We start from the raw sequence: 72,089 nt of genomic DNA on the forward strand, positions 1-72,089 counted from the left end.
AATTTAAAATCCCTGTTAGAAGAATTAATAATCTACAGAATACGATATTAAGATACAAAATTCGGTGGTTGGGATGCAGCTCCGACTATTCAAACTAAAGGTACCACTATTTGTTCCATCGAAAACTAGCGAAACCGCCATTTTGTAAACACATCATCATCGTGTTTATGAATTTATTTATAGCGAACGATATACGCGATGTTTATACTTGTCCGCGTATAAGAATTCATATAAATAAATACATTCCAATACAACGTACATTATTACTTGTTTATTTATCACAGTATACATTTTAGTTGAGGAATATTTATCATAACTATTATAATAGCTTTTATACGAGTTCGAGGCCTAGCCCTATTAGCGAGCGATTGTTCCAGGGGCGGAAAGTCACTTAGTGACGTTGTGATCGGGCGCGTCGGGCCTAGCTAATATTAATAATATGACCTGAAATAACCGGCTAACAAGAACTGTTATATACTTGCTTACAATTGTTTTGTTATTGATGAACAAACAAGCAATTAGATTGAATAACAAATTATTTATTCATTTTTTTTGGATAAAAACATGTACAAACTAGTACTCTATATAAATTAATAGTAATATTAAACTAATAGTATACAGTATTAATAAAATATAAAATAGGCCTAACATACAATAAATATTCAATTTTTAAGGTCTACCACATGACAATAACATAATTTACAGAGTATAGTGTAGTAGGTTTGCATTCAACATAAATATTTGTATTGTAATTCATCTAAATACTCTGCAACATACATATATTTGTAATTCAACATTTTGTTTTAAATAATTAAATTAATTATAGTTTGGGTATGACAATGTCGGTAGGTACCGGTGTCATCTTTTTATCCACTTCACTCTCAGTTTGAAGTCACAAAGACAAAGAACTCTGCATCATCAACGATTCCTGAAAGTGTCAGAAAAAATAATAAATATTATTAAAAAAAAATTTTAATGTCAAATGGAAGCTGTATTTTATTAATTAATATTACAGTATTTGCTATTATTATTTATAATAATCTAGGCCTACTAGTAGCCTAGCTAGGCATCTATTGAGCCTAATAAATCAAATAATAAATGAAAAATAAAATAATAATATTAATACTGATTGAAAAAAAGGATTTTTTGGGGATGGATCAGATCACCAGGCTAGGCCGGCCAGGACCAATGATACTCGTAATCAGTACAACTTAACGACTATCGGATCAGCATCAACACAGTACAACACACGTCTCGCTATCGCCTATACTGACACACGTGTCTCGCGTTGCCGAAACCACGCTCACAGCTAGAACATGTACCTACCTTTCGAGGCCTGAGAATACACCAACAAATTTTGAACAGGATAGAAATATATCATACTCGATTAAACTAATATTATTCTTGATAAAACAATTGATTATAATTTTTTTAATTTGTTGGGATGCACCTATTCAGAAAATGGACAACAAAACAGTAGTCAAATCGTACCACATTTATAAATTTCACGAGTCCCGACTTCAGTCGCCGAATGTATTGTATTACTATTAGCTTCGGTTTCTTTGAAGGAAACCGATTGGTTATTCAATTATACTTATTAGGAAATGCTTTTACCATAATAGGTAATGTTGGGCGGTTCTTAAATATTCATGAGAGCTTAAAATAAAACAGCACTTATTTGCTAGGCGACGAAAAATCGTGGTTTCAGTTTTCAACGATAGGTGGCGCTTCAAAATCGTCAATGCGGAAGTAAGTCGATTTAACGGTCAAAACGCGAAGTGGCTTTCCCACTGTTGTTTGGTTTTCTGATATCAATGTAAACAGTAAAAGTCAAATGTTTAATAACATTCATACTTCAGAAATTTGACACAATTATGCAAGACCCATCACATCCATTACATTCAGACATCATTATAAGTAGATCAGGAAGGGTTAGACTGACACAGGAAAAAATATCCACAAACCGTTTCAGATTTTCACCAATGTAATATCATACAATTTATTTAACAAAAACTTTTCAAGATAGTCACTTGTATCATTTGTATTTATTTATATAGTTATCACATCGTATTATTTATTCTACTCAGGTACAAAACATTTCTCGAAATTGTTAACAATTTTGACAATAAAGTTATCTTGTATCTTGTAAATATAAGATTTGACATCCCCGAGGGAATGATATTTTGTTCGATGGAATATATTTTCCGAAGCGCTAATCGCAAAGTGAAATATACTCCATCGAACAAAATATCATTCCCAAGGGGTTGTAAAATCTTATATTTTTTACCGATATAAAAGGCGATATCTGTTATACATAGCCAACAACAAGTAGAACGATTTACGATCCTCAAAGCGGTAGTCATGTGATGCAGTTTCAACCAATCACGTTCACGTATTTACATAAGCTATGTAATATATTATATGTATAATAATAATTTATGTATCCAAGAGCAATCATAGAGTTGCAACCTCCGCCAGGTGATAATGATCCTTTTTTATTTTTATAATTTCTTTTTACATATGGACTAAAATTGTTCAAATAATTTAATAAAAAGTGGTCCAAAATTGGGATCTTGGTCCTGATTGCCTCCAAATTGTGATGGAGTCTTCCTCACCACATCTATCTGTGCTTAAAATGTGGCAAAACTCGTCTTGTAGTTTTGATGTACGGCTTAACAATAAAAAGGGATCCTGGTCCGAATTAAATGGAGTCTTCCGTGACCACATATGTATTTGTGATTTAAATTCGCTAAAGATCCGTCTGATGTTGATGTTATCCTGTGGACAAACATAGCCACACACACACGCATACCTCTCAGAGACAAATATAACCTCCTAGGTGGAAGTAATAATAAATATTACGTTTTGAATCATCTAGTAGATCACTCAATTTTGTTTGTTAACAACTGTTTGTTTATATAATATAAGGTTGATAAATATAGGAGAAATGAAATTAAATGGATTAGTTATTAACAAAAGTATAAAAACAAAATTCAGACTTTTTTCTATTTTCCTAAACAATTTATTAAAGCTGTGTATCATTAAATGTTTCAAGTACATATTCAATATTATTATTCATTTTTTCTTATACTCATTTAATACATGAAAAATGATATAGTGTTGGATTTTACAAACTACAAAATAAAATTATCCCTCTAACTCTCCCAAAACCATTCTCTGTCCTTTCCTCCCGGGATCAGAACTACTGTATCTGGTTTTTGACTCCAAATATAAAAAATAATATTATACATTTAATATTATACATAAGACTCAGACTGACATTTATTTGATCATAATTTACTTCCAATTAAGAAACTCACTTCACTTTATTATGTTTGTTATGATATTTTCAATTACTGTACCACTTTGTAAATCAGTGCACTAGTAATGAAAGTGCCTGCAGAATAAAGAAGGAATAAACTAGATTTAATTCGTCACTATGATGAATTATAGGTTATATGCATTGATTGAAATAAAGATAATTGATTTTTAAAAGATATATTGATTGATTGATTTTTGTTAGAATCTTTAATTATTTATAAGCAAAAACATCCTCCAGTTACTAAATTTTACCCACCCCAATAAGGCAATATCATTGTCATCGTAATACGCAAGAAAAAATTCTGAAATAATAAATTTTTCTACGATTTTGACCCAAAACTTTGATTTATGTGTAATTTTTTATAAAACAAATAATAAAAATAATTAAAATTTTTTAAAATATTTTTATTTATTATACATATCTTCACCAATATCCAGAGGGAAATCCATATTATTCTTAGAGAAAAATTAGTTTTTTTCATTGAATTAAACATGACAAAAAAATTAACAAACAAATTCCGAAATGGCTATAATGACGTCACATGATGTCATTAATATGCAAATAAAGCTCTTTTTTTACTCCCAACCGTAGACCAACCTTTTTTCTCCCCTTCCCTCCCACACAAAAATAATTTCAAAATTATCTCATTTAGTTTTTTTTGTGCAATTTATTATAATCACAGTTTTTTCTTAAATGAATATTGCGCATAGGTGGGACTAATGCTGCGCAGTGAAAGGGTTAAAGCTATCAAGTTCATAGCCTGCATTTGGCCTTGTGGACATTTTGTTTAACAAACGTATGGATGGAATCTAATGCTTGGTTCCACTAGAGACGCACCACAAGGAAATTTGACCAATCAAAAGCGATGGAAAATTTGAACTGTCGCTTGTCATTGGTCAACTGGCTGGTTTTGCATCTACGTTCTTTATTACGTATCTAGTCGGAATCAAGTTTAAGCAATATGGTATAGCAAAACTGTATGACATAACTTCAGAACTATTTACAAAAAAATATCTTTAATAAAAATTATTTTTTCAGGTGGGCAATATATCTTTAAAATGTACTTGTAAGGCATGGTATAATTCTTCATTGATTGTTGTACATGCAGAATAAAAAGTAAGTAAATAAATAAATGTGTTTTACAGTGTACCGTATGCTTCATTTGTAATATTACTCCCACGTTACTCATCGTTTCTCTACCATGTTGTTTATATTTTACATACATGACTTCCTGTTCAGCGGTGGTGAGTTTTAAACTAAAAGTTGACCAAGAACGTTAATTTATTACCGCGACTGTGTACACTATTCGAAGCGCCGGCCCGAGGCCTGCAATTGCCGGCCCGAGCCCTACTCTAGAATAGAATTTTAAAAATTGCACCGACTTGAGGCTGGCTCGGTTATTCCCAGAGTGTTTACACTTGTATACTGTTGGAGCCGGCCTCTGGCTCGCTAATACCTAAAGTGTAAATGTGGTCTTAGGCATGGTGGGTACTAGCAACTTACTAACACACTAGTTCAACTCAGGAATTCTAAGAACGTATCGGTTTCTATTCTATTCAGTCTTTTTCTAGCCTAGAATAACGGCTTGAAACGTATCTCTTAATTTCTATTATAGGGAACACCCTAAAATATCGATTTTCAACGAATCCTTGATAGCAAAGCCTGTACTAATTCACATATTTCACTAGCGTGATAACAGAGTGCAACACTTATAGCTTTATTATCTTTGTTTCTTAGTAGTTCAACTGAGGAATTCTAAGAACGTATCGGTTTTTATTCTAGTTAGTCTTTTTGTAGCCTAGAATAACGGCTTGAAACGTATCTCTTAATTTCTATTTTATGGAACACCCTAAAATATCGATTTTCAACGAATCACCGATAGCAAAGCCTATCCTAATTCACTAGCGTGATAACAGAGTACGACACTTAGCTTTTTTATCATTGTTTTCTTAGTAGTTCAACTCAACTAAGAACGTATCGGTTTCTATTCTAGTTATTTATTTATTTGTTCTTTCTTTAAACTGAAATACACTTTCAATACAAATGTATTTCCAAAGTGGTTCAGTAAACATATTTACAACAATAATAAAATATAAAAAAAAAAAAAAAAAAAAACTATTTACAATTGTGAAGGCAAAAAGGTTAATACATATGTTTTCTATAGTGAAGATTTAAAAGTTGCCAAAGACATAATATGGAGTTCTGATTTTATGTTATTTGGTAGAGAATTCCATAGTTTAGTTGATCTATAAACAAAAGTTCTTTTACCCTGAGAGTTAGTTAGTCTTTTTCTAGCCTAGAATAACGGCTTGAAATGTATCTCTTAATTTCTATTTTAAGGAACACCCTCAAATATCGATTTTCAACGAATCACTGATAGCAAAGCCTGTCATATTTACAACAAAAATAAAATATAAAAGAAAACAAAAAGAAAGAAAACAGATATAAAACTATTTACAATTTTGAAGGCAAAAAGGTTAATACATATGTTTTCTATAATGAAGATTTAAAAGTTGCCAAAGACATATTATGGAGTTCTGATTTTATGTTATTTGGTAGAGAATTCCATAGTTTAGTTGATCTATAAACAAAAGTTCTTTTACCCTGAGAGTTAGTTAGTCTTTTTCTAGCCTAGAATAACGGCTTGAAGCGTATCTCTTACTTTTTACTTTAGGGAACATCCTAAAATATCGATTTTCAACGAATCACTGATAGCAAAGCCTGTACTAATTCACGTATTTCACTAGCGTGATAACAGAGTGCAACACTTAGCTTTGTTATCTTAATTTTCTTAGTAGTTCAACTCAGGAATTCTAGGAACGCATCAGTTTCTATTCTATTCAGTCTTTTTCTAGCCTAGAATAACGGCTTCAAACGTCTTAATTTTTACTTTAGGGAACATCCTAAAATATCGATTTTCAACGAATCACTGATAGCAAAGCCTGTACTAATTCATGTATTTCACTAGCGTGATAACAGAGTACAACACTTAGCTTTGTTATCTTTATTTTTTTAGTAGTTCAACTGAGGAATTCTAGGAACGCATCAGTTTCTATTCTAGTCAGTCTTTTTCTAACCTAGAATAACGGCTTCAAACGTCTTAATTTTTACTTTAGGGAACATCCTAAAATATCGATTTTCAACGAATCACTGATAGCAAAGCCTGTACTAATTCACATATTTCACTAGCGTGATAACAGAGTACGACACTTAGCTTTGTTATCTTAATTTTCTTAGTAGTTCAACTCAGGAATTCTAGGAACGCATCAGTTTCTATTCTATTCAGTCTTTTTCTAGCCTAGAATAACGGCTTGAAACGTATCTCCTAATTTCTATTGTAGGGAACACCCTCAAATATCGATTTTCAACGAATCACTGATAGCAAAGCCTGTACTAATTCACATATTTCACTAGCGTGATAACAGAGTACGACACTTAACTTTGTTATCTTTGTTTTTTTAGTAGTTCCACTGAGGAATTCTAGGAACGTATCGGTTTCTATTCTATTCAGTCTTTTTCTAGCCTAGAATAACGGCTTGAAACGTATCTCTTAATTTTTACTTTAAGGAACACTCTAAAATATCGATTTTCAACGAATCACTGATAGCAAAGCCTGTACTAATTCACGTATTTCTCTGGCGTGATAACAGAGTACGACACTTAGCTTTGTTATCTTTGTTTTCTTAGTAGTTCCACAGAGGAATTCTAGGAACTTATCGGTTTCTATTCTATTCAGTCTTTTTCTAGCCTAGAATAACGGCTTGATTTGATTTGATTTGATTTATTTCGGCATCAGTACATAAAAAATCACAGACATACAATTAAAATTGGCAAATATAAAAAAACCAATATAATAACAAGGATGCCAAGGATAACTCATAAAAGTCCTCTACGGACTTGTTTCCAATGAGGTCCTTTGAAAAAACAGCAAAAAAGACAAACAAAGCAACATAATAAAAATTACAAAAAACAGCAAAAAGGACAATCGAAAAAAGAAGAAGCGCTAATTAAATAGTTTCTAGAGCTAGTGAACGTTCCTGTAGATACTTTTTAACTTTACTTTTAAAACAACAAACAGTTTGTGATTCCTTAATGTTAATTGGTAAATTATTCCATTCTTTAATAGCATTGTAAAAAAAGGTCACATGTGCCATTGGCTTGATAGTTGGGATTCTAAAATTAAAATTGCATCCCCTAGTATTGTAATTATGACTGTCTGAAATTCTAATAAAACGATTGCATAAATAAGGTGGACAACAATGATTAAATATTTTAAAAACATGACAGACTCTAAGAAATTCGACACGGTCTTGGACTTTTAACATACCAACGTCGTTTAGCTGAGATTGACCAACATCAGATCGGGGACCTAACTTTTTTATAAAACGAACCATTTTGTTTTGAGTCGTTTGTAATTTTGATTTTAAATTTTTATTTACCGTAGAAGACCATGAGCAAACCGAATAATCGAACATCGGTTGGATTAAAGCAAAACTAAGAATTTTGCGACAATGCGAATTAAGAAATGATGATTGTCGGTACAGAAATTTCAGTCTGCCGTTTGCTTTGTTTATAACAGAGCGGGCAATGACGTCACCTGATACATTTTGGTCAATCTCAATACCTAGATATTTGATAGATTTTGATCCATTTATAGTCGTTCCAAAGCAATCAATATAGAATTCGTTTACTTTGCTTAATCTACGTTTAGAACCAAACAGGATGCATTCGGTCTTACCCATATGAAGCGAAAGTTGATTGTCGATCAGCCAATTATTGCATGATACGAGATTGTTTTGGAGTTTAGATTGGATTGCGATTGGATCTTTATGGGAGTAAAAAATTGCACAATCGTCAGCGTACAAAACAACTTTACAATCACTTTCGATACTAGATGGTAGGTCATTCACGTCAATAAGAAACAAGAGAGGCTTGAAACGTATCTCTTAATTTCTATTTTAGGGAACACCCTAAAATATCGATTTTCAACGAATCACCGATAGCAAAGCCTATCCTAATTCACTAGCGTGATAACAGAGTACGACACTTAGCTTTTTTATCATTGTTTTCTTAGTAGTTCAACTCAACTAAGAACGTATCGGTTTCTATTCTAGTTATTTATTTATTTGTTCTTTCTTTAAACTGAAATACACTTTCAATACAAATGTATTTCCAAAGTGGTTCAGTAAACATATTTACAACAATAATAAAATATAAAAGAAAAAAAAAAAAAAACTATTTACAATTGTGAAGGCAAAAAGGTTAATACATATATGTTTTCTATAGTGAAGATTTAAAAGATGCAAAAGGCATATTATGGAGTTCTGATTTTATGTTATTTGGTAGAGAATTCCATAGTTTAGTTGATCTATACACAAAAGTTCTTTTACCCTGAGAGTTAGTTAGTCTTTTTCTAGCCTAGAATAACAGCTTGAAATGTACAGTATCTCTTAATTTCTATTTTAAGGAACACCCTAAAATATCGATTTTCAACGAATCACTGATAGCAAAGCCTGTCATATTTACAACAAAAATAAAATATAAAAGAAAAACAAAAAGAAAGAAAACAGATATAAAACTATTTACAATTGTGAAGGCAAAAAGGTTAATACATATGTTTTCTATAGTGAAGATTTAAAAGTTGCCAAAGACATATTATGGAGTTCTGATTTTATGTTATTTGGTAGAGAATTCCATAGTTTAGTTGATCTATAAACAAAAGTTCTTTTACCCTGAGAGTTAGTTAGTCTTTTTCTAGCCTAGAATAACGGCTTGAAACGTATCTTCTAATTTCTATTGTAGGGAACACCCTCAAATATCGATTTTCAACGAATCACTGATAGCAAAGCCTGTACTAATTCACATATTTCACTAGCGTGATACAGAGTACGACACTTAGCTTTGTTATCTTATTTTTTTTCCACTCAGGAATTCTTCAGTTTGTTTCTAGTTGTTGACGTACACACACAGCAGTGTTAAAAGAAATGATGACAATCTGAGGTAGGTGTGTCTCATTAGAGTGCAATGTTGAATGAACTATACCCTAATATTGGGGTTGATATGGTTATTTATGTTAAAATTCTTGTAATATTTTCCGTTCTTCGGGGAGAGAGGGGCTATCCAGGTAAGCAGTGGCATAATGCAGAGGGCTGAGGCCCCTGGTTTAGGAAACCTAAGTGGTCCTCGGCCAAGTTCCAATGCTGGAGGCCTTGGACGTTTTAAGCCTTTTTGGAATATTTTAATGCCCATTTTTCCTCTGGGCCCCATAAGCTCCAGGGACCCTGGGTTTACCCAGTGAGCACTCATAGCCATTACGCCACTGCAGGTAAGTTGCACTCAACACCACAGTTGATTTGTGTAGTCTAACTAGGGTCATTGAGGGAATAGAAATAAATTATCTAAACTCGTCAATGCATTAACTTCATTAATCATTTTCTTTTCATCAAGTTTCTTAAATTCTGAATTCTTGAATTCATTCATCTTGTCTCCTACTCTTGAACTTGAGCTCGCTGATAGCCATTTTCTAAGATTTCCTTGGGCATGTTCGTTACACCATTCAGATACTGTTAACAATCCATGTTGATATTTCTACAAGAAAGTAAATACAAATTGCTATGTTTTTGGTTTTATATATATAAATTTATATAAATTTGAAAAATATAAGAAATAGAAAAAAGTTTTTATTAAAATACCATAATAATAATTCAATTTTTTAATTCAATAATTCAATTTTTTAATTCAATAATTTAATTTCGCCATGATATTCATTGCTGGCCTAGGTACTTTCACTGCCTGGAGGAGGCGTAGAATCTAAGACCACAGCGTTGATAGTCTTAGGCTTAGAATTAAACGCAACTGATTCGCAACAAGTTTATTGTTAAATTTTTACTCATGTTTTATGGCGTTCTCTTTCTGTTTTATAATTTGTTACCTTTTGTATTGTTACATATTTTTATATAAACGAGCAATGAATTTCCGAAAGGATTAGTAAAAGATTTGAATTTTTATTAAGCCAGTGGTTTCATCTTGGGCTTAAGTCTAGGCTTACGACCTTTATTACAATCTGCCTCTCGTATTTTCACCCATGAGTTAGATGTATATATACCATACTGTAAATAGAAAATGCCTCAATACAATCGAATAAGAACTGTAACTCACAATTAATAATATTAATGTGAACTAGGAATTACAATTCTGCAATATTAGGACCCCCAACTCTATTGAAATAAAACATACTTTCTGCATTGCTTAATGGTCCAGCTTCACTTTTTGATCGTTTACCTAAAAAGAAAGTATTTTAGGACAGTAATTACAATATCCATGTTGATGAATACTATTACTATATAACATTTTATTTAAACTTCCAAGAGACATTTTGAATTAATCAACAACATAAAATATTAAGCTTTAACTTGTTATTTTGTGTTACTTTTTGGCAACTTTATACAACCAAACTACAATACAAGTTGCAAAATGACATTGAAATCATTCACTAAAGTACCACGTCAGAACATAAGTCAAACTGCACCTGATTAAACTTTAGTTATATAGCAGTTTAATAAGTTAAATTTGACTACTATACAGTAATATTTATTTAGGTAGCCATGCTTTAAAATAAAAAATAACAATGACAGAAAATTTGTTCAAATAGAATCATCATGGCACTAAAGAAAAGAAAAAAAAGACATACCTTTTGGAGAACTTGATGGTTCAGCTTTTCTTTTTGATCGTTTACCTGTAAAGAAAGTAGTTTTAAACAGTAGTTCTCAAATTAATATAATTAAAAATTGTTTTTTCCTATAGACCTATCTCAAGTGTGATATACTGTAAAACTTTTTTTTTTCTTCTTTCTAATCTGTGGAAATACTATATTTATTTTTCTAATGTACATGATCCCAAAGATGTTTGTGCACTATAATTATTGATCAGTAAGAAGCAAATGTCATAAAATATTAAAGACATTTTTTTCTTTAATTTTGGACGTTTTGTTAGAATAATGCGTAATGTATTACTTCAAAAATATTAAACCAGATCATTTCTTGTCTTAAATGTATGTGATTCGGTTAATTATGATGAAAAGAAAAAAAACAATGCACTTAAGCTAAGTAGCTAGGGGGAACAGACGATCGGGACCACGGACGATTGGGCCCAAGACAATCGTGCCCACATTTTGCGGTCCCGAACGTCTTATGCGTTGGGCCCGATAGTCTTACCGGTTGGTCCCGATCGTCTTAGCGTTGGGCCCGATAGTCTTACCAGTTGGTCCCGATCGTCTTAGCATTAGGCCCGATAGTCTTTTGTGTTATATAAAATAATGTGCCACATTTCACTCCTAGTGCTTTTCTTGCGTAAATTAGATTTTAATTAAAAAGGTTAATTAGATTTTTCTGATTTTATCATAATTTTCCCCTAATTAACACTACTGGTTTTAAGAATTTCTTACCAAATATTTATGATAAATGTGATTGATTGTGATAATATTATTGTGTTGTATGTAGGCCTAGGCTAGGCCTATTCCCGTATTTAATTTTTGCTCTATACAGTGTGATATAACTTGACTTCACTCTCGCGACAAAATTAATAGAACATGTGTGAAACCTAATTTGATAATGTACATATTTTCATATTTTTCTGACTTTAAATCAAATAATTATTTTTTTCTAATTTTTGAGAATGTTTTGGGCCTGATCGTCTTATTCATTGGGCCCGATCGTCTGGGCCCGATCGTCTCTGGTCCCGATCGTCTTTCACCCTTGATGGGCCCGATCGTCTTCCACCCTTGATGGGCCCGATCGTCTTTCACCCTTGATGGGGCCGATCGTTTCACGATTTGGGCCCGATCGTCTTGATGTGGGCCTGATCGTCTGGGCCCAATCGTCTGATAACCGTAGCTAGCGTCAAGTGCCCTCTCTTGGGCTAGTCTATTTAGATTCAAGAAGATTCAAGAAATTTTATTTGTCCATAAAAATGGAAATTCACTTTGCTAGGTAGATTATTTAAAAACGTGCAGTATTATAACAGATTAAAAATACAAGATAAAAAGTAAAAAATACTGTTAAAAATGTAAAACTATTAAAATTGCATTAACGTCTTACATTAGAATTAAAAATATGAATGCTATTTACAACGAAGGATTTTCTAGTTCTACAAAGATTTGCTCTTGGAGGTCGTAGCCTAATGCCTGATCTATTTAAGTTATAACAGTAATGTAACGGATGAGTGGGGTCTTTCATAATATTGTTTACTTTTTTTAGAATACTCTTTTCATAGATAAATGAACAAGGCGTTAGATCAGCTTTTAGGCATGGTTTTGTAGGCCTAGCTGGTAAACAGCGGTATGAACATTGTACGCTAGCTATAGGCCTATGCTGGCCTTGTCTCCTTGCTGAATTAATTGTCTTCCGTTTGGAAATTGGAAAAAACCCTGTATTTTCGCTGAAAAGCTACAGTTCTTTGGTGCACCAAAGAACGAAAATGTCAATCCGTGCACGATGCATGCTAGTATTTATAGCACGCTGCTTAAATTATTAGAATCGACTTTTATTTCACATTTTTACCATTTAAAGGTGAAAATATTGTCACAATAGGCCTATAGTATTTATTTTTACATAAAATGCAGTTTGTGACTTTCAATTAGATCGAAATAACATATACCAATGCCATTATATTAAATACAATATAATAAAAGTGAATTTGTGATTGCAATAACAGAATATTCACTTTTTGCAAAAAAAGAAACAAACATACTTTCTGTATTGCTTGATGATCCAGCTTCACTTCTTGATCGTTTACCTAAAAAGAAAGTATTTTAGGACAGTAATTACGATATCCATGTTGGTGAATACTATTAATTAATATAATTTTTCCCTGCAGACCAAATTACTACCGAATCACTGAAATTATATGGATGACCAACAAAAAGATATTTCTAGTAGAGAGTCATAGACTTTTGAAAGTTCTCGGCCCCCGTCTCTGTTTAAGGTTGGACTGGATTCTCTCTTAAAGTATAAATAGCCTCCCATATTTTCCTGGGAATTAATTTGTCCTCTCGGAATAAAACCTTGACGTTAGATTTATCAAGTTCGTGGCCTGTGATTTTAAAGTGTTCAGCAATGGCAGACTGATTGGAGGGGGTTATTGCAATATGTTCTTCGATGCGTTCCCTCAAAGTCCTCTTTGTTTCACCTACGTAAACTTTGTCACTGCCTTTACAAGGAAGACGATAAACTACTCCTGATTTGTCCTCAATGGATACTTTGTCCTTGGGAGCGACAAGAATTTGACAAAGTGTCTGATGTGGTTTAAAGCTCAGATACAGGCATGAATTTTAAATATAATATTTGGTTAATTGTACATAAATCAAATATTTGTAACAGAAATCAAGACGAAAAAACATAAATTTCCCTTAATATGGTCAAATACAAAAATTTTACACAATTCCTTCCATAAAAACCAGGAAGACTTTTTTTCAGTAGTTAGGTAGTTAACCTAATGTAGTAACATGTCTTGTGACTCCCTAGAAGGTGAAAAAAGATGGTGGATACACGGTGGATAATTTTTGCTATAGCATGAAAATAAAAATCTGAAGTTGAATAAAAATTCCAGAAATGTAATATTCAAGTTATATTACCTATACTTAGTCATCTGATAAAATTTTTTACCACACTGTTATGTTTGTTTTCAATATGTTATAGATACTGAGACTAGAGACAAATGTAAATACAAGTAAACACTGTTATTTTATTCAGCTCAAGAAGCCGTGTCTCCATAACAACTTCGTGTCTCTCCTGCGCCCTCTATCTTGTCTAGAAGATCATATTAATTATTTAGTACAATAATGTAACATCCCTCTTCTTAAGGAAAAGTTGCGGTTATGCATAAGTGGATATTATAATAATAAAGAGTTTAATATTATTATGTTGTCTGTGGTCATTATTGTTATTCTCTTGTTATAGTTAACATTAATATTCATAAAAACAATCACTGCTCAAATTACATAAGTGTTCATTATGATTATTGTCCAACATAACTGTATGTCCATGTAGAGTATGGTTATCAACACTAAAGTCTCAAAACGATAATAACTCACGAACAGTCATTGTTCATTAAAAGTTTTCAAACAGTTCCCTATAAAAATTAACTTTCTCTCTAAACAGTTCTGTAACACAACTATTTACAAACGTGAAGTATCATGGGTGCTTATCTTGTAGTTTATTCCATGATGTGGTCCTTGAATTTCTCTGGCATAGTGTGGGTTCGTTTAGGTCTCGTTTGCTGGGCTGGTATGATGTTTGTCTTTTGTTTCCCAGTTATTTGTGGTGTGATCGATTGTTTTTCACTAGGTTGTTTGCTCAGGGTGCTAGTTGGTGTAGGTCGTATGTTTATTCGATCTCGCTGGTATTGTACACCTTCTGGTGTTATTACTGTGTAGTTGCGGTCGGAGGTGCATTGAACAACTTTGGCTGGTTGCCAGGGAAGTTTATGCTTGGTACAGAGTTCTTGACTTTCCTGTTGAACATTAATGTATATGGTGATGGAATGTCTGATGATATGGGGGTATCTCTCAATGCACATTCATTTAGACTAGACAAAAAGTAGTGAGCCCTCTAGCGGTCATTTGTGATTTCTGAGATTCATCGAAGCGCGACAACATCACCCGGAAATGATGTGAATTTAAAATTTTAATAGGGTTAAACTCTTTTAACCAATTGAAAGCCTTAAATTATAGTTTCTTATGAATAATTCATGAGAATAATTAAAGCAAGGGTTGAAGAAGCATGTGACTTGGTTTGTGGAACAGGATAGCAGTTATGATCGTGTCAGGTAATCATTGAATTTGCTCTTCTTTTTGTTAGATTTTATACGGTTTTTATCAATAATAATATTGTACATTTTTACGAGACCATAAAAAAATTCCTCAATTTTTGAGTAAACGAGTGACTAAATAAAAAGTTACTATGTAATGTAAATATTCGTTTGACAAAAAATGGGCATGTTGATATTTTCAGGTATTTTTTAAATGGCGATTGAAATAGGTAAACAAATCACATGTATAACGGTGGTTTGTGCGAAGCTGGGCCTAGCCTTGATGGTCCAACGCGTACTGCGTGTTAATCAATGCGTATAAGATACACACGTAGTCGTTTAGGCCAATTTTTTTACATGTTTATTTATTAATATTAGGCCCCATTCTCATTTATTTTAATTAATGTACTGAATGTACCACACTTTACAACTCTATATAAATTAGATTTTGTACTTGTATTAAATTCAAACGTTTTATGGGATTTAAAACAACAAGCTAGGCCTTGTAGTAGGCCTAGGACCACATGCTAGGTTTTTCAGCCTAATTTATCATGCAGTAGGCCTATACCTCTAGCCCATCTTTCAAATACATATTTAAATTAACATACTTTTTATATTTCTATATTTTTTATAGGATCTGACTCCAGAAAACATTTGCATCACTTGAAAGCGGCTATTTATGGACAGCATGTTGACATTAAAAAAAATTTGACCAGCTCTTATTAATTAAATGTCTTTTAAATTAAAGGTTTTCATTATAATGAAATGTACGGTGACAGAAATTTAAATGATTCTCATAATTGAGGTTTCTCATAGATTTAATATTGAAGGTAAATAAATAAAGCTGTGTGTTATTCTTGCCTTTAGAAATAAACATGTTGTTAGTACTATATTATTAGGCCTAGGCCATTATACAAATTAAAACTAAAAAAATACAGTAATCATATTTAAGGCCTACACAGCAGTACCTTACTTGATTTGATTTTTTTCAAATATTTAATTGATGAAATAAATGAGTTTGACTTTTCAATTAGTTGCCATTTTATTAGTTTCTGTGTGTTTTTATTTTTATAATTTTATACAACAACTTTAAAGTATTGCGCAGAAGTGATCAAATTATAGTAGGCCTATTTGTATATTATTGTCGCTTAAAATTATGCAGTTAAAGCATTTGATTTTAGGGTGACAGAAACGGTTAGGCAAGAAAAGAAATAAATTTGGGAATTTTGTTATGCGGTAAAAATAATTAAACATAATTTACCCCTAATGCATGTAAATGTAGAAAACATTGCTTATGTTAGCGCGACCGAAACTCGCTACTGGGAATAGAGCCTGCAAAAGCGACGCGTACACACCTACTCGGGCACCGGCGGAGCGCGATCGATAGTAAATATACCCGATTTCAAATGATCATAAAATTCTTTTAAAAAATATCAACATTTTGATTTTTTGAGGATTAAAAGTAAAGATATTGAAATTTAACATAATATTTACAAATATGTATTTAAAAATTCGGAAACAATTTTAGCGTGATATTAAAACAAAGTTTTTAGAGTTCCGCGATTTCCTACGCAGGATTTGTTTGTTTTCATTGTTAATGGGCGAATGTTACCTAAACTAGAATCGTTATAAATCTTTTAAATTTGTATTATAAGTAATTTCTTTAGTATTCTTAGTAACATCGAATGTCTCTAATTAACTAGCAGATATTTATACTAACTATTGTTCAATAATAAGCGTGTATGAAGTGAAAATCTATAGTAATAATGTTCTTAGTCAGTTCGCCTCGCTCGCGTGAAGTCTTCGGGTTTCTCAATACAATTCTCAGCGGTAAAGATAGGCTCGCGCTAATGTTTAAATCAAAAGCGCTCTCAAAACACTTTTTGTCCAAAATTCGCAATATGACGTGAGTGTGAATGCGACAAGAATTTCATTTAAACTCTTTTCCCCTTTCTCTGATTTCTTTAGCATGCTTTTGAGTGTTTGTATGCTTCATTCAGCTCTCCCATTTGCTTGTTGGTGGTGTGGAACGCTTGTTCTGTGGATGATTTCGTGGTTGTTGCAGAATGCTTGCAGTGTTTCACTTGTAAGCTGCGATCCATTGTCTGAAATGATTGTAGTGGGATTTCCAAACAGTGAGAATATGGTTTCGAGCTTTTTGATGACTGTATTGCTTGTCGTGTTTATCATTTGGTTTGCCCATATGTATCCTGTGAAGTAGTCAACTGTTAATAGGTATTGCTTTCCTTCAAATTCAAACAGGTCGATTGCAATGATTTCCATAGCTTCAGATGTATGAATGGGTTTCTAAGCTCGCGCTAAGGTCAAATTTTCAGATTTTGAAAAACATTAGCCAAATTGAAAATCCTTTAGCCAAATTTAAAAAACCATAAAAATTCCAAAAAATGTTTATTAAATAAATAATGCATGTATTTTTTTTTTTTTTTATTTCTTTTACATTTATATTATTATTAGGTATCCCAATGAACCTGATTTTCGTTACTGCGATTTTAACACGTTCGTGAAATTTCTAAAAGTGACTTGTCTTTGAAGTTAAAAATATACTATTTCTTATGTACCCATGAGAATAAAAATTATATGCCTGGAATGATCTTGTTTAATTTAAGGGATTATTTTTATATATTTATAATCTATGTTTATTAAATATTTTAATAGAAAACGCGAGTTAAAAATGAGGTACAAAAGCCGGCGAGCCGAAATCCGCGCGCTAAAAATAACTTTGGAAAACACCTACCCATTTTCGCACCCGATCGCACGAGGTCCATAATAGGTGGTAGAGCAATTTTTGTTGCATGTTATCAGGCTTTAAATACTCTTTATTTTGATATGTAAATCGGTTATTATTATTATGTACATCCGCCCCAAATGTCAATTTTAACGATAAAAATTGAATTTTTGAGTCTTTCTCATTATCAAAATCTGGCTAATTTAGTATTGAATTGAAGCTAATTTATATTTCTGTTTGATAAAACACATCGTTTTATTTGACTTTGCGTGGACCTCGTGCGAAGAGGCCAACAAGACCAACCCCTGAAAAAAATAATCCCTACCATAAATATCAGTGTTTACCATTTTCCTTACAGTTCTCCGCTTATTACTAAATTACCGTCGCCCAGGCAATGTGCATGGTATGCATGTATTAGCGCGTTAATTAATGATTGGATAACCCCCGCAGTGGACTGTTCCATTTTCTGAACTAGTCTTCGCCGCACACGAGGCATGTCGAAAAATGTCGCCTCTCATCATGGAATATTTGCTTCTAAACGTCAATTTTACCGGTTTATTAAATTATTTAATAAGTGGAATATTTATCAATCTATTATATAAAACAAGAAATGTACCGCAGAAATTTAAGAAGCTTTGAATTTGCTATGCAGCTGCCGTAACCCATTCTATGTAGGCGGCCGAAACGCGCTTTGGCCAGGGTTGCCGTTGCAGTATACGCTGTTTCTTAGCTATTCAATTTAAAGCGCAATTTTCGGTTAGAATAATTAATCGAAAGGGAAATAAAATTAAACATGTTAACATTATACTATTGAGGTAATTACTTTGTTAAATTTAAAATTCCCCTTTTTAAATAACAGAACAGCCTCGTTTACGGAAATATTTGTCCACATGTTTCTGTTTACATTTTCTTCTCGAAGTTCATTTTCTACGTCGAAGAATAGGGACTTCCCCTTTTATTCGCTCATCATATTACGTCGACAATGGCCGGCCATGAACCAATCACATTAACTGTGTGTCATTAAAACGTCATCGAGGCACGCTCTGCGCATGTTTAAACAGAACTAAAAAAATTAACACGGCGATCGTGACGTCGTCACATAAAATGCTGTGGTGGTAAAAAGTGTACCCGAGTCAGAAAGTACCGAAGTGTGGCGAATTCTCGCTCCCATAAGAAGTCACGCCGACCAGGCTAGGCCTAGGCTTGGAAATGTATTTTCGCCAATTTGGCGAACGAGGCAATAATTTTTTTCGCCAAATGGAGACTCCAGTCGCCATTGGCGAATTGGCGAGCGGTTAGCGCGGTTTTACTGGTAGTTTTGATTGGCTTTTCTTTGGTGGGTTTGACGTGCATCACAATTGTTTATGATACGTTCTATGTCTGCGTTAATTCCTGGCCAGTATACTGATTGTCTGGCTCTCAGTCTGGTCTTCTCAGTTCCTTGGTGTTGTTTGTGGAGTATGTTTAGGATTCTTGGTCTCATCTCTTTTGGTATGATGATTCTGGAACCTTTGAGAATTATACCATCGTGTATCGCTAGTTCGTATCTATTGAATTGAATTGAAATTTATATTTATACTGGGTAACCTCTTCAGTCAAAGACTGGATGTTGCCAATACGCATGGGTAGTTTTGTTACACTGGTTTTTTTCGTTTGGCCATCCATTCAGTATAATTTTGCTGAGTTCTTGTAGCATGTTGTCTGCTGCGGTTGCTTTTATTTTATCTATGACGAATAATTTCGTATCAGTCAGTTCGTTAATCTGGACATCAAGATCAGGAATTTGAAATGTTCTCTGATTAGTGTCTATGCAGCGCGAGAGGCAGTCTGCTATCGGGACTTCTTTGCCTGGTACATATTTGATTGTGCCTTTGTAATCCTGCATTTGCAGCATCAGTCGTTGGAGTCTGCTTGGCATTTTTGAGATGTCCTTCTTGGCAATGTCTTCTAATGGTTTGTGATCAGAGCAGATTGTGAATTCGCGTCCAAACACATAATATCTGAAGTGTTTTATGGCCCATACGACAGCTAGTGCTTCTCTCTCAATGTTACTGTAATTTTTCTCTGCAGGAGTTAGCGATTTTGATGCGTAATGTATTGGTTTATCTTGTTGCATGAGCACTGCTCCAAGGCCTTTCATGCTTGCATCACATTGGATTGTGATCTCTTTCCTGGCATCAAAATAAGCGAGGACTGGAGTGTTTATGATGGCGTCTTTTATGTTGTCGAGCGCTTTGTCATGGCTCGGTGTCCATTCATATACTGCATCCTTCTGTAGGAGCTTCCTTATAGGCTCTGTTAGATGGCTCAGCTTCGCAAACTTGGACAGATATTGTACTAGTCCCAAGAGCGATTGCAATTCCTGTTTGTTGGTAGGTGCTTTTAGGTTCTTTATAGCTGTTACCTTTGCTGGATCGAGTGCAATTCCTTCTTTGCTGAGTACATGTCCGAAGAGCTTGACGTTTCGCTTGTTTTGGCACTTATCAGGTTTTAGTTTGATGTTTTCCTTTCTACATGCTTTCATGACATCTTGTATGGCCTTCTCATGTTCATTACTGGTTTTGGCTGCTATTAAGATATCATCTTTGATGCAGAAGACATTAGGAATATTGCCAAATATGCCATCTAGGTCCACTTGGAAAACGTCTTGTGCAGATATCAGTCCGACCGGTAGTCTTGTGAAACAAAATCTCCCGTAAATTGTACTGAATGTTGTCAATAGTTGTGATCTGTTGGTAAGTGGTATATTCCAATACCCGCTTCGGAGGTCTAGCGTTGAAAAGTATTTCGCCTCGCGCAGATCTGGGAGTATGTCATCTAAGGTTTTCGCGTAGTAGTGTGGTCTTTTCACAGCCTTATTGAGGTCATGAGGATCCAAACAAATACGGAGTGTTCCATTCGGTTTTGTTACCCAGTCCGTTGGTTCACGCACTTCCTTTATGATTCCTAGGTCAGTTAATCTGTTTAGCTCATTGCGTAGCGGTATCTTCAGTGCCTCTGGCGTTCTTCGGGCTGGCTTTATGGTTGGTTCCGCATCTTGTGTTAGTTCGATATCGTATTCATTCTGGATTTTTCCTACTCCTTTGAATGTCTCGTGATTTTCTTTAATGAGTTGCTCTTTTGTTGTGATGTTTTCACACTCTTCAATATCAAAGTTTGTGCAACAGTTTTGCTCTTTCTCACATGGGTATTGGACAATGTTTAGCTTGCAGCATAGATCATGGCTGATCAAGTTGTTACCTTTCTCGGTTATGATAAACTCCACATTGTTCAATTTCATCCGATTGTGTTCAACACTACGTGCTGAAACTTTGCCAAGGTTTTTGATTGGTATGTTTCCATAGCCTGTGAGGTTTACTGACGATTTCTCAGTTTGATGACGGGGACCAAATAGAGCTCTGTATGTGCTGTGATTTAGTATATTTTTAGCGGCACATGTGTCAACTTTCGCTTTAAGGCGCATGCTCTGTTGGTGGTCGGTTCTAACTATTATGACAGCGTATTTTACACCTCTGGTTGATCTGCTTTCGCATGTATCAATGTTAATCACGTCAAGGTCAAACCCGTAGTTTGCTAGGTCAAACCCGTAGTTTGCTGGGTCATCGAGGTCATCTGCGGTCGTCTGTATTTCATGCGCATGTCTGGGGTTCTTTTGCCCAGACAAGCATTTCTTGGCCCAGTGGTTTCGTTTTCCGCATTTTCTGCATGACTGGCCATACGCTGGACACTGTCTCGGTTTGTGTACCGTTCCACAATTTTGGCACTCTCGGCTCCCAGATGCGTTAGTGTTTTTGTTTTGCTTTTTGTGTTTGTTGTAGTTAGGCTTGTTGTAGTTTACTCCCTCTTCTTTGCTGTTAGTCTCGTAATCCAACGCTTTTAATTGCTTGTCTGCTGCCTCGCTGATTCTCAAACTTTCTAGTGTTGTTTTCAGATCAGTGTTTTTGTCTTTTAGACGAAAGATTCTGGCTTTCGCAGCCGCGTCAGAGCATCCTATTAGTTTGTCTCTTAGCATCTCGTCTTCTTTCGTATCAAACTTACATTCTTCTGCCAATTGTCTTAGACGGACAGAATATTGGTCGATGGTCTCGCCAGTTTCTTGTTTTGCCGTGTAAAATCTGTGCCGTTCGTATAGAACTTTCCTTGTGGGCTTAAAATGTTCCTGTAACTTTGCTAATATTGTGTCATGGTCTGTCATTTCTGCGTCTGTGAGCCCTAATGTTTTTAGTCTCTTACGGCAGTCATCTCCCATGATTGATTTTAGGTCATTGCCTTTGGCGGTGTGATTGCGTAAGCCATGATATGGTGTACGTCGTTGTACAACGCTACTCACGGTTTCACGTTTTTTTACTTGTTGGACGCCTCACTGCAACGTTCTCTCGGCGCTCTGTCGGCGGTGCAGGGGTTAGCTAGCCTAGCTGACTTTCTCGTTATTTTACGCAAAGGAATCTTGATTAATTCTCCTGTCCTTTGGTCGGGGTCACCATGTTATGTTTGTTTTCAATATGTTATAGATACTGAGACTAGAGACAGATGTAAATACAAGTAAAGACTGTTATTTTATTCAGCTCAAGAAGCCGTGTCTCCATAACAACTTTGTGTCTCTCCTGCGCGCTCTATCTTGTCTAGAAGATCATATTAATTATTTAGTACAATAATGTAACACTGTTTATTTTTCGTAGCTTTTTAAAATTCCTCTCTATTTACAAAATTTGTGTACAAAAGAATAGAGATTTTACTGTGTAATTTGAACTACTACTACTGATAAGAAAGTGCTTATTTTCAACAAGCTCCTATAACACAAATAAAATCCCAAAAATTATGAAACATAGGGGAAACTATAGATTGATAATTATTGGAATGTATGATCAATAGAAATTTTTTGCCCGCACCTGGCCTTTAAAGGCGGTGGGGGTGCCATATTGTCCATAAACCTGTTTAAGTTGCTCGGATATACCGTTAACAAAAGGAACACCATCGGGATTTTTCTAGTACTAGATGTAGGAAGAACTGGATTCGATTTGCAAGGTGTCTGGTGTTTCTTTACCGTGGCACGCTTAAAACTCCAATCTGCGTATCCACAGCGTTTTAATGCCAATTTAACATGTTTAACTTCATTGTCTTTATCAACTTGTTGTGTGACAATAGTATCAGCTCGATGAAAAAGTGTCCTAATCACACAAAGTTTCTGCTCTAGTGGGTGATGGGAGTCAAAAGCCAGATATTGGTCAGTCTGGGTTGGTTTTTTATACACACTGACCTAACCTCCCATCGGATTGTCTTTTCACAAGCATATCCAGAAAGGGCAGCTGTCCGTCTTTTTTAGGATCATTGGTAAACTTTATGTGTCAATTCTGGCTGTTAATATGATCAGTAAATTCTTAAACTTTGGATTTGTTGATAATCACCTAAGTATCATCCACGTATCGAAACCACACTTTCGAACCACATTTCGCAGATTTTAGAGCTTTAAGTTCAAAATCTTCCATATACATGTTCGCGATGATTGGACTAACAGGAGATCCCATAGCGCAACCATGATCTTGTTGGTATAATTGATCTCTAAATTTAAAATATGTGGTGATTAATCAAAATTCAAGTAATCTCACAACTTCTTCCGCGTTTAAATATGTCCTCTTCTTCCAGGTGGTATCCTTTGACAAAAGATCTTTAACTACTGCTATCGCCCCGTCTACAGGTACACTTGTAAACAAGGCGGTAACGTCGTATGATGTTTGTACGTCAGTTTCCGATAATCGAATGTCTTTCAACTTGAAGTCCTGCGAGTTTAAAATATGGTGGGTGGATTTGCCGACAAGAGTTGATAAAATGTCCGTAACAAACCGAGCTAAGTTGTAAGAAACAGAACCAATACTCGACATTATGGGTCTAAGGCGCCTTCGGTAAATTATTTCAAACGACAAGAACGCGTTTCGATTTTGACCGTCGTTGAAACGTGTTTGACAATCAACCGTTCTAATTAGTGCATCTAATTGAATATTCATGAGTAGGACCACGTTCCCGACACGCCTTTCCAAACGGAGCCGGAGCGTTGTAGCGCGTTTGTGTCACGCAAACGGCTTCCCTTTGTCTCGCCAGTTCAAACAAAACATCGACGTTCGAACACGTTTTTGTCACAGAGTCGCGTTTTCTATTATCTCGGACTCTTGCAAACTAATCGGGGAACCCCCTTTCGCGGCAAACATCACGGTATAATTGGACAGGCCGTATACGGTGAAGCTAAAACAACGTCTAATAATAATATGGTGAAGCATAAACAAACGGTTTTCGTAGATTTTAAAGTGAAATAAAATGTACAATGTATTTGTAGCGCAATGATTATATAACCGATCGGCAGTTCACAAATTGTAAAAATAACCGCAATTTAGCTAGGCGCAGTTGATCGCGAGCGAGTGACAGCAAATCGTCGCTTTGCATTACCTTCTATCTCGCTAGCTACTTGGCGCCAAATCACGTTTACACGAATCAATCGTTTATAAGCATCACTAAATCGTATCTTCATATTATTATGACAGTATTAATATCGCGCTATTTACCGTTACTAAATACTAGATATATCAATTTATATTTCAGATAAAAGTTAAAAAATCGTCGGTAATCTGAAAGAAATCTATTTTAACAGTACGGTGTTTGAACCATGGGAAACGTTATGATAATCTCTTAGATAAGCAATTCTGGCTATACATAATTAATTTTACATGAACATTATCAGAACACAAAAACATTTTTTTTTTAGCAAGAGGCACATTAATTTAGTTTTTGAATGGATAAAATTGATGCAGTATTTACAGAGTTACGATTTTAGCCGCTAGTTTTTCACTCATTTATCGGGCTGTTGAATGTTTTGTTTGCACCCCCTAACCCTGCAACGATTATATGCACCTTATTCACGTACTGTTTTTCCATTCGACCGTATTAAGCTTATACTATACTATATATATTTATTATACTATACCAGCCAGGGAGTTGATATACTAGCCTGAGTAGGTTATTAAAATAATGCAATAGCTAGCTTATTTTCACAATGAATGTACCATATTTAGTTCTAGGCCCAGCTAGTTACTTTTTACTAGGCCGGCCGGCAAATTGATTGTGGTCGATTTAGGTTATTCCTAGCTAGCTAAAAAGCCATCGAATTCTTTACTGAATCCCAGACTTGGGCCTAGCCTCTGTAACTAAACACCATTTTTAATTTAGTATGGTGCGTTAAAACAATTGTAGCCTAAAATTCCTTTTGGTGAATGAGATTCTATATAACAACAAACAATGTTGATTGAAAATCATAATGTCCATGCAATCACACATGTACGGATTTTCTCCTCCATGATGAGCACACACATGTTTTGGGTGATTTCTGTTGGATCATTCCATTATGTAATAGGAAGCCACATATATTCTACATTTTTATTAAATAATATTGTATGGGTTTTACTTCTTTTATTTTAAATTTAATATACCGCACACACTTTTATGCTTTTATTTATTTCCAATGACATTAATACTAATCAAAGCACTTTCAGATTAATACTAGCACATTTTATGATTCACTCACTAATGGAACAAACAAAAGGTAAACAAATAGCAGAGGGAATTGGCAACTAAGGTGGAACAGCCTGTGTTTTTAAAGCTTGATACAAAAAAACGTCCCTACTTCGTAAAATGCTTAATACGGCACCGATTTTTTTCATTCAGAAGCTATTTTAATTAACTAAATCATTATAGGGAATTTAATGTACATATACTGACTGAAAAAAGTACAAAAATTGATTAAAAGTTAGTAACAGTACAGATGCATGGCCTTAGACTTATTGTTAATGGAATCCCTGCTGTGTGTGTAAACACATTAAACCACATGGTGCGGACAGGGTGCACGAAATGTTAGGCGCATGTATCTCAGTTTCCTATGCGTTATAATTTCCAGCCATTAAATAAATTTCCCACGATGTAAACGAACGTAGAGACACGATCCAACAAAATGACTAGGCCAACTTATAAAAATAATATAGCGTCCAGTCGATCCAGAAACGATCCCGACAAAAAAAGATCGTCAACAATTTTCATTCTAAATATAGTATCAGAACGTTCAGTCGGTCGCTCAAAAAGAGTGCCGACAGAAGACCGTAATTAATACATACCTAGTTTTTTTTTGTCACATGGCATGAAACACGATACTCTTTTTTTAAACATCGGTACCAGGGGTGGCTAATTACGTGTACCTGGATTTTGTGTCACATGATACGTAATACTCTCTTAGCTGCTCTGAACTGTTCCCGCGATTCACATGTTTTTTTCCCTCCATCCAAATTCTAGTCGGGCATTTTCTTTAATAATTTAAAAGGCATATCTTAAATGGAATATATATTTATATTACATAGCCTATGTAAATACGCTAACGTGATTGTTTGAAACTGCATCACATGACTACCGCTGCGAGGATCGTAAATCGTATATATCCTCGAGAACGATGATATTGACTGTGTAATTTTCGCGTAATTATCGTGTCCCCTGTCATTAAACATATAGATTCTCGAGTACGATGATATTGACTGTGTAATTTTCGTGTGCCAACACTCGCGTTGCCGATAAATAAACAAAAGTCATCAACTCGATCTTGAACTCGGGTGGAATTGTCACTCCATCGCAAGACAACGCTTCAACCGTTGCGCCACGGGAAGTTGCTTGAAGAAATTAATCTTCTAAACTATTTAAACTATGCATACATAGCGCCCTCATTTGTTAAAAGTCCACCCTAAATGTGATGAAACACCGTTTGTGATTGGTCAATACTCACGGTAGTAACCTAGTAACTAGTACGCGCTGAACATCCGGTGATTCGGCTCCTCGAAGATTGAGAAGAAGACGAATTGTTTATTCGGCCTACCTGATTATAATATTATTATTTTTAATAGGCTTATTGATGGAAATTCTTCTGTTAATTTAAACGACCTAGGCCTAAGTGAATATTTTATTGCCAAGGAATCATTAATTAGTAATTATCTGTATATTATTCTTCGCAAGGTAAGGTGTCTAGGCAGGCTTGTTTAAATACAATACAAATACTATAGGAGGCCTAGCCTAGCTTCACCCAAAACAGCAGACTTGTTCTTGGCTATATAATATAACAGATATTGCCTTTTATATCGGTTAAATATAAGATTTGACATCCCCTCGGGAATGATATTAAGTTCTCGGGGAATATATATTTCCCTCAGCTGGCGCTTCGGGAAATATATATTCCCTCGAACTTAATATCATTCCCTCGGGGATGTCAAATCTTATATTTAACCTCTAAGCAGTCAATATCTGTATAATCTTGCATATATTTTGTTGGTGTCCTAGCCTAGGTGTTGTTTTTTTTATAATTCGCTAACCCAAGGTAGTGTAGGCCGCATTATTATTACATTGCAATGTTGTTTACGGGCTGTGTGGGGCCGTATCAAGGGAATCCCCACAAACAAGGAATCGCGTTTGTAGCGATATTGTACGCATTGTTTTTGTATATTTTTCCGTAATTCGGTAAGGAGTATAACTCCATGCATGGAGTTTCTCCATGGTAGGCCTAGGCCTCCTCTAGAGACTGGCCACCTCTAGAGACTAGGCCCTAGTACCAAGGTTTAAAAAGTAATTTTTATGTAAAGTACGTCTTGACAAACGGCGGGCGTGTGAAGAACAATATACCGTTATCTGGAAATTTAATACTCAATGAAGGAATCGTACAAAATGACAAACAATAATGCTGCTCAGTCAAACGTTCAATGGGGCGGAGCAACATGCCAAACGTGAATAAACGCGTCCAAACGGGGTTCCCCCAAATGGTCTGCCAAACGCGTCTTTACGACCTTTGTCGTAATACAATAGCAAACGTGCCTGAACGCGTTCTTGTCGTTTGAAATAATTTACCGAAGGCGCCTAAGTGGAATATGGTTTTTATGAACTTTCGGTAACCCATATATACACGGAACCACGCAAGCAATTGGTCTTAGTTTATCATACAAATATTGATCGATGGATCCTTTCTCTTTCAGTTCCTTGAGAAGCTTAAGCAAACGGTTCCTGTAAGTGTTGGTAGGGTCTTTCATTACGAGTAATATTCCTACTCGGAGGATTGGCATGCCTGAGAATATTGGTTACCTTAGAGGGGGGCCGAGAACTTTAAAAAGTCTATGACTCTCTACTAGAAACACCTAGTAGGAAGCCATCTGCGTCCAGAAGTAGGGAGTCAATCAGTCGTCAGTCAGCTAACACCCGCTGAGGACGGAGATGGTTTCTCCGAAAATATTACGGAAATTTGATTTTAGTGTGAGTGTCGTAGAACAGTATTAAACCTTATTTTAATGTTTATGACCGATATGTATGAATCTCTTCATTCTCATCTCAAAATATGATATTGGTAATTGTATTAAATAATGTTAGAAGTTTTACAAATTTGATTTTAATTTACATTATAATTTCTTTGATGATTTTACCACAACAAACAAGTGACATAATTTATGTAATCATATAACTTAAAATAACAAAACTTTCTAAACTTATGCATTTGTTGGAAATTTGTTTGTAATTCTGTAAAAGTGATGTCCTGATTTCCTAAATAAAGTAGAATATTAAGACCTCAACTTTATTGAAATAAAACATACTTTCTGCTGCATTTCTGGGTGGTTCAGGTTCATGACTTCTTGATCGTTTTCTTCTTGATCGTTTACTTTTTGATCGTTTACCTATAAAAAAAACATAACAATACAGTATAGATTACCATGGGTACTCTCTATTTATATCTAAGTGGGCTTCATTTGTAACATTTATATTTTCAGGAAATATTGTTAGTCTTGTTAGTCCAAGTGTAAATACAGTATCCAGTTTTTATCCAGCATTTATTAAGTAATAGATTATAATTTACTTATGCGTTTATTGGAAATTTGTTTGTAATTCTGTAAAACTGATGTCCTGATTTCCTAAATAAGTAGAATATTAAGACCTCAACTTTATTGAAATAAAACATACTTTCTGCTGCATTTCTGGATGGTTTTCTTCTTGATCGTTTACTTTTTGATCGATTTCTTCTTGATCGTTTATCTATAAAGAAACATATAACTCAGGATATTCTTAAAGCAAAACATATAAGAAATGTTATGTGTATGGAAATGAATCGTTGGCCAAAACTTATATTAAATACAATTATTAGATTTAAGAATTTTAATTCAAGGTACCAATTTATTAATGAATTTGAAAAAACTTGTGATTATATTAAGTTCGATTTCAATGCCATTCTTAATGATATATGTACAGGTACTGAGATTGATATGAACTGGGTCAAGCCATTTGAAAATACAATTGGAACAATTAGTAGTTGTATTATTGTAGTTTTAGTTTGAAAATAACTTTTGTAATAGCGTCGAGTCAAATTTTATGTCGTTATCTCAAATATGTTTCAGTTTTTATTTTTCATTGTTTTTGTATTGAAGCACCATCTACGCATGTGTGCCACTGTTAAAAAAGTGTTGTTCCAAATAAATATTGTTATTATTATTATTATAGATTACCATGTTTACTCTCTTTTTATATCTACTGTAAGTGGCTTCATTTGTAACATTTATATTTTCAAGAAACATTGTTAGTCCAAGTGTAAATATCCAGTTTTGGTTACCATTTATTAAGTAATCTATATATAAATTTACGTAAGGGCAAAATTCGGTAAATCGCGCCTTACTTCTAGAATTTTCACTCGATGGTATGTAAAGTTGGTTCGTACTTTCGGTACTGATTTTAACCGCCTGATGTAACCCTGTTTACTAATTAAATTGAGTTAGATAATTAGTTATTGACGATTAAAACGAATTTAGGTTCAACGATTTGCCCCAAATAGGGGTGTTTTCCGATCGTGGTATACACTGTCTAATGGATGTCCGTCTTGAAAAATACCCGCCAAAAAAATGCGAGGAGGCTTCGCATTTTTCTATCTCCTCCTACGATAATTGTTTTTAATAGCTGAAAACCGGTTGAACAGCTAGAGTACACCATCATAATGTTGAAGACAGGCCGATTTTCTTTAAAAAATACTATTTTGATAGATTTAATATACGATTATACAAATGTATTGATTTGCGATGAATGGAACATCCCAATCTCTCAGTCTGCCAGAGTTTGGTTTAACACAAGTACTGTAGGTAAATTTATGAGCCCTTGGTTTAACACATACGGTAGGTAAATATATGGGCCCTTTGAGAATAAACTTGCAATACTTTGACAATACTGTAAATACCTATTAACTATTTTTCATTTGAATCGAACATTTCTTACTGTGAATGTTCGTACTGTTAGATGTAATATAAAAATATATACAAATAAACTTTATTACTGAGACTGTGGATAGGCTCTACTGTTAGATATACAAATAAACTTTATACTGACAGTTCCTTCTCAACGTTTGTATTAATTAATAATTACCAAAAATATAAACGTCGTAGTGGTGTATCGTGACATGTACTTTAATATTTCAATCGATTATGACAGTGACAGTTTTAACAAAGTATTAAATCGCAAATGTTTTAGGCCTACTGTATTTAGAGGTATATTATTTATAGGCCTATAAAACATGAACAAAATATTTCGTTACTCAGTGGATAAAGAATATATTTAAAAATTGTTCCTCTTTGTACCTATCCGCTTTCCCATCCCTCAACCCAAATGTTACATAGCGAGGAGGCTTCGCATTTTCCTATCTCCTCCTACGATAATTGTTTTTAATAGCTGAAAACCGGTTGAACAGCTAGAGTACACCATCATAATGTTGAAGACAGGCCGATTTTCTTTAAAAAATACTATTTTGATAGATTGCTAGAGTACACCATCATAATGTTGAAGACAGGCCGATTTTCTTTAAAAAATACTATTTTGATAGATTTAATATACGATTATACAAATGTATTGATTTGCGATGAATGGAACATCCCAATCTCTCAGTCTGCCAGAGTTTGGTTTAACACAAGTACTGTAGGTAAATTTATGAGCCCTTGGTTTAACACATACGGTAGGTAAATATATGGGCCCTTTGAGAATAAACTTGCAATACTTTGACAATACTGTAAATACCTATTAACTATTTTTCATTTGAATCGAACATTTCTTACTGTGAATGTTCGTACTGTTAGATGTAATATAAAAATATATACAAATAAACTTTATTACTGAGACTGTGGATAGGCTCTACTGTTAGATATACAAATAAACTTTATACTGACAGTTCCTTCTCAACGTTTGTATTAATTAATAATTACCAAAAATATAAACGTCGTAGTGGTGTATCGTGACATGTACTTTAATATTTCAATCGATTATGACAGTGACAGTTTTAACAAAGTATTAAATCGCAAATGTTTTAGGCCTACTGTATTTAGAGGTATATTATTTATAGGCCTATAAAACATGAACAAAATATTTCGTTACTCAGTGGATAAAGAATATATTTAAAAATTGTTCCTCTTTGTACCTATCCTCTTTCCCATCCCTCAACCCTAATGTTACATAGCGAGGAGGCTTCGCATTTTCCTATCTCCTCCTACGATAATTGTTTTTAATAGCTGAAAACCGGTTGAACAGCTAGAGTACACCATCATAATGTTGAAGACAGGCCGATTTTCTTTAAAAAATACTATTTTGATAGATTGCTAGAGTACACCATCATAATGTTGAAGACAGGCCGATTTTCTTTAAAAAATACTATTTTGATAGATTTAATATACGATTATACAAATGTATTGATTTGCGATGAATGGAACATCCCAATCTCTCAGTCTGCCAGAGTTTGGTTTAACACAAGTACTGTAGGTAAATTTATGAGCCCTTGGTTTAACACATACGGTAGGTAAATATATGGGCCCTTTGAGAATAAACTTGCAATAGGTTCGGAAAATGTTAAAAACCAATTTCTATTATTTGAATCGGTAAACAGTTTCCATTTATTATACATTGATAATGAAACATGAAATATTCCTATTTATGTCCCTCGAGGTTCATTACAATTTATATTTAGTAGTCCCACGGACTTCATCTTAGCCACTCCCCCGAGTGCTAAGGCCAAATTTATGATACCCTACTTTCTATGTAAGTTTAGTTACAGTTAGTTCTTGACGATAATACAACGAATTTAGGTTACACCCTTCGGCCGCGAAAACGTTTCTGTACAAATATGATACCGATTGGCTTTATTTCATTCAACAGCGACCATAATCTCGCCAATTACAGGATAGATAAACTATTTTATTATTGATGTGCTTATAAATTAAGACTCATGTAAACAGCTTGATTACATCATTTTACAGACAAACGAAACTTTTTTAAACCTACTGTTTCAATAACTGAGTATAATACTGTATACGTTTTCATAAGTAAGTGCATATACATTTTCGTGTTTTCATTGACGAGATTGTAATAGTAACTTCAGTAACTATTACAGTACTTATTTATTATACGACACAAGACAATTGTATCTGACAGGTACGTACATTATTCTAAAAAATAAGTCTAGATAGATCCCTTAGGCGTCATAAATCACAGGCCAACAAATCAGTACTCATGACAGAAATTCGACCCAGTTTGGTTCACACAAATGTTTACAGGAAGTTCAACACCACAACCGATGATTTGCCCTAAATATTTAGGTAGACTACAGTTTAATTTTTCACTGAATAGGAGCTTGAATTTCCGATTTCCATTTCGCAGAATGTCTAGGTCTATTTATTTAGTTTGGTTCTTATAATATATAAATACAATCAACTTTATTACTGCGGTTCCATCATCACCACCACGTGCCGCCCAATTCCCGTACATACATTTCCATTTCTCCCTAATTTCTTTAATCCACATAAATTAATGGTCCTTTATGGAATCCAGTATTGGTTTTGTTGTCTCTATTTCTGAATACCCCAATTAGGGGGACACTTCCGTTTTTGTTTAGTGTCCCAAAAAAGTCCCCGTCCGTGGATTCTACTGTATTCGAGAACCATCTGTGAGCACCCCTAGATGGTACGCGAGCGAAGCGAGCGTGCCATCTAGTAGATATAATTTTAGTTACAAACACAAAAAAACTATGATATTAAATGAATCTCAATTTTGTAGCAAGTTTTTTGTTTCAAATTATTTAACAATAATTTTTATTTTTAAATGATTTACAGTATGGATAAAACTTAGTGTTAACCATTAATGCAATCAATGCTAAGAAAAATGTACTGTGCTTGAGAAAGTTTGCTAAAAACATATTATTTATCCATGTCTAGATTTACATTTTTTTTGTTTAAAGTATTGTAGTGGTACTGTTGGTAGTCTCTTGATGCTAGCAGAGTATTAAGAGTTTATTAACAATATGTTTAAAATGAGCTATGTGTAAGAAATAAAGGCAACATACCCAAGCTTGAACTTCTTGATTTTTCAAGCTCCCCTAAAAAAAGAATAAAAATACAAATCTCAGTTAAAATTACGGTACTTAGAAAATAAGTACGGTTTAGGAAGGCATTTAAACAAAAATACAGATTCAGCCAGTCTAATTTGTGCTGGAAAAGCATTCCAGAACACGGGGCTTATATACTATAGTTACAATAGTCCATTCTGTCATTAACACTAAGGTTAGATGGACATGTTTATTACAGTTACCATACTGTATTATTGCTTTTTATATAATAATAATTGATTATTCTGTCTGATAATATTTTTCAACATAATATGTAGGAACAATGACAGCAAATGCACAATGTGCCTTCAGTGGTTGCCAAATTTAGGGCATGTTACTTAAAACTTGGATGTAACCACTGTTTAGTTGATGAAAGAAAGTTAGTGCCTGTCATTGCCTTGTAAAACTTGTATTCAAAGAACACAACAATACCTCCAATAAGGTTATCTCCATTGAAGCTACTATTTCCAGGTACTTCGCTCGGTAGGATTGCAGATTTATTTTGAACTGTAAAAAATTAATTAGAAAAGGAAAATTAAAAATTTACACATAGGAACCGTAGACTTGCTTGGATCAACTCATACAGTTTTTTTAAAAAGTAAAGACAGACTATTTACAAAGATGCACTACTGTTGAAATATTGCATAAAAGCAATATAACAAGAGTACCAACAATTGTTGATGAAAATTACCACAATCATCATGCACCGCAAAATGAAAACTACAGCAATTTGATCAAATCCATTATGTTTTGGTTGTTTTCTGAATGAATGAATGATTTCTAAAAGTTTCTACAACCAGTATTTGTTCACTGTTGTGAATAGTTTGAGCCAAATTAATGTAGTAAATTAGATGGCAGTGAGCGAGAGTAAGTGGATAATGTGATGGCACTTTTATGAAAAGTGTCTTTTCAATTCTTCCAATTCTAAGTTATGTAATGTATAATAAAATACCTTTTAGTACTTGCATAGGTCCTTTAAGTTCCATGCGGTTTAAGTTTTTAATAAATGGTTGCATATTTCCTTCACAGATTATGTTTCTCATCTCAAGGTCCATAATCAAATGCCACTGATCATCATAAACCTGTTCTGCATCATTATAAAAGTCATTCATTTTCCGTATATCTTTCTCAGTCAGCTCTTCTCCAAATTGTATCAACATTAGTCTGTGAGGAGTGAATTTCAAAATTGGAATTTTTCTAACATTTTGGTTTGTTCCAATTTCTTTGTAAATTTTACTTGCCAATCCAAATTGTTCTGTTGCTTTTATGGTTTCATAAAACAAAGTTAAGTCATGGCTTGTTAAATGTTCTCTCTCCATTAAGAAGTTTAGCAGCTGATTTGTGTTAGATGCTTTATCTAACTGACCATTTGACAAGAGATCTTTATACAGAATTTTCAGCTTATTGAGTAAATGACGACGATCATACCACTGTGAAAATTTTAGTTTAATGATTTTAAAGTTAACTTGCTCTGGAGTTTCTACAAAAATAAGAACAGAAACATTTAAAAAACAGAAATATTATGGAAAATAAACTATTTTTGGTATGTTTACAATACCAAATTACAATAAATTAAATTGTCAATGCCTAAACAATATTGAAAATGACACCAATCCTTTTGAACAGAACATACTTTCTTGAGGACTATCTTCCCGGATTGATTGTCTACCTGTAAAGAAAGTAGATTGGTACAGTAGTTACAATATCAGTTTGATAAAAGAAATACAAGTTTTATATTATTCATTGCCTTATTAAAGTAGATATTGTTGATATTGAATACAAAACATACTTTCTAGAGGACCTGGTGGGCTAACGTCTTGTTTACCTGTAAATAAATGGTTTAATATTATAGTTGAAATGTCAGTAGTGTTATATCAGTAGTAGCAGGTACATGTATTTGCTGTAACTACATTTATTTATACACAGTTGTAGGATGCAGTAAAAGTATTTCTGCATTATGGTAGTGGATTACTGACTGATTACTTTTTTAATTTTTTATAATTGGACTACTGTACAAGGAATCATAGATAGAAACAAATTGTACAATTGTAAAATGAATTCATTGAACCAGGGTCATCATCTCTAAATCACATGTGCCTCAATTGCCAAAATTTCAGTTCATAATTCGCATTAGTTAACACTGTTTAAATATGTGACACGTCCACCTCAATTTTTGGTTGTGAAAATATTTTAGTGTTTTCATCAAGCAATTAATAAATATCTGACAAGGCTGAAAGTTGCTGTCCAAGCTACTGCAAGTTTCCAATCCATATTGTAGCCTTCAGTATAGGCTATCCTAAACTGGAAAATCATCATCAAATGCTTTCTGGTAAAATTGTGAGATTTTGACCCATCATTATGATTGTTGGACAGGTCTCCATGAGACTATACTTTTTTCTGAGTAAATATTGCATAATATCTATAAACAAGTAAAGTTTGCATATCTCAACTCTATTGACTCAACTCAACTCAATCCAAGTTTTTTTGGATGGGGAAAGGGGGGCTACTTGACAATGCAATAAAATAAGAAAAATGTTTTTACCTTGTTTTTATTGAAGGATATTCAAACTTTATTTAAATTTTCATTAAACCAATTGAGGTACATTCAATTTTTAGCAAAATCAGAGATGATGGTGACCCTGGACATTTCTGTTAAATTGGTTGCTTTGTCATGGAATGACATAATATAGAACCACAGTTGTTTTTAATCTCATTGAATCCCATACAACACATGTAACATACCCAAGCCTGAACTTCTTGATTGTTGAAGATCCCCTGCAAAAAAAAACTTTTATCTTTGAATTTCATACACAAATTGAACATTACTACTGCCAATTACTGAAGGTGTTATTGTTGAAAACACATTTTTAATAATATTTAGGGTGTGTGATCATACCAAACTTAATTGTTGTTGTTTTCAACAGTAGTTTTTAAGCTTCAAAGAATTGCTATCCACTCAGACACTTCAACTAAGAGCTTATTAGTAAAGATATCAGGGTCTTTGTAGTTAGTTTCCAATATTTTTTAGAAGTTCAAATAATGCAAGAAAGAATAATGAAAGAAAGAAATGACAACTATTGTACTTTTAGAGATCAAGATGGAGAGTAACTTTTATTCATGAAGCATTCTGGGAACTAAGAATTATGAAGTCATACAAATATTTTAGATACAGATATGTGATAACACGTATATATATACCCTAATAATTTACTTTATTATTGCTGTTATCACTTTTAGTTTAATACAGTACTTACATACAAATGGTAACTCATGTCTTTCATTTGGTTTTTGTAGTGTTAGTATCTTTGTACTAAATTCTTGTTTCTTTTTTTTCTTGTTCTTTCTTGTTACAATAAACATACTCCAACTTTCAACTTTCCATATTTCATTAGCAGTTATAGTCTGTAAAACAATTTACATCTTGTTTAGATAATTACTCATGGTATAGAACGTTGGTACAATATGCTACTAATTTTTCCACTTAATGTGTACTGATTAAGATATTTTATAGTTAATTGGCTATTAAAATACATTTAGACAAACCAAAAATATGGATATTCCAGAATATTGCACACATTGTCTGTGACCAGCACACAATATGAATCTGCTTTATTTCTCTATCCACAATAATTTTTACTAAAAATTAAAAATAGCAAGTGTTTGCTTCACGTTTTTACTTGGGGTCATGTTGAATGCACAAAACGAGGTATTTTTCAGTGGTTACCTAACACATTTAATAGTGTGCTTGTTACTTGTTTGGATATTGATTTATTTTATGATAGTTTAAATGTATTTAAGTCCGATCTTTGTTTATGTTGTTGTTGCATATTTGAATGTATTATTACCTCCGCCAAGGAGGTTATGTTTTCACCCCTGTATGTTTGTGTGTGTGTCTGTGAACAGCCTGGAGGCCACAGTTTTTATCCGATTCTCACCAAATTTATCAACAATGATCTATGCCTCAAAAGCTCGGACGAGTTCGAATTTGAGGGGAAAAGGTCATAGGTCACAACTAACAAAAAAACTATTTTACTGCCTAGAGATGACAGTTTTTATCCGATTCTCACCAAACTTAGCCACAATGATCAATGACACATCATATAATTGTGGTTAAATTTTGAAGGGTCAGGGTCAAAGATCAAGGTCCACAAAAAACTAAAAAAAAAGAAATAAAAAAATAATAAAAAAAAAAACCTCAGTGGGAACTGAGAGGCTGGATACATAACCATTACCATTTCCTCACTGAGGACAAATATTAATACAAAATACAAAAATTACACCACACTGTCATCCACAACTTTGTAGTGTGCAGTTAACATATTTACACTTAGAACTAATAAAAAAATATGTAAAAAAAAAATATTCAGGGGGCATTTTATGTAGGGGAATTTTACAGTAGGCGGAGGTTTGTACTCTCGGAGTACCCTCTAGTTATAGTTTATTATGTTTAGATTCAACCTGTTAGTGGCGGTTTCATCGCTGTTGGTTGTCAACTGAATAAAATAAAATAAAATAAATTTTAATTTCTGAAATTCAGTAAACAGCTTGCATACATCATAAATTTAAAATTTGACCCTGTAGAATTTTATTCAAATATTTTGATTGATGACGATGAATGGAATGTTCCAAAGGATCCTCAGGATATTCCGAAATAAATCATTGAATAAAACCAGTACTGTATGCAAAAACATTTTGGGGTTATAATGAACTATTTTAGAATCTGTGTACTTTGTAAAAAAAATGTTGCTCAACAGCTTTAACCAAGTATTTGGGGTTTTCAGGGAATTTTTTAGTGTCGGAATTGATGAACGAAGATTCCTCGAACCGTTCGATTATGATAGCCTAAGATTAAACTCTAGGCCATAGGCTATAGGTATTTTTTTCACTGGTTAAGAGTATTTCCTCATTGGTACCTCCTCCTTCCTCTTCCTATTATTTTTATACTCTATAATTTATCCTAATAATTTAACATTTATTGAATTAATCAAATTGTTTCATTCATAGATTTTAATATTTTATTTATTAATCTATGACTTTGCACTTATTTGTATAATCATACCTGTGTTGGAGGCTTCACATCCCAATCTTCTTTGTTTTCTACTTCAATGTCCATATCAGTGTGCAACAAATCTATATATTTGGGAATTTGTATAGGTATTTCCCCAAATAAGTGACTCTCTCTGAATACCTCCTGAAAGTAATGTATAGAAGGAAATCTAGATATAGTCCGGAAGACAAGTGAGACTTTAGTAGATGCAACCCTGGGGAGTTTGAAGGGTGGAAATCACTTTTCCAAGCTATAGAGACCATGCCAGGCTGCAGGCAGATTTCATCTACATCATCTAATTTTTTTGGATGCCACTTGCAGTATTTTTTTTTCAATTTGTGCCCTTCTGGAAGAAGAGAGAGCCTCTAACAATGCTGGCTATATGCTTTTATTGTAGGATAGTCAACTTACATTTAAAAGTAGATACATTTTTTTTAAAGTATAGTAGGTTTGACATTGATTTTCATGACTGAAGCAAATACTCTATTCATTGGGTGGTGACATATTATACAAATTTTCAATTTTATTACGTATTGAATTACAATCAAAATAATATACAGTGTGACTTTTACAATAAACAAACAATAAATTACCTTTTCTCTATCAGTGTCCCAAGTTCTTACTCGAAGTTGATACTTGTTAATCAATACCTTTCCAAACACACCTAACCTTGCTGTTTTTTTACAAGGACCTCTATTTGTTATTGTAGGCCTACCAGTAAGACCATATTTAGAAAAATGTTTTGAATGTACACAACACTGTCCATTGTTTAAAGAAAAGGTTATGTCATCATCTTCATTACTGTCCAGTTTTATTCTTCTCCATTCACCTTGACACGTTGTAACAAGTAAAGTGAATTCCCAACACTCTTCATCTACAGCATTATGTGGAAATGACAGCAAGCAGTGGTTTTTAAAGACTGTGCCTGGTGGTCCACATCTAACAACAGGTGAAAGTATTGTTTCAAGAGGATCTGATAACAAATCACTAGGAAAAGAAGTGTTTTCTAGTGATACTTCAACATTCAATCCTTCTTCAATTGCTCCAGGATTTATCACCAACTTTGTGTCTTTATCCTTAAGATAGAGAGTTTCGCCTTTGGAGTCCACAATTAACTCCACAATTTGGTCTGTGGAATCAAAATGCTTTATAAATTTAATATATGTTGTAATTATATGTGGTTTATTAATATTATAATAATAATAATATTAATAATAATAATAATTGCCATGTATTTTTTTTGTGTGCTGTCTTCTGTTCTATGATTTAGATGTTAAAATCTCTTAAAGGTGAAGCTTTAAAATTACCACAGTACATTACGGAATAACTGTTAAGCAAATACACAAACATGGTAATTACACTTTTGTTATATAATTATTTTTCTTTTTCCTCCTCACCTGGTATATAATTAAAAATGTTTGTGTTTAACTCATAGTATCTCTAAAATATTTTGGCATTGAAAAGTCCATATTAATATGCTCTCTAAAAGAATAGCTTACAATACCTGGCTCTGATGCAAAAAATGTAAACGGTTTTTGTTGTTTTTCAGTTGATTTATAGGAAGAACCTATTAAAAAATAAAATAAGAACTATAATCACTAAACAAATTTTATTATCCTTAATACTACATTTTGGAAAGCTGTCCATAAAGGTCCTTCTTCTAATTTCAGTTTCATAAATTATCAATTTGATATGTTTGTAAAACTAAAATAAGGAGTATGCACATATCAAAATTGGGATAGTTTCTCATAATATTTTTTAAAAGATGCTTTCACCTTCATTTTTAACAAATCAACAAAAAATATGTAAAACAATTATTAATTTTAAAAAACTTTAAAATAATTTTATTTCAATTATAGGAATCATGCGTTATTCTATAAGTAAGGTATACCTGCTAGTTGTATTTCATATCTTTTTTCAACAATATCTTTCTGAAACATATCAGCAAGATTGTTACTGCCATGTTGAATTAGTGCAATGCAAAATACTTCAAGTTGATTCCATTGGATATCAATATTGGTTCTCCAAAAATTCATCATTTCTTTGGTAGATGTAATTAGCTCACTTCCAAACTTTGTCACCGTTAATGAGCTAAGACCCAGATGAACACCAAACAATTTCCAGTTATGAATTTCTTCAGATACTTTTCTAATAATTTGATCATCCACGTACCCTATGATAGAAAAATTAGCTTTGACTTTGAATTATTGGCTATTCCTAAGTAAATTAACTTTTAAAATTTGCAATCCTTAGATTTTTAATGCCATAAAAAACCTACTAAATCTTACCTTCGTTATGAGATCGTGATGGTATAGCTATAAAAATAAATAAATAGATATAAATTTGTCAATCAGTATACATCTTTATAATATTACTAAAAACAATCTCAAAAACTGTATTCCAAATTTTTTTTAAATTCAACACTATTGGACCATACCAAACTAAAACTACTTACTTTCATCTTGAGATTTTAAAGTTTCTGTAACAGTAAATATATGTAAATTAATCAATAATGCAGGGTGAATCCAGTAACGTAAAGGATACTGGTACTAGAGGGTGTAATGTGGTCTGATTCCTGTAAAAGTTGGCTTGTGAGAGATCGGTCACCATTGCATAGAATGGAACACCAACTTTTCTGCGTAGAATAGACCTACTGTAGAACCGTTTTTTATTTGACTTGCAGGCCAGTTAGACAGCCTTTTTTTCCCCATTTCGAGTGGGGTTTGTCTGAAACAACTCAGATCCACCACTGATAATGTCAACACATTGTACTATGGGATACTGCAAAATATCAAAATATATGTGTATAACTTTAAATGCCTTGCCTTTTGGTAGCACAGCTTCCCCAAACAATTTACGGTAAAGTTTAACTTCCATTTGATTGCTTCCACAAGGCAACACATCCTGGTCAAACTTGCGAATAAGATGCATATGAGCATTTTGAATGTTTGGACTAGATGCACACGGGATGTACATCCTTACTTCAAGACCTCGGGCATCCTTCTGACTGAATACTTTTAACTCTTTTTGAAGGAAATGAAGAACCTAAAAAAATCCATGTATATTACTGCAGTATGTAGAAATAACACATTAAAAAAATAAAATTTGTTATGCTAATTATTTTGGCAATTTTTTTTAAAATTCTGAACAGAAGTACTTATCACTGTCATATATTTAACTTTATTTATAACAATCATACGAAAGCCCATTAATGCCATTTTAAGTATATGTTTTTCGAACGTAATCCGTTCTAACGAATTAGTAATTCGTTTGAACGGATTAATAATCTGTTCAAACGAATTAGTAATCCGTTCAAACGAATTGCAACATATACAACAAGTGCCATTTAAAGTATATGTTGTAATTCGTTTGAACGGATTACTAATCCGTTCAAACAAATTACTAATTTGTTCAAACGGATTACTAATTCGTTCAAACGAATTACTAATTTGTTTAAACGGATTAGTAATCCGTTCTAACGAATTACTAATTCGTTTAACGAATTACTAATTCGTTTAAACAAATTAATAATTTGTTTAAACGGATTACTAATCTGTTTGAACAAATTAGTAATTCGTTTGAACGAATTAGTAATCCGTTTAAACAAATTATTAATTTGTTTAAACAAATTACTAATCCGTTTAAACGGATTCCTAATTCGTTTTAACAGATTATTAATCTGTTTAAACAAATTAGTAATTCGTTTGAACAGATTAGTAATCCGTTCAAACGAATTACAACATATTCTTTAAATGGCACTTGTTGTATATGTTGCAATTGGTTTGAACAGATTACTAATTCGTTTGAACAGATTACTAATCCGTTCAAACGAATTACTAATTTGTTTAAACAGAGTATTAATCTGTTCAAACGAATTAGGAATCCGTCCAAACGGATTAGTAATTTGTTTAAACGGATTACTAATCTGTTTAAACGAATTAGTAATCCGTTTAAACAAATTATTAATTTGTTTAAACAAATTAATAATTTGTTTAAACAGATTACTAATTCGTTCAAACGGATTACTAATTCGTTCAAACGAATTACTAATTCGTTCAAACAGATTATTAATCCGTTTAAACAAATTATTAATTTGTTTAAACAAATTAGTAATCCGTTTAAACAAATTAGTAATCCGTTTAAACAAATTATTAATTTGTTTAAACAAATTACTAATTTGTTTAAACAGATTACTAATTCGTTCAAACGAATTACTAATTCGTTAGAACGGATTACTAATCAGTTTAAACAAATTATTAATTCGTTTAAACAAATTAGTAATCCGTTTAAACAAATTAGTAATTCGTTTGAACGAATTAGTAACTCGTTTGAACAAATTAGTAATCCGTTTAAACAAATTAGTAATTCGTTTGAACGGATTAGTAATCCGTTTAAACGAATTACAACTTATACTTTAAATGGCACTTGTTGTATATGTTGCAATTCGTTTGAACGGATTACTAATTCGTTTGAACAGATTATTAATCCGTTCAAACGAATTACTAATTCGTTAGAACGGATTACTAATCAGTTTAAACAAATTATTAATTCGTTTAAACAAATTAGTAATCCGTTTAAACAAATTAGTAATTCGTTTGAACGAATTAGTAACTCGTTTGAACAAATTAGTAATCCGTTTAAACAAATTAGTAATTCGTTTGAACGGATTAGTAATCCGTTTAAACGAATTACAACTTATACTTTAAATGGCACTTGTTGTATATGTTGCAATTCGTTTGAACGGATTACTAATTCGTTTGAACAGATTATTAATCCGTTCAAACGAATTACTAATTCGTTAGAACGGATTACGTTCGAAAAACATATACTTAAAATGGCATTAATGGGCTTTCGTACAATCATAATAATTTTCCTTTACTGTGAGTATGTACCCTAAGAGTCCCTTTGTGTTGTGCCAAACGGCACTCGTTTGTCTGTCCACAATGACAGTGTCTGACTTGTACACCAGGGTGGGGTAACCCCCTACTCTTCTGAAAGATGAACAGGGTTATTTATATTACTTGGATCTCCAGTTATAAGTCCTTATCCACAAAGACTTGTTCTCCCACCAGCACTATAGTTGAGGAGTGCATTGAATTTGTTGATTTTATGGCTGTGGTTTAATTGTTCCTGTATTATCACTTTCATATCTACTAGCCTACCTTCTTACAGACTTCAGGTAGTGGCTTAATGTCGTCTTCTAGAGAACTATCAGCCTTGATGCTCTTTGTTCTGACTATTGTTGTCTGCAATATAAAATAATGAACCTTGTAGTTTGACACATTGTAAATGGTAGTCTGTCTTGTATTTTTTTTAATGGATTGATGCTTGTTATTTCATTTGTCGGAGGTAAATAAATTTAACAGATTATAGCAATCCATACAACAGACATGGTCTTGATATATTATATTGTACAGATATATTTAAAATGTTTATGGGGTGAACATAGCCAAGGCAAACCTTTCATTTTTGTTTTTAATGTAGAAAATATGTGATTAAAATTGTTTTAATGAAAGTTATTGGTTATTTTTGCTGTAGAATACTAAATTATAGAGATTAAAATTTAAACACTGATGACATGGCACTGGGCCCTTTAATTCAGCTTTTGCTACTATATATCAAGTATAAATTTTAAAAATTTACCTGTAACATACGGCAATGTTTGATGGTAGCCACATATAGAATGACCAGATGTTCAGCATCAATATTCAATTCTACATGCTCATACGATAGGCGAGGTTCAACATCTTCCATTTGAAATTTCTCAATGAATTTGGTTGCAGCACGTTGAAAGAGATCATCTGGAAGATAGCTACCAAAATCATGAAAAAGTGAAATTGCACGCTTGTCTTCAAATTGAGGCTGTGGTGGGGGTTCTGGTTTAAGACGCGAGAGAACGTAGAAAATGTGTTCATCCTTCTATAAAATGAAAAAGAATATATCTTATAGATTGATAGTTTTGTAAAGAAGATGAATTTAATACTTGAATGCATTCCTGGTTTCAATATCAATACCTTTTTACTAGCACACATTAAACCAAACTTTTCCATGAGAGACACAAAGAAGTTAAAAGTCTCATCAGAATCACAAAACTCTTTCCACAGATATTTTAACAAACCAACTTCTAAAATACCAGTGTCCAGTCTTTGCCAAGCTTTCCACATTACTGGCTCCTATTAAAAAATAAATAAATATCAGTGTAGTTTTCAGTTAGTCAAATTATTTAGGAATATTTAATAAGGACATTAGTAAGAAGATGTTTTAGTAACTCTGAATATAATTAGGATATTGAGAATATTGATTCTTGTATTACTGTATACCTGTATATTTCATTTTACAGTTAGAATATACAGTATAAAAAATTTCACAAAATTGTTATTGTAATGATTGTACACTGTACCTATTTCCTAATAAGTATATTTTTTTTTATATTTTCATAAAAATTGTTTAAAAATAAAAATCTTACTTTTCGCTTTTTAGCATGATGCATACTGAATTTATATATATAGATACTAGAATAAGAATACATATTGGAGAGAGCAGTGTCAAAATATTTATTTGCTAACCATATTTTCAGGCTCTTTAACAGTAATGAATGTTTTTGACATGTCAACTAGTTTCATCAAATCTATAACTATTATATCTCTTAGTGCCTCATCATCTGGGTAGTAGAGAATCTCGACAATGTCATGTAAATACTCAAGCAGGAATCGCTGATTTTCTGTATCTTCACAGTCTTTTAGTAAAATGTGTACCTGTAAGAAAATAGTTTCATAATAAACATTTACAATCTGAAATAACTCTAATGATTTTAATACCTTATTTTCATCATTTTTGTAATTAATTTCTGGATTGCATTTAACTAAATGTTCATGGAATTGTCATGATTCATCTATTATACAGTATAAGCACTTATTAAATGTATAATATCATCAGTATATGACGATGCAACAGTACAGTCAAGTCTATCCAAATACAGATCAAAATGGTAGTTAATTTTTTTTTAAAGCCAAGTAATATGAATTGTTTATAAAATACTTTGTTTTCCATATGGCAGTGATCATTTATAAAAATAATAATATTTGAATTTACAGATGCATTTATTGCTTTTTTGCTTTTCAGTGTGTACCAATTTCTATATTATTATTACATCAGCATATTTTTAAAACGATTATTTTCCTGCTTGTATTTCACCTTAGAAACTTGTAAATAGATGTGCTCTTTTTTCAAGCTTTGGATTTCCTGCTGTCCTCGCAGCCATTTTATTGGCAAAGTGCGGATCATTTTCTTGGAAAATTCCAGTATATGTTTCATTATGACAGAAGCATTGCTCTGTGCAAATGGTACACTGTTTTCAATGGTAAAGATAGTTGAACACACCATAGCCGCATATGGTTTGTCTTTTAGGGCTTGCCATATTCTTTTCTTTATTTCTGCAAGCTGTAATAAAGTGAATTATATACATGTTGTCATCAGAGTGTATGATAAACTTTAACAGATTGATTATCTAACATTTACTAATTTCAAAATATACAAATGAGGCTGTAAAAAGTTTAGTAAAACATTTACGGTGAACATTCTTTTTATCACCAGAACCAATTCTTTAGGACTTTGTAATATAGATTCATTTTACCTTGCATTTCTTTTCTTCTTCAGTTCCTTTAAGGCCATTTAAATGTGTACCTATCAGTAATACAGGAGGACAAGGCTGACCATTTATCTTTGCATCAGGTCTGCTGTTTGTGTATATGGAACGAATCCAAGAAAGAATAAACTCCAGATTTGTCATTCGATGTGGATATGTTTGACCCTAAATTTAAAAATATAATAGTAACATCTCAATCACTTGTTATTCATTGGTCAACTATTCTAATGTAGTAATACAGTTTTTTTAGTTTAATCTGCAAATAAACTTTTACCACATATCTTTGTGGTAGTAGACAATCACACATTTGAAGCTTAGAAGCAAGTTCACCAGACGTGTCCAAGAGAGGTATTCAAACATTTTTCAAGAAATGAAATTAATAAAATAGTTTGTTTTATGAATTATATCATTGAGAATTCTTCTTAAAAGCTAATAGTATAAATACAGTATTGTGACCAAATTATAATTTAAAACAAACTTATTATGATATTGCTTACAGATGTTGGATCCAAAACCTTAGCTGGGGCATCGAGATCATCACAAAGGTTGAATACTACACAAATAACCGCAAAAGATACCATAAAGATCTGGGAGATCAATAAAACAGTGGCATTCAATGAATGGTGAATATTATACAGATTTTGACTGCTTAGAGGTTAAATATAAGATTTAACATCCCCGAGGGAATGATATTTTGTTCGAGGGAATATTTATATTTCCTGAAGCGCTAGGTGAGAGAAATATATCATTCATAATAATCATTCCCTCGGTGTTGTCAAATCTGATATTTTACCGATATATAAAAGGCAATATCTGTTATATTAAATAGCCAACAACAAGTTGAATATTTACTGCTGGGTCGGGTGTAGCTAGGTCGGGTGTAGCTAGGCCTCCTTTGCAATAAGCCTGCCTACTTAGGCATTGCATTCACCTTACCTTGCGAAGAATAATATACAGATAATTACTAATTAATGTTCCTTGGCAATAATATATTCATTAGGCCTAGGTCGTTTAAATTAACAGAAGAATTTCCATCAATAAGCCTACGTACATTAATAATAATAATATTATTATAAGGTAGGCAGAATAAATTATAATTTGTGTTATTCGAGGAGCCGAATCACCGGATGTTCAGCGCTCCGCGCGTACCAGGTTACTACCGTGAGTATTAACCAATCACAAACGGTCTTTCATAACATCCAGGGAGGACTAATAACAAATGAGGGCGTTTAAATAGTTTAGTTGATTAATTTCTTCAAGCAAGTTGCTTGGCGCAACGGAAAAAACGTTGTCTTTTGATGATGTGACTAATCATCGTGAGTTCAAGTCCCAATATGATGACTTTTGTTTATTTATCGCCAAACGTGAGTGTTGCCACAAGAAAATTACACAGTCAATATCATGGTACTCGAGAATTTGCTGGATTTTATATGTTTAAAGACAGAGACACAATATTTATGCGAAAATTACTCAGTCAATGCTCGAGGATATATACGATTTATGATCCTCGCAGCAACGTATTTACATAGGCTATGTAATATAAAAAAATATCTTTATTATCAATGAAATTTAAATGTTGAATTGTTAATGTAGCTTTTTTGTTTCAGTAGTTTTAATTTTTAGATTTAAGAATGTTGCGTCTATACTACTACTAAATTTATTACAGATTTGTGATAGAGATATTTGACCAATATACTAATCAAAAATTATTACTTATTATTTTTTTAGTGTTGGCCTTTCCTAACTTTGTTTGTCTTATATTAGAGGAGGAAGACCTGTGCAGGTAGAGCTAACCTGTTTCACACAGAAATATGTGTTGGGAATATATGTGGAATAAACTAACTCCATGCTGGTATCACTTTCTGTCAGAATGGGTCATGCAGGCATTGGGTAGAATATTCAATATATACCAAATGAAAGTTGGTATATACCATACTTAATATTCCTTTCCTGGCTGATTGATAGCTATATGCTGGTAACAATGCCGGCATCAATTCCAGCATTTTGTCTCCACTTTATGTAATAAAATGTAACCACTTTACCCGCTGCATCACATGATAAATGGGTTGTCCTCCAAAATCTGAGATGTTCATCACAAACTTGTCGCTTGTCGTCTTGTCATCATTTCCTTCTTTCTGAAACTCAATTTCTATTAATTCTTCAATTTTTGAAGGAATCTTTGTCTGGTCATCACTTTCTTCTTTCTCAATCTTTGTCTTGTCATCATTTCCTTCTTTCTGAAACTCAATTTCTATTAATTCTTCAATTTTTGAAGGAATCTTTGTCTGGTCATCACTTTCTTCTTTTTCAATCTCTATCTTTGAGGGAATCTTTGTCTGAAGGTTTTCTTGCTCTATATTTAAAAATGTTAAAAAATTGTACTAAATTCATTAAAATAAATTCATTAATTGACAAATAAAGTATCCAATATTATGTTTCTGTATGTAATATATTATTTGAAGGTTTGCATGGCAAAATCAAATGTTGTTATAAAGTTTGCAGTACACCATGTATATTTAGTTATGAAAGAACGGTTGGGTTTCTCTACATTTCGATCAGTATACTTTGAGTGACATTCTCACTTCTGAGGACGATAAAAGTATATTGATCGAAACATTGAGAAACCCAACAGTTCTTTTCAGAACTATATATATGTGGTGTACTGCAAACTTTCTGTATGTAATTTTTATAGGCCTTTTATTATGATAATTTATTATAGGATTCTAATTATTTTATCAATGGTAATTAAAATTAATTAAGAAAAGTACATTGTCATTGTGATAGTGACTTTTCAATTGCCATATATCTTGAAAGAAAACCTTGTCAATTAGTAAGAGGAGAATTTGGCACATGCCTCTTAAGATTTTCCTATTTCATTGAGTTTGTTTTGAGAATAATAACAAATATAGTCTCTGGTTAAAACATGGGCAGAGGTGCCTTGAAAATAGTAGGTCTAGTTATTTCGAGACACAGAGGCCATCAAACAAAGAATTGAAAGAGGCAAAGTATATTTGTTTTGAATTTTCAACCACCTCTTTAACCACCTCTTCCATCTTAAATCGAATATCAAAGCCCAGGTCACAAGTCAGCCCATGTAAAATTCAGTGCTTAGTTTTGGTAGAGCAGAACAGTGAAATATTAGGTGTGAAATGTAATAATAATACGCCCTGCACTTGAAATTCCTATTAACATTTTTTATTACCCTCATCCATTTTGCTTTCTTCTATTTTAGTTGATTGTGCTGGATTTTCTTTTGACTGTTCTTCTATTTTGTTTTCTTCCACATATTTCGTGGGAGCATTTTCATTGCCAGAAGCCTGTTTTGCTGATGCTGTTGCACCTTCTTCTTGTATCATACTATTCTTGTTATCAGAAGCATTTTCTGTTGATGCTGCTGTTGTATTTTGTTTTCCTTTCACTTGTTTCACCATTTCTCTGGCAACTGCTTTCTCATACATTTCAGAAACTTTAGCATAAAAGAAGTGTAATTTACTTTTGTATATTATTGTCATGCTTGTATATATACACAGTATTATTTTAAGAATGTTACTATCTTTTTTAAATAGGATAAGAATGGAACAAGTCTGGGACAAGGTCTTTGCACTCAAACACAGGATTGGCTAGCATGAATAGCTAAAGCAAAAACAAAAACAACCAATCCTGTGCCTCTCTTTCTTTGGTGCTAATTTGGTTACTAATTTTGTATTTTGCATTTTTTTTTTATTCTCATGTTACTTACAAGTTTCTGGTGATTGTTCTTTCAAAATTGTTTCATTATTACCTTGAGTGTACACTGTTCTTGTTTCTGCTATACCATCAGTTACTTCATGTTTTGGATTAAAACTACAGAAAAATTAATAAACTAAATAATGGCCATACAGTATTTTTTGTTTTATTGTTTTATTATCATTGTCTGCCTATATTTTAACGATTAAATGTAGTGCCCCAATGCAACCAATTGGTTGCAATGGCATTTATGTTGTTATATTGTGTATAAGGTATGTTTTTCCGTCATTAGTAAATTCCCTTAAATCCGTTTTAATAAAAATGGCTAAACTGAGAGGAAATTATGTTTAAATGCATATTGAATCTAAAATTTACACAGATATATACCCCGGGATTGAAGATAGAGTTTCAATTCAAAACAATCTCATTATACTTTTCATCTCATTTTCTGTAGATTGTTTTAAACAACATTCAAATCAAATAAAAAATAACATTTATTTCCAAAATAGTGGCATCACCAATAAAGCAAATGCTTGTGTCAGGGCTGCCAATACAAAACAGACAAAAACAAACAAAATATATAAATATATAAATCACATTTAAATAAATAAATGTCAAGGTTTTCTTACCGTTTCCTTAGTAAAGAGTTAATAGTAGAAGTTTTTCCTACTCCCTCAAGACCTACAAAAATAACTCTGCCCTGTTTAACTTCAGTTTTTCCTTCTTTCAGAGCTTCATTAAATGCATTAACTGCTTCTGGTCCTCGAGCCCATATCTCCACAGGTAAGTCTATATACAAATTAATTAGTATAAAAATGAATATTTTATTTCGTTGAAGGGAGAGAATAATTTCATATAATGACCGATTGACAGATTCATTAAATTCAAAGAAAATTAGGACAGTCAGGCTTTTCTCCTCATTTAATGAATGAATACTTAATAATTAATTATTTGTTTTATTTTATTGTTATAAAGTAAATTGTTACAGTATATGAACTTTAATTTTGTGATAATCATCAACATCAACTTCATCTACTGTAGGCCAATATAAAAGGATACTACAGCTCACTATGTCGGTCGGTTTGTCGGTCGGTTGTCGGTCGGTCGGCAAACAATAACTTGAGCATGTGACTGCAGTCATCTATATGGCCTTGTTATATTTAACAACACATTTAGGATTGGACATTTAGTGTTTTTACAATGAAAATAATATTCTCCATTGAACAAATTAAAACAACAAACAAACTATATAACTCAGATTATGGCTGCACTGAATAAATTATACATGTCATGCTCTGTATGTTTGTTTTTGGTGGTGCAAAATATGGCAAAAATATATATGTGTATAAATGCATTGTGTTCACTTTATTGAATTACTCTTTCCTTTTTGGTAATGAATGTAAATTAAGTGGGTCAAGAATAAAAAGTCAAAATCTAGTTCATTTTAGCTGTCAAATTGGAGTTAATTGTCCAAGCACAACACTCCTAGATCCACCACAGAGAATATTGAAATTTTTTATTGTATAACTTCGACCAAATGTTGTTTTATTTGTTTAGTCTATGTGCATATGTTGGTCAAAATAAATGTTGAATTGAAATGAAATACATCCCTTGCTCATGCAACTGCTCCTCGGAACTGTGCTTGTCAATATAATAATATTGTTATTACATTACATTGCCTGCTAGATTTAAATTTAGTATGTCAAGAATCAACAATCTGAAAATAATAAATATCACATAAATATAATCACAATAACTTACTATCAATATTGCTTTGCCCTGGTAATTGTAATCCTCTTTTTGCATATTTTCCTTGTAATCCTCTTTTTGCATATTTTCCTTTCCTGTTAAACGATATGTTTCTCAATGAACACTGATTGGCAGCATGGTGGATGTCGTCATCTGATAGATTGCAATCCACCATGTTAAGCGTCATCAGCTTAGGAGACATAATGAGTAATGAACTCAGTGAATTAACATCAAGGTTGTGAAGGTTACTATCAGAGATATCGAGATGATATAATTCTAATTGAACTTGTTTGAGAGAACATTCTGAGACAAAGTCATGAAATACATCACGTGATAGATTCTGAATCCAAACACCGTCACATCTATCTTGAATGCCTAAAATGTGTGCAATAACTCTTCCCTTTCGCTCCAATGCCATCTTACTACAAAAGTCACTGATACCAAAACCATCATATTGCATACAATACAATTGCATAATTAGACGTATGAAATGCCCATCACATTGTACACCTGGACTAATGTAATCAATAAACATTCTTATGGAGGTTAATATATCATCCAAATGATTATTTATTTCTAAATCTTTACTTGTCATGTAATTAATTAATTCATTTATCACAGCATCTTTATGTTGTTTTTTAACAAAGTTTAAATCACTTGGCAGATAGCGATATGTTGACAAACGATTTGTAACCCAGTGCTTGAGGAAACCGCCAGCTTTATCACCAAGGAAACCAATTGCAAATTCTCTTGCTCTGTATAAATGCTCACTCTCTTGTATCACCTCCCACTCATCATCATCCAATGGTGTAAGTAATGTTCGTACATCTGAACATTCATTCTCCATACCTTCACTTTCACATAATTTGCACAAGTAAAATCCCACCAATGACTCTACTATCAACTTGTGAGGAGGCATAAAAATGTTATCAAATTTAGATTTTGAATTTGACACTTCTTCGTAAACAAACCCAAGTTTTAAGGCCATATCAACCATAGCTTTGTTCGAATGTTTAGTCAAATCCGTTTTGTTTATTGAAAGTTGGTTTACTTTTAAGCTATCATACATACATTTCCCTAATAAAATCATAGCATTTACATACTTCACTGGTATTTTTTCAAATTCAGAAATCTTTGTTATGTTTTCTCGTTTCTGATTGATTCTCGACTGATTCAAAATACTACGAAAGAATTCTTTGAAGAGGTCAGTTTTATCTTCGGGGAGACTTTGATTATCTTCCCACAATATACAAAGTGTAAGAAGTATCATCGGGTTTTTGCACATCGCATACGCTTCAGGATGTTTTAGCTCTCGCTCTCTTAAGCGACGCATTCCAATACGCTGCACCATCAACGTAGGCCTAACTGTTTCAAGATGCGCGTCAGTATCTAATTCCTTTCTAAGGGATTCTCCCAATTGTGGTTTTTCAAAATACTCAAAGTGTTTGTCGATATACTTTCCTATACTCTCATTGTTGAATCCCTTAACTCTTACATGTACATTACATTCTTTCATGAATTCATTAATATTTTCTGATCTTGAAGTAAGAATTACAGTACTGTTTTTTAAGTAGATCTTTCTAAATAGTCCGAGTACGCTTGGATTATTAAATCTCAATTCTTCTAGTCCATCTAGTAATAACACCACTTTATCGTCATATTTGTTGATGAATTTTGAAATCAACCATGGATCTTCTTGGAGATCTGTCTCTAAATAGAAATCTACCATATCAATTTGCTTTACAATTAAATCAATGATGTCGTCATCTCTATGTAAATCCCGTACACTTAAAAGAAATACAATTTTACCTTCAAATGATTTAATTGATTGAGTAGCCGTAGCCCAGTTGTATGATAAATGCCTTAATATGGTAGTTTTACCTATCCCACCCTCTCCATCTATAAGAGCTCTACATCCAGGTGTGGAGCTGATCACATCTACCACTTCTGTTAATGTTGTTGGTTTGCTTCCTTTATTCTTTTTAGCTTCTTTACGTAGTTCCATATCGGTAAACATCTGTGAAATGTCAACACTGTATCTACCACGCATTGTTGCTGGTGTAAATATACTGGCCTGACTGCACAGTTCCCTTTGTCTTTGAAGCAGATATTCTTCTATCTTTTCTAAATATAAAGATTTTTAGCTTGATTAAACTATATAAAGTTTTATTAATATATTATTACATTTATTTATTATGTGGTATTTCATAAAATTGTTGAATGTTTTGCATTCCTCTAATTATTTTTATGTTTTATTTTTGTATTAATTAAAATTACTACTTTATTGTTATAATGGTTTTTGTCACGCAATCATAATTAAGCTTCATATAGTGAGTGTGACCCAATATAATTTATGATTATGGTAATAATTTTCAGAATATGAAACTTTAATTTGAAAAATATGCTCAACAGAGGGCAGCAAACAGAAAAATATAATTATCACAAAGGATTTTTATGACAATAGAAATTAAGTTGCACTTAGTTTTAAAGTAAAAAAATAAAATAAACCTAAAACGTATGAGTGTGAAATTATTCTTATTAAAAACTTAAATATATAACATTAAGACATATTTTTATTTATCTTAGTTATAACACTCTCTTTATCCATATCAATGACGGTTTGGTGCACTGTATAGGCATACGAACCTAATTAGCCTATTGAAAGAATATTGAAAGAGCGGATATGTTTAGGCCTACTGTACTTGTAAAATTATCATTAAATCCAAAATCGGTTTATAAATTCTAGCATCTTATATAGTTAGTTTACTTCTTCAGTTTGTTTGATTTTTATTACTATCATAATGATGCCATTTGTATTCAAACATATACTTCAGAGGTAAAAATTTAAACTTTAAGGTTTACTATAGACAATTATCATGGGCCCACTGATTTATTATTATTATACAGTACGTGATATACAGTATGAATTAAAAGTGTTCAACGTGTTTGATATTATAAGTGATACACTGTACAGTCATACCTGTTTGACCCCAAGGGTAATGAAATACATCCAATACTGATAAAATAGTTCAGAAACCTTATAATTGTGTACAAAGCAATTATTGTAGCAGCTTGATTGGCCGGCTTTGAAATTCAATGATTATATTGTATAATTATTGTTGCAGTTGATTTATTTTTGACAATCAGTGAATTCAATAACTGAATTATAAAATGGATCTGATTTGCATTATTATAGTAAACATTACAAGTAAACTCACCTGTTTCTGATTTAACCTCTTTGTTCATTGGTATCACTGGCTTTGAGTCTGTTTAATAAGCAAATGACAAGAACTGAATTTTTACAAGAAAACCAATGGATAATGGCATAAATTAAGTATGACAGTTAAGAAATATAATTCAGTAATGTGTGCAATATGAATGGTAGTTTGTGTGAATAGTACATAATGAATAGTAAATCCTATTCATCTCCAAAAATTTATTTTAAAACTTGCTTGAAAAAGTAAATTTATTTTCTCTTACCTGCCATGTTGTCAACTTTTTCTGTTTTCGTTTCTAAAAAAACAAGAAATGTTGTATCAAATGATAAATCAATCAATAATACAGGATAAATCATGAATTTCAAAATATCTTTTTATAACAAACAATCATATAAATAAATAAATCCGAAACTAAAGTGTTCCGGATGGCTCATTTAATTAATTGAAATATAAAATTAATTCAGAGAGGTTTGCAAAATGTCGACGTTGTATCTATGTCTCATTATTACTGATGTAAATTCACTGGCCTATCTGCATAATTCCTTTTGTCTTTGAAGCAGATATGCTTCTATCTTTTCTAAATATAAAGAAAGATTTTTAGCTTCATTAAACTAATAGTATAAATATAAATTGAATTTAATTTCATTAATATATTATTACAAATTGTTATTCATTCTTTTTTTATTTATGTGGTATTGACTAAACTATATAAAGTTTTATTAATATATTATATTGTTTGAAGGTTTGCATGGCGAATTCAAATGTTGATATGAGTTTGCGGTATGCCACGTATGTTAGTTCTGAAAAGAAACCCAACAGTTTTTTCAGAACTAACATACGTGGTGTACCGGAAACTCATATCAACATATTAATATATTATTACATTTATTTATGTGGTATTTCATAAAGTTGTTAAATGTTTTGTGTTCCTCTAATTATTTTTATGTTTTATTAATTTAAATTATCTAACTTTATTGTTATAATGGTTTTGTCACGCAATCATAAATAAGCTTCATAGAGTGAGTGTGACCCAATATAATTTATAATATGTAATAATTTTCAGAATATGGAACTTTAAATAAAAAGATGCTCAACAGAGGGCAGCAAACAGAAAAATATCATTATCACAAGGATTTTTATGACAATAGAAGTTAAATAAAATCAACCTAAAACTTGTATGAGTGTGAAACATATCTCTATTTTCCATATCTATGATAGGCTTGGTGCACCGTAGGCATACAAACTGTAGTCCTATTGAAAGAGAGGATATGTTGACTATGTTGGAAATGATATGATTTAGACAAGGATCCCATTTACTATACTTGTAAAATTATCATTAAATCTAAAATCTGTTTATAAATTCAACCTGGACAGTTTTCTGATGAATTAAGAGTACTTTAACATCTTATATAGTTTGTTACTTCTTTCAGTTTGTCTGATTATCTTTGTCTAGGGAAGGCAACAACTTATCTTAATGATTTGACATTTGTTTTATTCAAACATACTTCAGAAGTAAAAATAGAAACTTTAGGGTTTGTTATAGATAATTATCTTGGGCATACTGATTAATATTATTATAAGTGATATACAGTATAAATTAAAAGTGTTAAAAGTGAAATACTTATAAACAATTAGTTACAAAGACTGAAAAGCATAAAAAGATAAGCTCCTCCTTAATTTTGCTTTGATTGAGTCATTTTGTTTGTTAAGTTTTTTCGGTTTCAACTCTTTTTATCCACAACATGTCATTAATCAAGCAATCAAATTCAGATTTGTACTTTATAGACAATATTTTAAAAAAAATTGACTGTATGAGTAAGACTTAATATATGATGAGTATTAAAATTAAATGCATTAAGTAGATAGTAGAGGCTAAACGCTATTTAGTGTGTTTTTAATACATTACACTTTTCAGTAACTTAAGGGTTAATTGTATATGTTTTTCAGTCTATTATATTTCACTAGTTTTGTGTACTATTTGATTGAATTTGATTCCAAAGATAAGAGAGCAATGTTTAAATACGAAACCTTGTATGTTTTAATTTTATAACGGCATACAATGTGTAACGCAAAATGTATTATATATACTAGAGGGTGAGCTCGCTTCGCTCGCTCCCCCTCTAGGAAGTGTAGACGATGGTTCTCGGAATGATAATGTTCTCCTTATACGTTTTCTGTCGGTTACCATTATTGAAAATGCTTGACATTCGTAAAACTAAACTACTTTGTTTCACAGTGTTTTAGATGATTAATAACATTTTAAAGTACAGTTTTTATTGTTTGGTAGGGCCCTTTGGGGAGGCGGAGGTCATTTGAGGGAGGTGCTTTAATTCGAGGGATATATGTTAAATTTTGTAGTTTTAATAATATGGTAACATTTATAATAAAATGAAATCCTCTAATAGATATGAAAAGTGCTAAAAAAGAATAACAAATGCTTGGTAAATTGTAGCAGTGCAGTGAATTCTACTACAAATAGTATAATTGTGTTGTTATAAATATGTGGATTGGTGGGGGGGGGGGGGGGTTTATTATTCAAAGTGATGTTTTATTGGAGAGGCGTTTATTCAAATGAATACCATCCTAATAATTATTAATACATTATTTAATTTAATCATCTTTTAAAACTAACTGCCGTGACAGAGTGGGCCCAAGAAAGAAGACATTACGGCTTGCAACATGGGCAGACATCTCGGTCCTAACGGGACACAGGAAGATAGCCTACAGTTATTCCTGCAAGCTTACTCAATAAAACTCAACTATCGGGATTTCACTCGAAAAATGTCTTATCATCAAATCTCCCTATGTAATTTTATAATACTATTCCCCACAATATATTCTGATTCTTTATGGCGTATATTTAATTTGATCTTTATTAATTTGCAGTATAATTCCTATTATTTAACTACTGTACCTTCACACACGCGCGGTATGTTTTAAAATAAACAAAAAACTGAAATGGCTATGATTATATCTGATTTTTTTTTCGTCTTCCAAAGGGACACTGTATTGATTGATGGAAAGTGCCTGTTTCCAGTCACCTTTAGGGTCAAATCTATTATTTTAACTGCTCCCTTGTGTATAAAAGAGAGAAAATATTTGAAACCAGGTTGTTGCAAGGTGAACTTATCTTAAACCCGGAAATTACTATGACCAGGAAGAATTGAAATTGAGATGAAAATCTAATGTTGAAATCATAAATTGTGTTAAAAAACTCTTTATAATATCTTCCTAATATAGAAATATGGAACAATAGCGTCGCTGTGAACACTAATGTTATCAAATCTACGTTTCGCGGTACATCTCAGATAGATAAGGTAGGTATCCAAGGCGGAGATTTGTTCCGAAGTTTTTGCATTGTGCTCGCCTATGTCAGAATTAACCATAATTTATATATAGATAACCAAAAACACACTTTTCCAAACCTTATAATATATACAACCGATTTATTCAAATTGTATTTAAATTTATGTGTAGGATCATCAAATAATGACACTTTGTTGGAAATGAAGAGTTTTTTAAGAAGAATGTGCACGAGTGGAGAAATAATACTGTATGAATGAAAGGAAGTAAAGAGAGAAGCGTTACAGGGGATGATTTTGTGAAATGAAAGTTAATGAGAAAAGAAGCAGAGGCCGGGAATAACATAAACTACAGTAATAACAGAATGGACAGCAATGAGTTATGAGGAATGCGCATTCCTCTTGATAGGCCTATAATATTGATTAACTCAAATTAATGTTGGAACCAGATGATATGTGTGTTATTTATTTTACAAATAAAGTGCAACTATTTGCCTTCCTTTGTTTGTTTTAGTAGTTTAAAAAAACTTAAAAATAAATTTAGGAACTTAAAAAGCTCATATTGATTGCTCTATTGATGGTTGTGCGGCTAACATTTTAACTTAACTTGAACTTTATTATTGCAATTCATTATATAAATAAATTGAAGTTGAACATAAAATATCGCATATAAAAAATACAAAACAAAGCACACAACACCTAATCAAAGATAAACAAGATACATAAAGAACAAATTAAATACACATGCCGGTATTTTACCAGTTCATGAAAACATAATGGTTTGTAATATATGATTTTGATCTGTTAGTTTTACATAATGGTTAATAAAATTTGCTACTGTATGTATTTTGCAAATTCAAAATCATTCATGATATCACGAGTATGTATAACAAGCGTTTACATAGTTCATTATGTAAAATCAACATCTAAATGCATTCTTTTCTTTTTTTTTAAATAACCTATACTGCATGTTAATCTTCTTTTAAGTTCATACTGCGTATGTTTTATTTTAAAACAGTATCGTAATTTTCAAACCGTCCTATTTTTGTATATTTAGGAGGAATTGTGCGTAAATAAATATGAGTCTGAATTAAATAATAAACACTCTTAACTAATGTTATTTCTTTTGCGTAATTAAAATTAATGCGACATCGCGGATATTCAAATTATAATTTTTTACTAGGAGATACTTGTTTGGAACTCACTGCTTCACCTGCATCTTGTTCATGTTCATTATTATCATTTAGAAATTCTTTCATTATTTTTATATGGTTAATACCAGATGATTATTAAAATTATACTATATATTAAATAGACAGTAGAAATCTAAAAAGTAAAAGCCGACAAATTGAAAAGCCTAAGAAATTGTGACGGATTTTCATGTCGGTTTATATGTTTTCGATTAAAAACTAAAATAAACTTTTGTTACATACATTTTTTTTCATAAATAATTTCAATATAAAGAATACGGTATTTAAAAAGAATATCTAACCATGTTTAATGGAAGTGATCTCAACGTGTAACAGTTATTATATTTAATTTATTATATTGAATGAAGGTTTTTAGTCATTGAAAACGAAATCATCACTAAATCTATCTCATTAAAATAAATAGTAAAATGAAGGCAAAGAAATACATACCTGTACTAAGTAGGCCGAGTTCTTTCTGGGCTCGTTCTCCAAGAAGACGTGCAAACTCATTCAACTCTTTTGGTAAAAGTAGTTTCTTCTCCAATTCAAATATCACATCCCAGAGGCTTTTATTCGGCTTTAGTCTATACACTGCTGAAACCCTCCGTACCGCAGCAGGAGATCCAGATTGTCTCACAGCCCGAAAGAGTCGTTCTCGTTCTGGTTTTAACTTATTTTCACCAGTACATTTGATATTGTTATCTTCTATATACTGACGTACAAGATGTTCAGCATCTTTTGGGCCGGTTAATCTGGTAATCTCCAGCAAAAGGTTGACATCAGTTGGTGTAATAACACCACAGCCACCTTTGCTATCGAGCTTGTTGAATAAATCATGAGCCATATATGGTGCATCATTAAGGTCAGCTAGTTGCAGATGATCACCTAGGCAAAATCTTAACAATTTGTAGTCTTCGCCTTCATAATGCTTACCAAGTTTGGCTTTCAACACTCTAAACTTACTCTCAAGGTCTGACATTTTTCGAAACATGCGTTTGTCTGCAAAAACAAATTTTAACATGACGAATATAATCAGGAATATGTTTTATGTTGTATTTTTTATTTTTGCGCTACTTATGTCTGTCTAATTGTATGTTACCGTCATGAGCTGGCTACAGCATGTTAGAATTCTATTAGAAGGGGTTCGAACTAATTAATCTGCCAGTAAAGCATTTTTTAGAATTTCATATATTTTTAGAAGATCTGTTTTCAGAGCTACAGTCTAAACTGCTCTTTTTATATATAGCTTTAACACACCTCCTAAAATGCCCCTTTTTCACACATTTTGCAATGATTAACACACATTAGAATGTTACAAATACAGTACACTGTGCCGAGACCACTTAGGACTACATTGTGGTATTCCAATTTCAATGTTTTTGTTGAATATTTTATTATTGTATCATCAACCTGTGTTCTTTCTTTAAGGTTTTTTTTTCAATAATAGAAGAATGTGATCAACTGTATCGACTCATTTGTATATAATATATCTAAAAAAAAAAACATGTTCCGATCCTTCTTCCTGCTTATTTAGAGATTCAATCCATTCAATCACTATCAATGTTTGGGAATCTTATATTGGTCTATATTGATTAATATTAATATAAGCTGAATGACGAATGACAGAACATCATGTCAACGTCATTTGCGTGAACAAGGCTACTGAAAGTAGCTGAAACGTAGCAAGTATGTACTTGTCAACTGGTTTAACTAAAAGTTAACCTTTATTTATTTAAATATTCATTGAAACCAGATGAAATTTTTTGAGAATAAGCTGAATTGTTTAAATAATCCGCTAATTGATTCTGTATGATCCGTTCCAGAATTCTAGAAACATGAACAATTACAAAATTGTCTATAGTTATTTAAAATAATCACCAAGTCGGATACTGTACATCAGTATCAATAATTGTAAATGAAAATGTTTTCTTGGATCATTCCAAGAAAGAAAGAAGTAAATGAAATGTATACATTCTGGATTATTCTTGCTTGAATTTGAATCTAGTTTTCTAATGGAAAACGTCTGCCCTTACCAAAGCAGAATGCTTAAATAGCCTTCGCTAACCATTCGCTAGGCATTCGAATGCTAATTTACAGGTAATTTTTAGAATTTAGGCATTCATGGTTAAAACCACTTAAATGGAATGCTAAGAAAAGTTTCCAAGCATTCTTTAGGAATGCTTACAAGAGTCAATAAGCATTCAGAAGCTATCCCGAATGGCTGGTAGTGTCAATGCTAAAGATCATTGCAAGCATTCGGTGGAGATATTCTGAATGGTAGTGTGAATGCTAAGAACATTGGTAGCATTCAGGAGATATTTTGAATGGTAGTGTGAATGCTAAGATCATTGGTAGCATTCAGGAACAGATGTTGAATGGTAAACAGGGAAATAAGTGAATGCTCAACCAATCAGATCAATCCTCACATACTTCCAAAAAACAAGGGTGTCACGAAAGCTCAGACCACGAAAGCTCAGACCCCCTAAGGACCTATAGTCCAGTCAAAAATCACCCTCACCATGGTATAAGAACGTACCCTAATAAAATTTCATCCGTAGGTTCTATGTATATAGGTAATAACATTTCTTGATGTTGCGTCTTGCAAAACTTGGGATTTTACGAGAAAATTAGACTTTTATACCCAATTTATAACCGCCTCATGTCGTATTATCGTGTACAGCGAATTCGACGAAGCGTGACTAAAATTACGAGACGCCGTTAGCGCCCGTTGAAAAATGCATTAACAAAGCTAAAAACCTACAAAATTAATAGTTTATACAATAATTTAAATATAGTTTACAATAAATTGTATAATAAAATACATAACATATAAAGAAAACCCAAGTATAATCTCAAATATTTACAGATATGTGTTTAAAAATGTACAAATCAAAATGGCCTTCCATAAAATAAAGTGCGCCCTCACTCGTCATACTTTTATCGGACTTGTATGGATGGTTATCAAGGCATTAATATATGAAACACGATGCGGTTTGTTAGTTATTGCCTCTGCAAGAGGCAGAATATTATATTTTCACAAATATATTTCTAATTTTTATCATGGAAAAAAAGAATTGTATATATTTAAACACATTACAACCTCCAGGATACCATCATGATGGATTAAGTGTATATTTATAGCCTATATCTGCTGAAGCGTAATGATCTACTAGTTTTGCTGGTTTTATTTTTAGACATTCTTTTTTTTTCACAGCATTACTTGCGTGGATATCACAATGCATTGCATATTTTGAACTATCATTCGCGATTATGATCTTAATTAGTGTAAGAACCAATCATTTAAGGATAATCCATTTCGTGTAGGCCTATACGAAAGATACTAGGCCCTACCTCAAGTAGCCCTACTTTCACTTTCCAACAATTATTAAGAGCGTATCAAAGGGGCTGGTTGGCATTCGTCTGAATCAACATTTATCATTTTTCCCTTTCACCCGCCGATGCCCCCACTGCCAATGGGTAGGAGGAGCCGGTTTGATCCTCTCTGAATCCGTCTGGCCTTCACATCGTACCGATGTGTGAAGTTTGAGCCAATAAACGTCATTCATGACGATTCTTTAAGTTCGAAGTCGTCTTCCAGAATTCAAAGCATTCTAAATTTAAAGTATTTTCCCGTTTTTCCACCGTTCACATTTCACTAAATAAAAGAAAGTGAGAATGTTGGAGTGTGATTCGCGAGAAACGACATACTGTATTACCCAATTCTTCCAATTTTTTAAGACGTGACGTATATTAAATACATTCTAATATAAAGTGTTTTGGTTGAGAGTAGTCCTACAATTATTATTGGACATTTTATACACAAAAGCATGTCATAAACGATCGGTTCACCTCCACGGCCTGAAAGTTCTCACTTGGGACAAAAAAGTAAAGTCCAGAACAAAAGTTTTATATGCATTTATTTCAAATATTGTTATCCGCCGAGTCCGACGCATTTTAATGCATTTAAATACAATTTAAAAAGCTTGGGAGAACACAGTAGTTTAATTTGTTGGCTTATTCAAATGCTTATAAATGACGTTTAAAAGATGTAGGCTATTTTTCCCAAAAGTGAAGATGAACATTAATTAATTAATTAAATGTAAAAGAATAACACAGTTATCCGTCAGAAGTCTTCGAACAGAAAGAACCTTCGGTGGCAGGATTACATTTTCTAAAACACGAAATTGTCTCACACATCATACGATATGGATGCCAATAAACAATTCAAAGAAAATTAAACAAAACTAACAATCACAAGGATTCTTTGTTGCGGATAACCAATGAGAAAATATTTCAGAGTACTTTATTAATTTAAATCTTTATTATATCGTATACGCGAAATGGACTGTCATTTAAAAATGATTCTTACTCAAATTAATATTGACTATAATCGCGAATAAACAAATGCATTGTGATATCCACGCAAGTAATGCTGTGAAAAAAAGAATGTCCAGAATATAACCAGCAAGATCATTACGCTATAGCATATACAATACGGCGCTTCACTTAATCCATCATGATGGTAGACTGGAGGTTGTAATGTGTTTAAATATATACAATTCTTTTTTTCCATGATAAAAACTAGAAATATATTTGTGAAAATATAATATTCTGCCTCTTGCAGAGGCAATAACTAACAAACCGCATCGGGTTTCGTATTATTAATGCCTTGTATAACCATCATCCATACAAGTCCGATAAAAGTATGACGAGTGAGGGCGCACTTTATTTTATGGAAGGCCATTTTGATTTGTACATTTTTAAACACATATCTGTAAATATTTGAGATTATACTTGAGTTTTCTTTATATGTTATGTATTTTATTATACAATTTATTGTAAACTATATTTAAATTATTGTATAAACTATTAATTTTGTAGGTTTTTAGCTTTGTTAATGCATTTTTCAACGGGCGCAAACGGCGTCTCGTAATTTCAGTCACGCTTCGTCGCATTCGCTGTACACAATAATACGACATGAGGTAGTTATAAATTGGGTATAAAAGTCAAATTTTCTCGTAAAATCCCAAGTTTTGCAAGACGCAACATCAAGAAATGTTATTACCTATATACATAGAACCTACGGATGAAATTTTATTAGGGTACGTTCTTATACCATGGTGAGGGTGATTTTTGACTGGACTATAAGATCACGATTTATACTAAGACCCAACACCTAAGATTACAAATATTTATCTTTCGCACCTGCCTTGTATTTTAACTCCCAACATTTATTCTGAATACCACACCTTAGAATTGGCACTTTCATGAAAAAGAATCACATAAAAAGTAACAAATACATTTTTAAATTGATGATTTTACAGACGTTTTTCTCGCACACAAAATGACTAGCCTACAGTACAGTAGGCCTACCCCATGGGCCATGTTCAATGTTTTTGTTTCTATGGAACGTCAAAAAAGCAAAAATTATATAGAGGGCTGAAAACTCTGTGGAGTCCATCTACAGTGTGGATGGAACAATGTAAAATTAAAATTATATGATAATAGTATAATCATGCAAGTACGAAGAAATAAATACTGGCAAATAAATTTTAATTTAAAAATCATGATAAGTTTTTTTGTTTCGTTTTCTTTCTGTTTTTATACTTGTACTATTATTGTTGCTCTTTTGGCGCTCCATAGAAACAAAAACATTGAGCATGGTGTAATATAACGATATACTTTTATATTTAAGAAATCGACCTTTGTATCGGAATTCAAATAGGTTCACAAACTTGACCCAGAAAGTCCAGAGGAGAGTTTGTCCAGATGTTTTAATGACCATTTAGTTTATAATAGAATCCCTGAAGAAAACACTTAGCTTAATTTTGTGACTGTTCCCATCGTAAAACAATTAGATATTGACAGTTTTTAGCAGAGATTCGACAGGGCCAATTCATCATTGTAACCACCCCAGATAAGATCAATCATTCCCATTTAAACACCCCTGGATCAACTTAGGACCAATCGTTACCCTCACAGATTACGTAGTGACATATGCAAATGAACCGAGGGCCAATATACTCCCAAGTTTCAGAAGAGCCCAGACACACCTCACAGCCACTTCTTCAGAAGAACATCTACACCTTACAGCCACTTCTCCAGAAGCAGACCTACACACTTCACACCTCACCGACAGCATCATTGATCCTCCGTTCCTTATCTATACTTATAGTTGTATATTGTACTGAAGTATTATACTGAATAAACAATATATGTGTTACGACAGTCAAGCGAGTTAGAGTCTTTCATTAGTACCTCAACAACGCAACAATATATTACATGGTGGAAGACCCAAATTTCATAAGGAACAGAGTGAGAAAACACGAAATAAACACTTAAAAAGACACGAAGACGAAGACAAAAATAACCATATTTGTTTGAAAGGAGAAAACCAGAAATTTACTTTGACTCAAAAGACAAGCTGAAATTATATTTGAATGAGATCGAGACAAGCAGAAATTTTATCAAATTATTACCATTGGATGAAGACAAAGAAGATAATCGAGGAAGACACAAAAGACAAGCTGAAATTATATTTGAATGAGATCGAGACAAGCAGAAATTTTATCAAATTATAACCATTGGATAAAGACAAAGAAGATAATCGAGGAAGACCCAAGCAGAATCAAAACAGAAGCAAGCGGACAAGAACTGTTTCGTTTGGACACTTTCAACTTCACGCCGTTTTTTTTTTTCGATCGTTTTTTAACATTTACTTTTTTTGAACATTGATGAACACCTTTCGAATTTTTTTTGAATTCGTTGTTTGAAAAGGTGAACATTGATGAGCACTTTAACATTTCTTTAATTCGTTGTTTGAACATTTAAACATTTTTGAACACTTTTTGCTTTCCTTTAATTCATTTTTAATTGGATCCGAAGCATTTGGGGTAAGTCAAAACCATTTTGATTTTTGATTTGTAACCTTGATTGAAAAGTGAGAGTTTACATATATATACACTAAATTGTTTTTGATATTTTGATTAATTAATATTATAAAGTATGGTCGACGTTGTTGATAACGAAGTAATTTTAAATGAGCCCGTCAATCCTCACCCCGTGCCCCACCTAAGACAAACCGATTTCCTTCCCAAAAGATATGACGGTTCCATAACCGATCACGACCAATGTAGTGCACACTACTTATCGTTTACCGACTACTGTACCTTGAGGCCCACACTTTAGAAAACCCTGTAAACAATGCCCAATTAATTAATGTAATAAGTATTTTCAAACGTAGCCTTCAGGGCCAAGCTAGACTCTGGATTGAGGGAAAGCAGTTCGATTCACTGGAATCCTTAAAAACCCAATTCATCAACAGGTTTAGTAAAAACAAATCAATCTATGCGCACATAAGAGAATACGATTCAATTACTTACACCACTGGCGACAACGCCGAAAAACACTTAACCAAAATCAAACAAGCCGCAGACAGAATTGGATACGCTGACCAGCAGATAAAGAATAAATTTATTTCGATCCTTCCACCAAAATGTAGAGCAGCTGTAGCCATGTCCACCCCAATCGATGCCACTATTGACAATATCGTAAATAGCACACAAAATTACCTTGACCTTTCCGTAGATGATTCCACACGGGAAGTTTCATTCAATATCAATAAGGAAACAGATAATAGTCTGGAATCGCTCCAACATGAGATAAATTCTCTTAAGTTAGATATAGCCACAACAAAAAGATCCCTTAATGATGATACTCGACGCTCACGTTCCCCCACCCGAAATTATATCCCAAGACGAAACCGAAGCCCATACAAACCCCGATTCCAGACCCCACCGACCCCAAGATATAGACAACCTCCCCCAACCTGTTATTACTGCGGGAAACCAGGCCACATAGCAAGGCACTGCCGACAACAAAACCGCTCTTACGGAAACTATCCCCCGCCATACCCATACCAACAGTCAAACAATTACTACCCTAGCCACCAGCAGGATTTTTAAAAAGGGGACTAGATGCCGCCTATAATCTGGCCCCCCCATACTAAATACGACAATTTTAAGGCAAAATACTTAGGGAATTCAGATAATATTGATTTGTTACTTAACGACAGAAATTACGTTAAAGGAAATTTACCAGATGGTAGAAATGTTTTAACTTTATTTGACAGTGGTTCAACTAGAACTATAATCTCACAATCGTACGTTAATTCCTCACTTTATTTATCGCGTTTAAAGCCAGTTAAAGTGAACACAACTAAATTTCGATTAGGTAACGGTGACTTCTTATATGCCAACCACTTAGTGCAATTCGAATTATTTATCCAAGGACACAAATTTAAAATGTCAGCATTAATCGTTAAAAATTTGACAGGTATTGACCTGATACTTGAAACCGAAACATTGTCTGAACTCGACGGTACTTTAAATTTTAAGGAAAACACCTTTCGCATTAGACCAAAGATTTTTAGCTTTCGTCCAGTACACAAGATTTTTCTTAAACCCGGTGATACTAAAACAGTTAAATTAAAAGGAAGGGTTCCCGCCTTCGTACGCAATTCTGATGTTGTTCTACATGCAACCACCCATATTTCAAAACTTTGTCCATCAGATATGTTAGTAAAATTACACAGAGGAGAAACCAACATTGATATCACTAACAACACAAACAGAAACGTATCTCTAAATACACATCAACCTATCGCGAGCCTTCACTTAACCAACCTTGTAACAGTTACTAACGACCTACCAATAGATAGAATAAAGTTGACCAATGACAACGCAAACAAGTACCCACATTTAGAACGTACAGACCCATTGCTAACTTTAACCGAGGAAGAAATAATTAGAAAACAAGTTGATTTAACAGACAGCGTTTTAACACATAGAGAAAAAGAAGATTTGTATAAAACCTTACAACAAAACAGAAACGCATTTTCACTTTATGGTGAACTATCTAGCTGCCCAAACTTCAAAGCTGACATACACCTCTCTAATGATGAACCATTTTTTATTCGACCATACTTCGCGACAGACAAAGACAAACATGTTATTGAGGCCGAATTGAACAAATTAGTCAAATTAGGAATCTTAGCAGTAGGACACCAATCGTATACTTCCCCTGTCCTTCTTGTTTCAAAGAAAAATTCAAAAGATAAAAGAGTTGTCACAGACTTTCGCTATCTAAATTCCAGGATAAAACGTATTAATCACCCATTCCCATTATTAGCCGAAACTCTGAAAACAATAGGTAACGCTAATGCACAGATTCTTAGCGTAATTGATTTGAAATCAGCGTTCCACTGTGTACCATTAGCCGAACATGCCCAACAATATACAGGTATAGCTTCATATCATGGTGGAAAGCATTATTATTATAAGAGATTAGCACAAGGATTAAACGTTTCACCAGGTATATTTCAAGCAAAGATTGACGAAATTTTAAATGAAATCCCAAATTCTAGAGAATTCTGTATCGCCCATCATGATGATATTATTTTATTTAGCCAAGACAAATTTGCTCATAAGCAGCACCTTGTTTCCGTTTTACAAGCCCTACAATTAAATGGTTTTAGAATTTGTCCAAAGAAATGTAAGTTATTCAAGAATAAAGTGCAATATATGGGACACACCATCCTGATTAATTCTTCAGGACACGCATGTATCACGTATTAGGCGACAGGTGTGCAGCTATCCGAAATTTGCCAGTCCCACGAACCCATAAAGAAACTAAACGATTTATTGGTGCAGTAAATTATGTATCCCATTTTTTCCCTCAAATACAATCAATTTTACGTCCGTTACATACACTCGCAAGTAAACGCCGAAAATTTATTTGGTCCACTGACCACCAGAAAGCATTTGACGAAATTAAACAATTAATGGTTAAACCACCAACTCTTCAAATGCCTAGAAAAGAAGGTAGATTTACGCTATATAGCGACACTTCAAGAACCGCAACAGGTTCATATTTAACACAAACAGTAAACGGTAAAGAACACATAATAGGTTATTATTCCAAAATCTTACCACAAGCCTGTCAACGATATAGCGTCACAGAATTAGAGTTATTTGGACTTTACATTAACGTTTCAGCATTTCGACACTTACTAAAGGGTTGCGAATTTGATGCATTCGTAGACCACTCAGCAATTGTACAAATTTGGAATTCAAAAGATCAGCCATGTACACCCCGTTTACAGAAACTAATATTACGATTGTCCGGATACATTTTCCAAATTGGTTATAAGAAAGGAACTGAATTAGTTTTAGCAGATTTCCTCTCCCGAGCCCCTCGTGATGACGATTCCGAAATTGATCAAGTTGTACCCATTGCATTTAATATTACAGAGACTGAATCTCTTAACCCGATTACAAACACATCTACTAGCAGACCAGTAACAAGGTCATACGCCAAGAAAATGGGAATAAATATACCTGACCTACATAAACCCAAACCAGTACAAACGCCCGTCATTAATCAAAACCCAGTGACACCAAACACGCGACCTACACCTCAACCTTCCGCTACACCACAGATAATCACGAGACAACAAACAAACGCACATCGATCACCGCCTATCATAACGCCACCTATCGTAACACCACCCCCAATACGTAATGTAAACATTCGACAACCTCCAGAGGAACGACTAATAGACAAAAATAAGAAAAGCAAAGATACTACACATCGAAACGTACCAGTTGAATTGTATACATCGCCCAAACAACTAGTACCCAACATAACTGAATTTAAGTCAGCACACATCCCAAAACAACAAGACTTAGATAGATTAATGGATGTTATTCAAAGAAAGATAATTAGAGATTATAACCTCCCAGTAGATGTTAAACAATTACGTGTTGAACAAGAAACTTCACCATTTTTTAAGCCAGTTTACGATTATTTAGCTCATGATATCCTTCCAGCTGATAAGAAAGCAGCTCGTGCAGTTCAAAATAAGTCAGAGCAGTACATATTGTGCAACGGTTTACTATTCCGTTTATTTTTCCAAGATAAAGGTGGAGAATTTGTATTGCAATTAGCTGTTCCTGAAAACTTAGCCGAGACTATTATTTCTCAGTATCACGACAATTTGTTAAGTAGCCACCAAGGTACGATGCGTACTTACCTTACTATTAGGAAATTATTTTACATGCCCCTTATGTTCGAGAAAGTCAACAATTATACCCAAGCGTGTCTTAGATGTCAACAATTTCGTCCCAAAACCGATAAATTACGTCCTTTACACGATCGAGTACCAGCAACTTACCGTCCCTTTCATACACTCAGTCTAGATTTTAAGAGTATGCCAACTTCACCTTCAGGTTTTAAACATATTATGGTAGTATGTGATGAGCTAACTAGATTTTTGATTTGTGTACCTTTGAAATCCATTGATGCCGAAACAATTTGTGAAGCACTAATTCAAAAGGTCATCAGTATTTTTGGACCCCCATTTCGTCTTATTTCAGATGCAGCAACCTCCCTTACAGGAAAATTATTAACACTATTATGTAACACCCTTAATATTGATAGGAAAATCATCAGCGTCCACAATCACGGTAGTTTACAAGTTGAACGTCATATCCGCACCGTATCGGACCTGTTAAAGGTCAACCTTAACCAATTCGGAACAGATTGGGTTAGATTTGTATCAACAACATGTTATGCTTATAATTCTTTCTCATCCCCACATCTAGGAAACCACTCCCCTTACGAATTAGTTTTTGGCCGCCAACCTCCAAGTTTGACCTCATTAGCCTTTAACCCTATTTCAGGATTGTCTCATTCCTATGAAGAATACTTTGAACATCTCAAGAAGAAATTTCAAAACATTTCACAGACAATGCTACAATTACAGCGAACACAACAAAACGTCCAAAACTCAAAGATTTCCCAACGCTTAGAAAAAAGTCCAATTTACTCAGTAGGACAACTCGTATATTTATACAAGCCAACATCATCATCACTAACGGCAAATTCAAAGAAAATCGCCGCAGAATGGGTCGGACCATTAGTAATTCATGAAGTACTAGACAGAACACACTACATCCTAGCGACGATTAAAGGAGAAATACTTCGCGACGTATTCAATTATAACAGACTGAAACCTTGTTTTATGAGAACACCCAAAGAACGCAAAAATTTTACACATCTACAAAAACTTAAACAATTGTTGAATGAACCCACTGATGATAATGACGAGAAAATCCAAAACACCATTAATGTAGTAAATGACGAAACCAATGTTGAATTTGTAGACGAACATGATAGGACACCCACCCAATTGCAATCAGATACCCTTACACATCCAACTAAAGTAGAACCCCTTAACTTGCAACCTTACATTGACTGTGTAGAGAATAACATGGGATTAGCAGCCCCATTCCAAATGAAAGAAGAACAAATAAAGGAACAAACTAATCTAATTATGACGGCACCTAATGATTCAAGTATGACATTAAACCGAGGTAGATTTAAAGCAGGACATTTCCAAGTTTTAGTTTCATATTCTAAACCGACTTCAGCTAAACATAACACTGATGAAACAAAACACGAATCTAATGATCGCAAATTTTGGTGGAATATTGACAGATATAACGATACAGATAAATTGATTAAAGAGATCATTAATGATAAACAGATACCGATAAGTGGATCGCCAAAACGATTCATAAAACGTTTGTATAATGCAACAAGTTACTGATTTAATTTTTTTTGCAAGATTATTTTTAATTACGACATTTGCTAATCTAATGATAGAATAGTCTACGTATTTGATGAGATTAGTTTAATAATAATGTGATTTCAGTTAAAAGAGAATTAAAATTGATTAAGTATTGATTTTGTAACGAGTTTTTTGATAAAGATTAAATTTGAATTTTGATGATCGATATATTGAGATATTGAAAAGAACGA

The 72,089-nt window shown here is 32.9% G+C and overlaps 2 protein-coding genes and 2 long non-coding RNA genes across 5 annotated transcripts; 1 reads left to right on the forward strand and 3 right to left on the reverse strand.

Moving 5' to 3' along the window:
• Positions 1 to 4,353: 4,353 nt before the first annotated feature.
• LOC140053271 (uncharacterized) lies at positions 4,354 to 58,032 on the forward strand. The gene is made up of 4 exons (XR_011846135.1): positions 4,354 to 4,438; positions 9,251 to 9,322; positions 50,479 to 50,531; positions 57,956 to 58,032. It is a non-coding gene; the product is annotated as an uncharacterized lncRNA (long non-coding RNA).
• Positions 8,922 to 36,723, reverse strand: LOC140053223 (uncharacterized). 2 transcript variants are annotated; one of them, XM_072098478.1, is made up of 13 exons: positions 36,585 to 36,723; positions 36,073 to 36,105; positions 35,120 to 35,155; positions 34,964 to 34,999; positions 34,283 to 34,810; positions 33,763 to 33,837; positions 33,289 to 33,321; positions 28,890 to 28,961; positions 28,526 to 28,606; positions 13,070 to 13,114; positions 11,013 to 11,057; positions 10,559 to 10,603; positions 8,922 to 9,910 (listed from the first exon to the last, which is right to left on the reverse strand). In XM_072098478.1, the coding sequence occupies exons 1-13, from the start codon at positions 36,688 to 36,690 to the stop codon at positions 9,879 to 9,881; spliced, it is 1,167 nt and encodes a 388-aa protein (XP_071954579.1). In that variant the 5' UTR covers positions 36,691 to 36,723; the 3' UTR covers positions 8,922 to 9,878. The 2 variants fall into 2 exon arrangements, with proteins under 2 accessions (XP_071954579.1, XP_071954580.1); XM_072098479.1 differs by lacking the exons at positions 8,922 to 9,910; positions 10,559 to 10,603; positions 11,013 to 11,057; positions 13,070 to 13,114 and adding an exon at positions 14,745 to 14,830.
• On the reverse strand, positions 36,718 to 39,305 carry LOC140053260 (uncharacterized). Its single transcript, XR_011846124.1, has 3 exons — positions 38,971 to 39,305; positions 38,390 to 38,521; positions 36,718 to 36,732 (listed from the first exon to the last, which is right to left on the reverse strand). It is a non-coding gene; the product is annotated as an uncharacterized lncRNA (long non-coding RNA).
• Positions 39,752 to 50,503, reverse strand: LOC140050231 (uncharacterized). The gene is made up of 17 exons (XM_072095342.1): positions 50,378 to 50,503; positions 49,762 to 49,865; positions 49,225 to 49,488; positions 48,065 to 48,375; positions 46,520 to 46,609; positions 46,011 to 46,187; positions 45,572 to 45,817; positions 44,944 to 45,132; positions 44,392 to 44,550; positions 44,021 to 44,296; positions 43,540 to 43,623; positions 41,203 to 41,422; positions 40,833 to 40,856; positions 40,666 to 40,692; positions 40,269 to 40,550; positions 39,882 to 39,944; positions 39,752 to 39,774 (listed from the first exon to the last, which is right to left on the reverse strand). Exons 3-17 carry the CDS (start codon positions 49,478 to 49,480, stop codon positions 39,752 to 39,754), a joined length of 2,427 nt encoding a protein of 808 aa, XP_071951443.1. The 5' UTR covers positions 49,481 to 49,488; positions 49,762 to 49,865; positions 50,378 to 50,503.
• Positions 58,033 to 72,089: the final 14,057 nt, after the last annotated feature.

Source organism: Antedon mediterranea, chromosome 1 (genome assembly GCF_964355755.1).
Source record: "Antedon mediterranea chromosome 1, ecAntMedi1.1, whole genome shotgun sequence".
NCBI lineage: Eukaryota > Metazoa > Echinodermata > Crinoidea > Comatulida > Antedonidae > Antedon > Antedon mediterranea.

Coding starts and splice junctions, on each gene's coding strand:
- LOC140050231 (XM_072095342.1), bottom strand. CDS start 49,480: ATGTATGAGAAAGCAGTTGCCAGAGAAATGGTGAAACAAGTGAAAGGA. Junction 46,610..48,064: donor TTTATCATGTGATGCAGCGG/GTAAAGTGGTTA, acceptor TTGATCTCCCAG/ATCTTTATGGTATCTTTTGC. Junction 44,551..44,943: donor TTAAAGAGCCTGAAAATATG/GTTAGCAAATAA, acceptor ATTTTTTAATAG/GAGCCAGTAATGTGGAAAGC.
- LOC140053223 (XM_072098478.1), bottom strand. CDS start 36,690: ATGTTTATTGTAACAAGAAAGAACAAGAAAAAAAAGAAACAAGAATTT. Junction 36,106..36,584: donor ACATGAGTTACCATTTGTAT/GTAAGTACTGTA, acceptor TTTTTTTTGCAG/GGGATCTTCAACAATCAAGA. Junction 28,962..33,288: donor ATCAAGAAGTTCAAGCTTGG/GTATGTTGCCTT, acceptor GTTTCTTTATAG/ATAAACGATCAAGAAGAAAT.